Raw genomic sequence first — 72,089 nt, forward strand, 5'->3', positions numbered from 1 at the left:
ACATGGCCCAGCTGATCTCCACGCCTTGCCTACTGTGCTTACTGCGGCTGCCTGCAAGGTAAGCTGCCTCAGGGTGGACATGGCGAGGTCTGGCCACCTTTTGGGCCTGGCTGTCACCATCCTTCCAACCACATACTGCCCGCTTGCCCTTTGCCTTGGGTCAGGGGATGTGCCAGTTCCTGCCTTTCAAAAGGGACACCTCCCAACCACCACCCCACTTGCTTCCGCATGTTTCCACCATGATCTCTCACCCCTTGTTGAATCAGCTTGCTTTGCTCTGCCCCGTTTCCCCTCCTTCAGAGGCCCCTTACCCACTCTCCCCTCTTCTTCCCCCACGACCACCTCTTTACTTCCTCCCGCAGCAGGTGGTAGAGGGGAAGATGGGCCAGGGCTGAGCTGTTGCTGATCGGCTTCCCCTCAGCCTGCCTCTCAATTCCACCTGAATTCTCCACAGCTGCTATTCCTTGCCTGCCAGCAGTGCAACCAGACAGCATAAGGCTACACTGTCCACATCGCCCCTCTGCCAGCCACTGTGGCTCCATCACCGGCCCACACACTTCAGCCCAGCATGGCCGCCACTGTGAGAATGGTGTGAGCCCCATGAGCTGGAAGGTAAGGTTGATAGCGGGGAGGGAAGATCTGTTCTGGGCTTGTTGCACTCAGCCAAAGGGCCACCTTGGTGGTAGGGAGACAAAGTGAGGCTCGACCACCTTTTGGGCCCAGCTTCAGCTTCTGTGGGGCCTCCAGGTGGGAGGCTGAGAAGAAATACCTTCCCCCGGGGCAAACAGGCAGCAGCCCAGAGCAGGGCCAGGAAGGTGGTTGAGGTCTGGGTGGCAGAGAGGTGGTATGGGTGGCATAGCCTCATGATCCCTGGTTGCCTCCTTGACTACTGGCAGGTGAGGCTTGGCAGCTGTGGAGAAACTGGAGGGGCAAGATGAGGACTGGGGGGGAGTTGAGCGGTAACGACTCAGCCCTGGCTCACCTTCCTCTCTGCCACCAGCCATGGAAGGGATCAGGAGTCACTGCCTGCCCTGCTAGCCTCTCCAAGGCATTAAAACCCTGGCTTTTCTGTCCAGCCCAGGGCTCTGAAACTCAGACCCTGACTATTCTTCATAGGTGATTTCCACTTGCCCAAGACAGCTGCAACAGAAGCAGGAAAAGTGCACCAACTCCGATATCTTCTTTCGAAGCCTGGGCATCATCCTGTAGCTCTCTGCACATGCATAGGAGCACTCTCTTCTGTCCCACTAAGTTGCCCAGGGTTACTTGGATGGTTAGCAGGTAGGCGGGAGGGGGGAACGAGAGGCGCCTGCTTGCTTCATTTGGGGCTGCTTTCACTTTCCCAGCCACCTTCCTCCTTTCTCTGCCCCCGGTTCCATCTCCTCCACCTGGCTGCCAATGGAATGGAAAGGTGAGAGAAACAGTGAATGCGATGATGGCGCTGCTCTTTTTTGCCCTCCGCATGCTGCTGGGCCTTTCCTTCACCATCAGCGGGGTGATCAAGCTCACCGACTGAATTGCTGGTGACCCCAGCTTGCATCTGGTGAGGTGGGAGGGGAAACCCACTCAGGCCACTGCTTGGTGATGCAACCTGCAAGGGCGGATGGCTGCAAGTTTCCAGGCCGCTGCACGTTCACACCCACCCCAGCCTCAACCCTGATCTAGCGACCTAACTAGATCCCTTGCTGAGCGGATCTGCAGGAGATCCTCTCTAAGGAAAGGCTTGGCAGGCCAGCTTGTAAGCAATCTTTAGAGGAGCTGCGCAGGGTGCTTTGGCACTATCTTGCGAGCCTAGTTTTTGCAGTTATTTAGAGTGCAAATTAACTTGCTTGCAAAGGAACAGGTGTGCAGCTTCTCTGGTATATCAGCACACACTACTTCCTCCACGCAAAGGGCTTGTTTGCATTCTTGGGAGGATACTCCCTTTTCAGAGCAGTGATTCCTTTTCTTTCCTTGTCCCCACTCTGGGATTTCTTGGGCACAACTTTATCTTTTTCCCTCCTCTGGACTGTTTAAAAAAACTAACACCTCCCTCTCTCTCCCTCTCTCTCTCTCTCTCTCTCCCTCCCTCCCTCCCTCTCTCCCTCCATATCTCTCTCATTTCTTTCATATATATATATATACTCCCTCTTTCTGTCCTTCGGCTTATCACAAAGACCATGCAGGCAGAAAACCATATTTTTTATTTTTACTGTTGCCTTTTTCTTTGTTTTTTATATTTGTGTTGTAATTGTACTGATAAATAAATAAAGGGAGACTAGGATAGATCTATTTCGAGCTAATTAGCTCTCATCAGCTAGCCATACCCTTACTGGGATTAGAACCCGGGCTGTATATATCTTAGGCAGGAGTCTTAACCACTAAGCCACGGGTTCTCTTCCTTATCAGTTGAGCCAGGGAAATAGGTATGTATTTGTGTTACAACCCCTGGTATGACTAAATATGGGAGGAAGGTCACTACTCCCTCTTTCTGTCCTTCAGCTTATCACAAAGACCATGCAGGCAGAAAACCATATTTTTATTTTTACTGTTGCCTTTTTATATTTGTGTTGTAATTGTACTGATAAATATGGTTTTCTGCCTGCATGGTCTTTGTGATAAGCCGAAGGACAGAAAGAGGGAGTAGTGACCTTCCTCCCATATTTAGTCATACCAGGGGTTGTAACACAAATACATACCTATTTCCCTGGCTCAACTGATAAGGAAGAGAACCCGTGGCTTAGTGGTTAAGACTCCTGCCTAAGATATATACAGCCCGGGTTCTAATCCCAGTAAGGGTATGGCTAGCTGATGAGAGCTAATTAGCTCGAAATAGATCTATCCTAGTCTCCCTTTATCAGTACAATTACAACACACACACATATACATATACATATACATATACATATACATATACATATACATACACACACACACACACACACACACACACACACACACACACACACACATATATATATATATATATATATATATATATATATATATATAATCATACACACACACATACAAGTTGGATCTGTCTTTCCTCCTGGCCCATATAGGTAGCACCCACCTGAGTGATGTAGAACGAGCCATGCCCACTCAGTCACATGACAACCCCGGCCATACCCACTCACCTAGTCATTAGGAAGAACCGGCTGTTAAATTTTTTGAATCCCACTACTACGTGTAGCTATGAAAATGGACTGTAGCAGGGGAAGGCACCTAGATGGTTGGAAAAGAGAGCCAGGGGAACCCAGAACCCAGCAACCCTTTCGAGGATAGCGCTACAATTTATATAGGCTTTTAAAAATATATCAATGATCAGGGGGTTTTTGTTCAAGGAGGTTTGATCTTTTCCCTTCTTCAAAGAACAGGCATATATATCCAGTTGGTATGTGACAATGGGACAGTACTGGGTAATGCTATTGAAGCTAACATAGGAAGTGTATGGATGAGTGCGCACTACTTTAGTTCATGCATATGCAAGTTGCCTAACTTCATATTTCCTTTTCCTTTTCCTTTTCCTAACTGGCTTCAACTTCCAGATACCACTAGCATGATATCCTGGTCTCTCCACACCTAACCTCCACATGAATTGGAAAAGGAAAGGAAGGAAAATATTTTTATGTCCAGGTAGTTTGCTTCCTTTAACCTAGAATGCAAATTGCAGATGGAGGATGGCAGATGTGGAGTAATTCCCTGTATAAATATGTCACTATGTAATGACATATCAGAGTTGCAGTGGTGGGTTTTCCCTTCATGAGATAGACCTATATATCACTGTCTCCTAGCCCACTTTGTATCAGAGCAATGATTCTATCTATGTAGTAGATCATCATACCTATTTAAGATTATGATAGCTTTACTTCTGAATTTATTACAACCTAATAAGCTTTCCTGTGGCTTGTTGCAATCTGGTTTTGAAGCCACATAGTAAAAATATAATATAAATATAGAAGCATGCTGTGACTACTTTATGACAGGGGTTCCCCAACCCTTGGGCTGTGGCCACTACTGGGCCATGGCCTATTTGGAATTGGACTGAGTAGCTGGCCGGATCACTCTTGTGTGCACCATAGTCAACTTGTGTGAGCGGCAGTGACATCTAATATTGTACAATTACACATGTATTGAAAGGTTTATTTTATGTATTCTTCCTCTCTCCCCCCTAAATTTTATCAATATTTACAGATTCCATTAATCTGATTATGAGTCATTGAGACATCTTTGCAATTTATATTGGGACTACTAAACTAAATTAAGAATCATAAGGCTAGACATTCAACATCTCATATTAGACATAAATCTTCTTGAGGCCAATATTATAAAAAAATAACACATTTTATGCTTGTTTGATTATACAACTGCAGCAAATAATCTGACAACACACATATGAATTCTTATAAAAATTTCAAGTACTCTGATTACTACTGTATTAAATTTATATTCTTTTGCATTAAAATTTCTGGATTTTAAACTTCATATGTATTTCCCTCTACTAGTATTTTATACTTATAATCCCTGCTGTATGGCACCCGTTTTTAAGATGACATTCTGAAGAGTGGCTAAAGAAATAAGAAACTATTGGAATTGTATTTATTTTCTAAATCTGCATAGCATGACAGTTGCAGGGAGACTATACTGAACTTCAGTTTCAAAATTGCTTCTTTAAAGAACATGATTGACATGAGCTGTAAAATAATGTATTACCTTGTAGAAGCAGAAGAAAATAGGTTAATATTACAAAATAAAAATGGCTAAAACAATGTCAGAAAGCTGGTATTTTAAATAATAAAAATAAGAATAAATATATCAAAAGTATGGAGCAGTTGTAACACCTTTCCACCAGAGTAGTTAGATTTCTTTAAGGAACAAATGACCCCCATCTGATATTCTTGAAAACAGTGTCATCTGTGTCATAGCCTCTCACACTTAATAATAACATGTAAAAAGAAAATTAACCTAAATTTATTAAATATATATATATATATATATAAAAGACATATCAGCCATATCACTGAATTTTCTCTTGAACTTATTGGGGCTTGTCCTAAATATAGTAAATGTATGTAAAAATCAGAGAGATGACCTTAAGGGAAATTGGTAAGAAATGTTTTATAAGCAAAGAAAACTGAAACTTCCCTTAAATTTGAGGAAACAAGATTATATTTGGAAGAGAATAAGGAAGCTCCTCCCTGTTTCCCTTGTATATAAAAGGGAAGGAGAGTAAAGTACAAAATTTCAAAATTCTGTTATAGCTTATAGCCTATCTCAGTAAAATATAGTTCTAATCTTCCTGTGGAGTTTGTCACCTGCTCTGGTCTATCTTAAAGGGCTAACATTATGAAAGAGACCCTTAGAGTAAATATAAATATTCTCAAAGTATATTTAATATATTTCTATTTAACATTTTAGTACTTTCATTATAATAAATATTAATATTTAATATTGATGTGAGAGGAGGCCGAGATGACATCATGGCAATACAGAGTGGATCCATGGGGTTCCATGGAATCCTGCTGAATTCTGCCTGTCAGGGGGTCCTCTGAGACCCAAGTCACTTTGCAGGGGTTGACAAAGATAGAGAGGACACTCCATTGACCACAAGGAGACCACAAACTCCTAGTTTGATCCAGAGGAGAGCTCTCAAACTGGTGGGAAGAAAAAGACAGCCATTGTATGCCTGACTGAGGCTATGACAGCCCAACCAAGAAGCAAGGAGTAAAGATTGAAGAACAGTGTGGCTAATCTGGGTGAGAATTTTCAAACTTCTGTTGAGGAACTTGCCCCCTAAATATTTGGCCTTTGTGAAAGTGGGTGTCAGGTCTGCGCCATCTTTTCTTTTGAGTCTTTGGCCTGCCACATTTTCCGTTATTCTGCTATGCATTTTCTATTGTGGGAAAATGGGAGGGGGGGGGCTGTAAGGAGTAACATACTATGTAGCCACAACAAAATTATTTCTAGAAATCCAAGGTCATCCTTAGTCTCTGCACCTCTGCACCTGACTGGAATTGGATGGGTAGAGCTGCTAGCATGGCAGTGGGAGATTGGACCATGTGATGGACTTGTGGGTGTGGGAGCAAGAGCTTGAACTTTAAACTAGGTGGGGAAAACCTGATTTTTCTGATTTGGGTTTTCCCAGATGTGCCAACATGGCTCTCTTAATAAATTGGAACTTTGAGCAATACTTTGCCTTGGACTCTGATTTACTTTTGGGTGCTATTTTGAACCCTGCCATTAACACAAATCCCTATTAAAATACTTCACCAGCTATCCCAAATTTCAGGGTGCTATCTGGGGTCCTGAGCCTAAGTACTGACCAAGCCCGGGCAGCATAAAGACTAAGGGAAGATGGAGGAGGAGGAGAAGCCCATGGTGAAAGCTGCAGATGACAGATCACCTATCTATGTAGAGACCATCTACTTGCCTTCAAAAGCTGTGGTGGAAGCCACAGAGACCACAGAGAGGGAATGTCAGCTGGGAGCCAGGCACAAAGATACCTCACAATTGGACCTAACTCTGCAAGATGAAGCCATGGGATTTACTTCTCCTAAGGAGTTGCTGTTGGAGCCACAGGTGGGTGACGGATCAGCCTCAACCCACGAGTGGAGGGGACCAAAGCAGATGCCAACTGGGGGCTTTGATGATTGGGGATCCTAGCCACCATCACGCAGTCAGTCGCTGACCGGCCCCCAGACCAATTCGGACAACTTAACATGAGTGGTATCAACCATTGCCTTAGCTCTGAACCATCCAAGTGGACCATGGCCCAGCCAATGTTCATCTTCATGGGTCGAGACTCCACAATGCAATGGAGTGGGGATTTATGCTCCTTCCATACAGTGAAAAGCGGGTCATCCCAAAACCTCACCACTGGAATAAGACCAACAGCAGCACCCCTTCACTCTGGGGCACAGATGGCCCATCAACTAGGATGGGGAAGTCAACCCAGCCAGCAGAAGAGGGGGTGGGGGATTTCGCCCCCTAACCAGCCACCGATGTTTGGGTTGCAGCCTGCGAGTCAAGTCCCACCAGGGTGGGTCTTCTTCCTGGGCCATGGATGTGCGCAATACCAGTGGACACCTGCCCCTCCTCAGCAGATGGCACTGTCCCAGATAACTAGCCTGGGGCAACCCCAGGGAGTAACCCCTCAACAGGTTCTGGCCAAACCGCTGCAGGGGTAGCCCCCAGCAGCAATGCCCCAACCTCAGCCACAGGGAGCAGCACTACAAGGGGGGGCTCCAGTCCCAATCACCTGCCCAACTGCCCACACAAGTCCAGGCACCAGCCCTGCTGGCTCCCATGCCCCCTTGATTTTGGACAATGTTTGATGGGACCCCTGGGAAGCTGCCCTACTTCCTAAATCAAGCCTGGGTGCATATTGATCAATTTGGGGAACCATACCCTTCCGACCAAGAGCTGATTTCAGTGTTAACTGACAGGATGAATGAAGGGGAAGCGGCAGAATGGGTAGCGGAGCTCCATGACAAGGTAGCTCCTGAATTATAAGATGCAGACGGGTTCGTTCAGCTGATGTGAATCTGATTTAGCAATGTGGCCCAACAAGTGGAAGCAGAAGAGCAGATCCAAGGACTGCAACAGGCTGGCCATCCTGTGAAGGAATTAGCTTGGGAGTTTAGAAGGGTGACCAGAAAACTAAGGGACTGGCCAGAATGACTCTGTGCACACATTCAAAGATGCCCTAGATCCGTGATGGCGAACCTATGGCACGCGTGCCACAAGTGGCACGCGGAGCCATTTGTCAGGGCACGCGAGGCGCTGCCCTGTCAGCTAGCCAGCGCGCATGCGCGCGCTGGCCAGCTGAGTTCACCTTTTTAAAAGCTATTTTCCGCCTTCCCCAGGCTCCAGAGGCTTTATAGGAGCCTGGGGAGGGCGAAAAGAGCCTCCCCCGCCCCTTCCGGAGGCTTCAGGGAACGTCCGGAGGCTTCCCTGAAGCCTTCGGAACACTTAAAACCACCCTCCGAGCAACCTGGAAGTGACTTCCGGGTTGCTCGGATGGTCATTTTAAGCGCTCTGAAGGCTTCAGGGAAGCCTCGGGACGGCCCCTGAACAGGCACGAGACGTGCGTCTCCATCGTCTGGGCCCAGATCGCCTCTGCCGCGCGGCGCCTCAGGCTCGGCGTCCTTGCACCCGGCCTTCACATCCCTGCCGCCGCCGCTACCACCGCCGCTAGGACGGGCTCGGCCGAAGGGAAGTCCGTCAGGCCTCGGCCGCGCCGCCCTCGCCTTCTCCTCCTCCTCCTCTAGCCGCGCCATTGCAAGGATTAAGGCGAAAGGGGGGGGACGGGGAAAGCGAAGAGGGCTTTGCATGATTTTTTCACCTTCCCCAGGCTCCAGAGGCTTTATAGGAGCCTGGGGAGGGTGAAAAGAGCCTCCCCCGCCCCCCCCCCGGAGGCTTCATGGAACGTCCGGAGGCTTCCCTTACTACATCGCAAGGATTAAGGTGAAAGGGGGTGGACGGGGAAAGCGAAGAGGGCTTTGCATGATTTTTTCACCTTCCCCAGGCTCCAGAGGCTTTATAGGAGCCTGGGGAGGGCGAAAAGAGCTTCCCCCGCCCCCCCGGAGGCTTCATGGAACGTCCGGAGGCTTCCCTTACTACATCGCAAGGATTAAGGTGAAAGGGGGTGGACGGGGAAAACGAAGAGGGCTTTGCATGATTTTTTCACCTTCCCCAGGCTCCAGAAGCTTTATAGGAGCCTGGGGAGGGCGAAAAGAGCCTCCCCCGCCCCCCCCGGAGGCTTCATGGAACGGCTCGAACGCGGCGCCGGCAGGCAGCGAACGAGTCGGAGCCTGCCGAGTGGAGGAAGAGGGTGATAGGCGGGTCCTGTGAACGGCGGCAGCAGCGGCGGCAAAAGTCGTAACTCGGCGGCGGGCCGCCCCGGCTGGGAGACAAAGGAGGGGAAAGGCGGCAGGCAGCCGAGTTGCGACTATTGTCGCCGCTGCTGCCGCCGTTCACAGGACCCGACTCTCACCCTCTTCCTCCAGTCGGCAGGCTCCGACTCGTTCGCTGCCTGCCGGGCCCCGGCGCCACATTCGAGCTGGAGGGGGAAAGGAGGAGAAGGAGGACAACAAACCCCCCTTCGCTTTCCCCGTCCTCCCCCTTTCGCCTTAATCCTTGCGATGGCGCGGCTAGAGGAGGAGGAGGCGAGGGCGGCGCGGCCGAACCCTGACGGACTTCCCTTCGGCCGAGCCCATCCTAGCGGTGGTGGCGGCGGCAGCGATGTGAAGCCTGAGGCGCCGCGCAGCGGAGGCAATCCGGGCCCGGGCGATGGAGACGCACGTCTCGTGCCTGTTCATGGGCCGTCCGGAGGCTTCCCTGAAGCCTTCAGAGCGCTTAAAACGACCATCCGAGCAACCCGGAAGTCACTTCCGGGTTGCTCGGAGGGTGGTTTTAAGTGTTCCGAAGGCTTCAGGGAAGCCTCCGGACGTTCCCTGAAGCCTCCGGAGGGGGCGGGGGAGGCTCTTTTCGCCCTCCCCAGGCTCCTATAAAGCCTCTGGAGCCTGGGGAAGGCGAAAAAATCATGCAAAAATGGGTGCGTTGTGCGCGCATGCACACTGGGGGCGCGTTGCATTATGGGTGCGGCATGCCCGCACACGACCCCCCCCCCCCGCGCTCCCCCCACTTGTGGCACACGAGCCAAAAAAGGTTCGCCATCGCTGCCCTAGATCCTGAACTGACAAAGGCATGCAGCATAAGGGGGTGCCAGAACAGATCCAGAATTGGTACAATACTGCAGTCATTCTGGATCACAAACTTTGTCCCCATCAAAAGCCCACTGCCAAAAAGCTGGCTAGAAGACCTTTGGGCCACTGAACACAAATGAAGCAAGCTGAAAGGCCTCCCCCCAAGTCTGCGGGAGCAATAAAATATTACCAGTGTGGTCAACATGGACACAAAGTGTCGGAATGCTTGGCCCCAGCCCAAATCCCACAAGTGCGCATCCAAGCTGCCAGTGGGACAAAAAAAGGGCCCCCGAAAACCAAAAAGAGTTGTCTCACCCAACAAATGGAAGGATCCAATCCCCAGCCTGAGGAGATAGAGACTCCACCAGATGGGGAAACCGCTCCCAGTTCAGAGGAGGAAAAAAGCATTGAAGACAACCCGATGGTAAGTGCACCCATCTGCCTCTTTGCCATCAAAGCCAAACTCATAGTGCCCGAGATGGGGGTAGAAAGGGAAGTAGAGGCAGTTGTGGACATGGGCTGCACCCGGTGCTTAATCAGCATATCCATTGTGGAGCAGCTTGGCATACGTACAAGACCATTAGCCAATCCCATTCGGTTTAAAGAAGTGGATTGGATACTAATTAGAGAAGCCCCCGCCAAGCTAATTACTGATGGTGAAGTTGCAAATAGGGCACCACTATGAACTGCTCAGATTCATCATAGCACCAAAAATGAATGAATCAATCATCTTGGGGCTTGCATGGACAAATGGGCACCTACTATAAAGTGGAAGGACGGTGTTCAAAAATTGACCCTAGGCATTGGGTCACTACCCTCGTAAAGCCAGAAGGCCACCAGGGACCATTGAATCCCTTAAAGCAGACTGTCCAGAGCCTGCAGCCCCTACAGCAGACACTAACCTCCCAGCCATCCAGCAAATACCAAAGGAATACTGGGATTTGGCAGGGATTTTCAGTGAGGAAGATTGCAATTATCTCCCCCATCACTGACCCACCAATTACGTGATAGAGTTCATGCCTGGGACAACCCTACAGAAGCCAAAAATGTACTCCATGGCTCCTAAAGACATGGCGAAATTAAGGAAATACATCAATACCAATTTGAAGTGGGGCTTCATCCAACCAGCCAAGTCAGTAGCAGCCCCTGGTCTTTTCAAAGAGAAGAAATATGTGGGGGGGGGGTTGAGGCTCTGCATTGACTTCTGGGGGATCAATGGCATTTGCATAAAAAACACCTCATGAAAGACATGTTTGAACCACTTGGCTAAAGGCAAAGTGTTCACCAAACTGGACTTGAGAGAGGCATGTTACCATATATGTATCAGGTAGGGAGATGAATGGAAGACTGCCTTTAACTGCCATCTTGGTAGTTTCCAATTCAAAGTTATGCCATTTGGGCTACAAGGGGCCCTTGCAGTCTTCATGCAATTCATTAATGAGGTGCTGCATGTGCACCTGTACAAAGGGGTGCTCGTTTACCTTGATGACATTCTCGTCTTTTCTGAGACCCTAGAAGAGTACGTAAAGCTGGTGCGACAGGTCCTGAAAAAACTTCTAGCTACCAAGCTCTACGCTAAACTATCAAAGTGTGAGTTCCTCAAAACCTCACTGGATTACCTTGGCTATCATATTTCCAGCAAGGGGATAGAGATGGACTCTTGAAAAGTGAAAGTGGTGCTAGACTGGCAACCCCTACACACCTGCAAACAGCTGCAAAGCTTCCTGGGATTTGCTTACATCTATAGGCAATTCATCCCAAGTTTTGCAGAAGTTGCCCTACCCCTAACTGAACTGTTAAAAACAGGGCCATCCCTGACAAAGCCAAAGCCAAATCAACCTATTGGGTGGGCAATAGATTGTCAAAAAGCATTTGCCAAAGAACCCATTCTGCAACACCCCGATCCAGAACAGCATTTCATAATCCAGGCAGATGCCAGTGATGTGGCTGTAGCAGCAGTGCTGTTGCAAAAGAACAAAGAGGAACAACTCTTGCCAGGAGCTTATGTCTCCAAAAAACTCACCGCCACCGAAAAAAGGTGGGTCATTTGGGAGAAAGAAGCCTATGTGGTTCACTGGACCCTACTCACCTGGAGACATTTCCTAGAGGCGGAGATGTGCCATTCAAGGTCTGGACTGACCATAAAAACCTCAAAGCCCTCAAAATCCCCCAGAAACTGTCTCAAAAGCTCACTGGGCACAATACTTCAGAACATTTAAATTCAAAATGAAGCACATCCCTGTGGGGAAGAACTTACTGGCAGATGTCTTACCAAGAAAACTGCAGTAAGAGGGAAGAAGTGATTTACCATATCATTCCCCCCAACCAAGAGGCGGATCAAGTCACCACCAGAGGCCAGACCAAACAGCATCCTACCCTTAGCCAGGGCAAGCTGACCACAGCAATGAAATTGGTGCTGCCGACTGACCCCTGGTTCAATGATAACAAAGACATCCTGATGATGACAGATGGCTTAGCCTGGAAAGGATCCAAACTGTACATTCCTGCGAACCTGAGGCTGGAAGTACTACAGCAAAGCCACAATTGAAATGAAATTGGGAGATCACTTTGGATTCCTAAAAATGCTCCACCTCACCAGACATCAATTTTGGTGGCCAAAAATGAAAGCCGGTGAAAGACTACATGAAAAGCTGTGCCACTTGCACAACCATGAAAATACGGCCAGGCAAGTCCTCTGGATTACTGCAACAGGTGGCCAGCCCAAGCCAACCATGGCAAGAGATCACCATGGATTTCATCATAGAGCTCCCAAACAGTGGCAGAAATAAAGTAATTTGGACGGTCATTGACTTATTTTCCAAGCAAGCTCATTTCATCGCTTGCTCGGGATTACCATCCACAAAGAAGCTAACAAAGATGTTTGTTAAACACATTTACCACCTACATGCAGTACCCAGGAGAATCATCTCAGACTTCGGGGTTCAGTTCACCACCAAGTTCTGGAGGGAGTTCCTGAGGTCCATTGGGTCCATGCAAAGACTTAGCTCAGCTTTCCATCTAAGCATGAACGGAGCAGCAGAGAAGGCTAATGTGATGATGGAACAATACATCCATTGTTATGTGGATTACCAGCAGGACAACTGGTCGGATTTGCTACCTTTTGCCGAATTCACATATAACAACACTGTCCACAGCAGCACTGGATTAACTCCTTTTCAAGTTACCAGAGGCATGGAATTTATTCCCATGCCTGAACTGCCCAGAGAGCCCCCCTCCTCCATGTCTCTGACTGAATGGAAGGACGCTCTTAAAAAGGGGTGGAAGAATATGAAAAAAGCTCTGGCAGAAGCAGCAGAAGAGTATAAGAAACAAGCTGATAAGCACTGCTCGCCCCAACCCAACTTCCGTGAGGGGAATAAAGTTTTCTTGTCCACCAAATACATAAAGTTAAGAATGCCTAGCAAGAAATTAGGGCCAAAATTTTTAGGTCCCTTCCCAATACTGAAAATAATTAACCCAGTGGCATGCAGTGAGGTTTATGGCTGGTGAGGCACTGACCCAGTGGTGGGTTTCAAATTTTTTTTGACTTGTGGACTTCAACTCCCAGAATTCCACAGCCAGGCATGCTCAGTTCCGATTTAAAGTGACAGCATTTGTTTTTCTCCTTTGCAAAAGAAATTTCCTTCTTTCTTTTTCTTCTCCCTTCTCCTCTTTCCTCCCTCTCTCCCTCCCTCCCCCCTCTCTCAAACACACACACACACACACACACACACACACACACAAGTTGGATTGGACTACACACACTTTCCCCCAGCCCCGGAAGGATCCAGCCCAGCTTCACTGATTACAGGTTTGAAAGGGCAACGTGGCTCTGCCTGCAATCAAACTACACTTTGAAGTTTGATGTTTGAATTCCTCCCCCTCCCTCCGACCCACACGTACCTTTTCCAGCTGTTTCTGAGAGGATTTCAACTCTGCTCTTGCCTCGGGTCCTCTGAAAAAGCCCCGCCCAAACGAGCGCCCTCTACTATGAGGCAGGATAACTGCATGCCTCACCTACATCAGGAATTTTTAGGTTTTTAACCCTTGCTAATTCTGCTCGAGTGATCATAAAACGCCTAAAATCAGACTAGATGAGGCATGCAGTTCTTCTGCCTCACAGTAAAGGGTGCTTTTTTAGAGGCTTTTTTAAACAGTTAAGCAGAGTCATCCATGGTGAGGCAGCAACTAGCTCAGCCTGACCTCAGCTCTCACCTTTTTCCTTTTACATTTTTTTGCTTTTCACAATGACAATGGTGAGGCTGTGCCTCCCCTGCCTCCCCTGACTGCATGTCACTGAATTAACCCAGTTATGATTCAGCTCAGTCTGCCAAGAATTCTAGGGAAAATTCACCCATCTTCCATTGTAACTTGCTGAAACCTGTGATTGGGTCCAACCTAAGACTATTGACCCAGCCTACCCTCCACCAGTAGTGATACAAAGAGAAACTCACTATGAAGTGAAGAAAATGTTAGACTCTAGATCAGTGGTTCCCAAACTTTTTCAGTCCACCGCCCCTTGGTGCTACAAACTGATCCTTAGTGCCCACCACCCAGTGGTGAATTCATTTTTTTTACTACCAGTTCTGTGGGTGTGACTTGGTGGGCATGGCTTGGGGGGGTCATGTGACTGGGCGGTTTGCATGACGGAAGGAAGATAGTAACAGTAAAATTCAAAACTGTAACAATTAATTGCACATTTATTCAAAATCCAATTTAAAAACCTTTTTAGTTAATGTTAATTCAACAAAATTGTTGAATATGATCCAGTGATACCAGGATTTCAAAGCCTGATAGTCATTTATCAAGAACTTTAGTAACTTAGCAAACTCAGTAAAATTTAGTAACAACTTCACTGTTCTTTGTAGATGATAATTCCTGTGTAGATATTGAAAGAAGTAATCTCAGTAAGGTATTATCGCAAAGCACAAAACTGCAACAGATACCATTAAGATATCACAAACTTAGACAAAAAGATGTTCTTGTAAGAAACCCAAAATGGATAATAAACACTTTTGTCTTTTATCTAGTGTTACGTATCATAGTTTTCCCTCTGGTCTGTTTCGCTAGGGGGCACTGTGCTTGACGCTGATTGGTTGACTGTTTAACAGCCGGCATATATAAAGGGCTGTCAAACAGGGTTCAGCTGTTGCCAGTTAGCTGAGATGCGCGAAATGTGAAGTGCCGCATTTGGCAACCTGTTAGCAATAAACTGTTAGCATTTGTTAAGTCCTGGCTCGCCTCTGTTTGTCCACCCATGTTCTCCCAGCTAGAACATCTAAAGTTTTTCGTTATCTGCGGACGCGATAAGAGCGGAAAAATGTTACCGTTTTGCCACTTCTATCGCCACTAAGTAGGATTTAATATGAATTCTTACTAGTGTTCGATCAGAATCGGACCGGCTGGCCCTCCAGCCACTCTCTAGGCATCTTTTCTGGCATTTCATCTCCCGGAGCTCCTCAGTAAACCAGGGAGCCACCAGGGATTGACACCGGGTCAGAGGCCGCAAAGGCACAATGCGATCCAAGGCCCCAGCGGCTGCCCTATCCCAGGCTTCCACTAGGGCTTCGGTCGAGCTGTGAGCAAAGGATTCAGGAAAAGTCCCAAGCTCCATCAGGAACCTTTCGGGGTCCATCAGGTGCCTGGGGCAGCACCATCTAGTCAGTTCCGCCTCCTGTGGCGAGGGGTAGTGGTATGGAAGTCAAGCCTGATGAGGAAATGATCAGACCATGACAAGGGTTGAATAGAAATATCCCCTAAATCTAGATCATTCATCCACTGCCCAGAGACAAAAATCAGGTCGAGCAGGTGTCCCCCATTGTGGGTGGGGTCTTGAATTAACTGAGTTAGGTCCATAGCTGTCATGGAAGCCATGAACTCCCGAGCTGACTCGGATGTCTCGCCAATGGAAGGCAGATTGAAATCTCCCAGGACCATGAGCCTGGGGAAATCAACCGCCAATCCAACTAACACATCCAGCAGCTCCGGCAGGGCCGATGAAACATAGCAGGGAGAAGGTACATAACAAAAAGCCCAACTAAGCTCCAAGGCCCCACTTCACAAAGAGGGACTCACACCCGCCTATCTGAGGCACAGTTACCTCCTGAGGTCTGAGACTTTCCCTAATAACCACCGCCTCCACCCCACCCCCCCGCCCCTGCCCTGGGCTCTCGGTTGGTGAAACGCCCGGAAGCCTGGTGGGCATAGTTCGCTAAGGGGCACCCCCACCTCATGGCCCAACCAGGTGTCCGTAATGCATGCCAGGTCTGCTCTACCCTCTTGTATGAGGTCGTAAATGAGGGGAGCCTTATGTACCACGGACCTGGCGTTAAGCGACACCAGCCGGAGACCAGGGTCCTGTAATCCCGAGCACCCGGGGGTGCCAGAAGGGCGATGAGGGTTGGAACGCGCGATCGCTCTTAAACAGCAAACCCTTGTCCTCCAAACATCATTTGGCCCTCGGCCCCCACCATATCTGCCTCTCCCACAAACAGTAGAGATGGTGAACCCCCCAATGGAATGGCTTAATGTCTCCCCCTTCCTGGCCCTCCCAACCCGCATCCATTAGTTAGCTCTGGCCTATGCCCTGGCAGACTCCCCCCCAAGCCTGTCTGAGCCATCCGAATCAACCCACCCCTCCCCCCCTTAAAATTTGGTTTAAAAGCCCCTGTAAAAAACCCTTAAGAAGTCTCTTCTTCGCATGCCACCTCTCGGGATCCCAAGATCCATCATTAAGGAAGCGTCTTGATAGGTCAGAAGGCCATCTCCAGGAAAGGGGGAGTTCCCAGAGGGAATAAAGTTCTGTCGCAGTATAGCATAGAGGAGAGTGTGGCATCAACCAAACGGGATAACATCATGGGGAGATGGAACGAGAAGATGACATGTCCACGGGGGGGGGGGGGGGGCAGCCGGCAGTGTTCAAGGGGGTAGCAGGAAGCTTATGCCCATCATAAAAATAGTCAGTGTTAGGGACAATACGTAAGGGTAACGGACAGCTGTCCAAAATTGCAGCAGATGCTAGCTTGCGAAGTGGTGAAGCGGGTAGTGATGGCGGCTTCGGGGACGGCCAGCCTCTCCCGTCACTGCACCCTTCACTTGCCTTTCACCCGGAGGCTTTGCTAGCGGGGTGCCTGCCATTTCACCTCCCGAGAGAAGCTCGGGAGAGACATGCAAACAGCCGCAACTCGAGGCTCCTGAGGAGGATGCTGGACACCAGGTATGGCAGTGGTGCACGCTGCTCCTCTTCTGCTGCTCCCGGTAATGCAGGCTTCTTGGAGAGCATTAAGTTACAGGCGCACCAATTCCAGCAGCTGCATTTTCCCTTGAAATTTGCTGTCCCAGAAACCCGAAGGGGACATTCTCCCAGTGGCATCTCAGGCGCGCCCACCCTTAGCCATGAGGGAGTGAGGATGGCTGGGCGCAGTTTGGCACCTCCCGGCTCCCCTCAGATCATCGAGGGGCCTCACGCACCTGCTTGCTCACATGGCCTGCGTGCTTCCAGCAGAAACAAGCTACATGAGAACGAACAAACTCCCTAGAGAGGTGCATTTGAGATTTTCTAAGAAGGCAGTAAGAGTGTAAATGGGAAGGGATGAACCGTTGAAGAAAATAGAAAAATAGTAGTTTTGAAACAGATACCTAGAAGAGTAAGAGACATAAAAAAATAATACCAAATCTTGACAAGACAATTAATTAAACATGAAGTAAATTTCAGATGGCTGATACCTGAGGGAATATTGGGGACTTGGATGGAAAAAAGACACAGGATGGACACAATAGAAAAAGCAGAGCAGATTTATTATCAGTATTTTGAATCATATGAAGAAAAAGGAAGAAGAGAGAAAATAGATGATAAAAGACAAATGGAACCATTAAAGGAGGGAAACATACAACAAGAGGAAAAGAAATAGAGCAAAAGGAAAGGGCAGAACAAGAAGGAGCAAGGGTAAAAGAACAGAGAGAATTAAGAGTAACTAGAACAACAAAACTTATATACAAGTAAACGATGGAAGAAGAAATAAAAATGTTGTCAGTCAACATAAATGGACAGAATTCCTCCATGAAAAGGAAAAGGACTTTTAACAAATTATAAAAATTAAAGTTAGATTTAATCTGCCTTCAAGAGGTCCACATTAAAAAAAACAACACAATAAACTACTGGAATATCCCAAAATTGGGAAATTATATTTTTCATTAGCACAGTACAAGAAAAGATGTGTGGCCCTATATCAGTGGTGGGTTTCAAAAATTTTTACTACCTATTCTGTGGGTGTGGCTTGGTGGTCATGTGACCTGGTGGTGGCCAATTTGTAAAATATGGAGAAATTCATTTAACAACACTCTTGCTTAGCAATCAAAATTTTGGGCTCAATTGTGATAAGTTCTCTTTCTTTTTCTTTCTTTCTTTCTTTCTTTCTTACCTTCCTTCTTTCTTTCTTCTCTCTCTCTCTCCCTCTTTCTTTCCTTCCTTCCTTCCTTTTTTCTTCCTTTTTCTTTCTTGTGTCTCTCTCCCTCTTTCTTTCCTTCCTTCCTTCCTTTTTCTTTCTTTCTTTCTTTCTTTCTTTCTTTCTTTCTTTCTTTCTTTCTTTCTTTCTTGTGTATGTGTGTGTCTCCCTCTTTCTTTCTTTCCTTCCTTCTTTTCTCTTCCTTCCTTCCTTTCTTCTTTTTTCTTGTGTCTCTCTCTCACACTTTCTTCCTTCCTTCCTTCCCTCCTTCCTTCTTTCTTTCTTTTTTCTTTTCTCTCTCTCCAACTTTCTTTCTCTCTCTTTCTCTTTCTCTCTTTTTCCCTCTTTCTCTTTGTCTCTCTCTCTTTCTCTCTCTCCCCCTTCCTTCCTTCCTTCCTTCCTTTCTCTTTCTTTCTCTCTTACTCTTTCTCTTTCTCTCCACCCCCTCCCGCTCTCTCTCTACACACATCCCCTCCAATTGGCAAAAATGTCTGTTTTGCCAGCTGGGTGGCTGGCAAAGAAGCCTCACTATCCACTTAAAACAAATCCTATCACCCTACACACATTTAACTGGAGTGAGTGGGGTGGGGCTGATTTTCATGGGGGCAGAAGTGGAACTTGGCACTGAAGGTCCACTCCCGAGATGCCCCCATCTTCCTAGCTATAGCTGTAGGCATTCAAACCTGGCTTTCTTGCAGCAAGGACCAATAGAGACGCAGCACTTCAGTCCTCCTGAATGCTGCCATCTCATAAAGACAGTGCTCAGCTTCCTGGCAAGCCCACTGTGTCTTTGCTGCCTCAGTCGGAATCTGATTCCTCAAGCGGCCCAGGGAACCATGGAGGTCAGGACTCAGTTGGCGAAGTGGGTGCTGCGCAGGTTTAAGGCAAGGCAGCTAGCTGCTCTGCCTGCCCCTTTTCCATATGACCCAGACAGAGGGCAGTCAGCTTTTGCTCCTGGCCCAGGAGGAAAGAGGGGAGTCTGTGGAGAAGGAGGAAGAGGGTGCAGCTCTGCGATGCAAAAGGGGAATCGATGAGGAAAACATTTTCAGGTGGCAGTGTTTTGGGATTCAGAGAAATCATGTATTGTTCTACTTTTGCACAATGGATTCAATAACTTTGGAAGCAAATGTTTACCAAGCAGGTATTAATTAACCTAAATATTTTTATTATGGTTGTTTGTAAGTGTCTCTTCTTGAAATAAATTACTTTTTCAAAAAATTTCCTAACATATTTCATTGATCAAAAGGGCTGTTCTTCCTTCTTTATATCTATCCAAATGAATGTGCTTAAGCACATCATTCAATTCTTTCTACTTTCCTCTGCATTAGCAGCATTTCAGTATTGACAGCATATTATTGTTGTGGATGTTAAAATCAAGAGTAAGAGAAAGTTTAAAATAAAATTTGTAATCTTCCATCAGAGCAGGTGTAGCAAGCTCCATCTTCATTGTTCATATTTTTGAAAGAGGCAGGCAGGAAATCAGAATCATCTGGAAAAACAGTAACAGCAGAGCTGGTATTCTAAAAATAAAATCAATTACAAATTATGTGTATAGAAACTAATTTATCTGTATCATTATTTCAGTCCTTTGACTATTGGGGGAAAGGAATCTTGCCTGATAACATGAGACCAATTTATATGCGATCTGAGAAATTTGCAAAAACATTGTTCATAGTATCACCATTTCTATCTTTTTATTATATACTTTTGATTGAACAAGAGGCTTTGTAATGAAGACAAGGCTAAATAGAGTCAGTTGATGCAGTAAATGAGGTGTTGGACTAGAAACCAGGAGTCCCTGAGGCATGCTTCAGGTCCCTTCAATTAAACAGTATCATATTTCAGGGCCTAGAAAGTATGCCTTCTCATTCATGGTGACTGCTGTCTGATTCGTGGTGACCTGGCCAGAGATCCCAATGGCTTCCATCCTGAGGGTGTTTGGCATTGAAAATTTGGTTTTGCATCCAGGCAAGTTGAAGGATTTTTAATTAGTCAGTTTTGGGAAGTTGTGTTATTCCATTTTGGGGAGGTCGTGTTGTATCAGATGTTCTTTTTTATTGTTTTTATTGTTTCTTATTTTTAGTATGTAAACTGCCCAGAGGTGTTTGGAGCTGGGTGATCTCTAAACATAAATAAATAAATAGTCCTCTTTTAAACATGGAAGTCATTTTGGTGACTTTCTGCCAGTTATCCTTTCTCAGCCTAATCCATCTCATAAGGCTATGGGGAAAATTGGAGGAAAGAGAATTATATACACCAGTTGTGCTATGCAAAATAAAGATGAGATATCACATACATACATACATACATACATACATACATACATACATACATACATACATACTCAATGTCTTTATTTAAACTTTTAGTATTTTTATTCCTGCTATCAATATTACACAATTAGAGTTTGATGCCTTTTTGCCAATATGCTTTCATTGGCTGGATTGGTCAAATACGTAATTACTGATCACATGCACTTAAATTAGCAATCATTTCAGTCATAAAACACTCAAAAACCCTAAGCTGAGTTCAGATGCCATAATGAGCTGAGATACAATTGTTCCATTAAAAATGGTGAATGAGAAACTGAAGTCTCTTGTGAAAAGGCTTTCTTTTTTCCTAACTCTTTAGTCCCTTTCAGATATTTTTCTCTCTTCAATGTCTTAGAAAAATGGCTATGGATACCCCCAAACAGCAGTGTCAAATGCACTCAAAGTCTTCTCTTCAGCACAGCTGATTCCAGAAAATGCTACAAGAAACTAATCCGGAAATGGCTTATATGGTTTTTTAAAATGTTATAATTTAAACACTGTTTGGGGGATTTTTCTTGATTACTTTCTGTATGTACAGCCTTCCTGAGCACCGTATTCCGTAAGATTTTAGTTATGAGCACAAAGTAACCATGCAAGGTTACTGATTTGTTAGGCAGATATCAAGGAGCTAAATAATTCTCAAAAGAAGACTATATTTTAGTAGAGGGTGTATACAAAATACTGTGTATGAATGGGTTGAGCTTTGATCAGAGAGATACAGTCTCTGTCCCCACTTGACTATACCACATATTGGTTCTATTTGAAGCTACTTTTTCTCCATATAACGTATCCTATAGAAAAAGATTATGTTATATAAATCCAAGCAAGCATGTTAATGGCACTATAGTGTTACATAGCATATTGCACACAAATGACAGCAAAAGGCAGAGTTGCATTTTTCTCAAAGCCTTTTTATATGTATATACATATCTTTTAAACGTTTTTATTAAATTTTCAAAACAAACACAACACATCCTTCTTTACATACTGTAGAAAGTGTATCAGTTGGTTACAAAAAAGGCTTACGTGCATCTCTTCCACAGTCAACAAGCATAATTCATATTAACTCAAATATTTTAACTCAAATATTTATACATGTTACCATTATCATACCTCCATTTTCATTTGACTATAATTGTTTAAACGTCCTTCATCATAAAATATACCAAGATTTAATACATACTGGTATTTCATTTACTATTTCTAAAATCCTTCAATAACACTAAATCCTTATGTCCTATTCTAGCTAAACATCCATAATATTTAATAACAAAGTTTTATAATCCTTCTTTCCAAATCACTGTTTACAATTTACATCCCATTTCCTTATGTTGTACACACACACACACACACACACACACACACACACACACACACACACACACACACATATATATATATATATATATATATATATATATATATATATATATATATATATATATATATATATATATATGTTGTATTTGTGCTGATAAAATTTTCTGTGATGAGCCGAAAGGACAGAAGGAGGGAGGAGTGAGCTCCCTCCCATATTAGGTCATACCAGGGGTTGTAACACAAACATATATATATATATATATATATATATATATATATATATATATATATATGTGTGTGTGTGTGTGTGTGTGTGTGTGTGTGTGTGTGTGTGTGTGTGTTGTATTTGTACTGATAAATAACACAACACAACACAAATATAAAAAGGCAACATTTAAAATAAAAATATGGTTTTCTGCCTGCATGGTCTTTTGTGATGAGCCGAAGGACAGAAAGAGGGAGTAGTGACCTTCCTCCCATATTTAGGCATACCAGGGGTTGTAACACAAGATATATATATATACATACACATACATACATACATACACACACATACACGTTGTATCATTATCCCTCCTTAATTTAACTATATCCTGTATCATATCCTGTTCAATATTCACATCCAGTTATTACTTATCATAACACTACACATTGTATACATTATTATCATCATTATCAATTATTTATTTAACTCAGAGAGGGCCCGCAATCTGGGAGTCCTCCTGGACACACGGCTTAGTTTAGAAGAACACCTGATGGCCGTGACCAAGGGGGCCTTTTACCAGGTTTGCCTGGTATGTCAGTTGCGCCGCTTCCTGGATCGGGATGCTCTGTGCACAGTCACTGATGCCCTCGTCCTTTCTCATCTCGACTACTGCAACGCTCTCTACATGGGGCTGCCCTTGAAGAGCACCTGGAGGCTTCAGCTGGTCCAGAATGCAGTCGCATGGGTTATCATGGGGGTACCTAGGTGCTTCCATGTTACACCCCTTTTAGGTGGTCTGCACTGGTTGCTGGTTGTTTTCCGGGTGCGATTCAAGGTACTAATTATGACCTTTAAAGCGCTCCATGGCTTAGGCCAGGGTACCTGCGAGACCACCTTCTGCCACCAGTAGTCTCCCACCATCCAGTGGGATCCCACAGAGTTGGCCTCCTCAGGGTGCCGTCGGCCAGACAGTGTCGGCTAGCGACCCCCAGGGGAGAGCCTTCTCTGTGGGAGCGCCTTCCCTCTGGAATGAGCTGCCCCCGGAGCTTCACATAATCCCCGACCTCCAGTCCTTCTGACGCGCCCTAAAAAGTTGGCTTTTCCAGCAAGCAGTTAATTTTATCTAATTTTTAAAATGTTAGTGTTATATTAATTTGGTTTGTTTCTTGGATTGTTTCTAATTTTCTTTTAAGTTTTGTAATATGTGTTTTTTAATACTGTACGCCACCCTGAGTCCTTTGGGAGAAGGGCGGCATATGAATCCAATAAAACAAACAACTATATCTATTGTCACTAAATTTCACTAAGTTTAACTAGTTTTAAATTATACTCTTCCATCTATCAACCTGTAACTTTCCAGTAGCAAAACAGTCTCATATCTTCTGCCATTTGTGGTGTCAGTCCTCTATTCATCTCCTTAATCAACTTTGTATAGACTCCTCTTAGCAACTCTTTGCTTATAAAATCTCTCATGTAATTTCGATGCCCTTCTTCCGTTTCCTTAATCATTTTATCTTTGATTGTCGGTAGTGTTATCAATGATATTGCTAATAAAATTTATCTCTTTAAATCCATAAATTCTTTTGTTTTCTCTTCTTCTGTATCTTGCCATCTGGGGTAGATTTCCCCTCCATTTAATTCCTCTTTCAGTATTCCATTCTTTCCCTTTTCAGAGACAAACCAATCACCATAAATATCAGCAATTTTAATTTCTTTATATTCATTTTCCTCTTCGATTTTTAGGATTTTAACCACCACTTTTTCCATTTGATTAACATCTTCAACTTCTTCATCATATTTTGCTGTTAGGTGCACTAAGTCTTCCACCTTCTTCTCTATCCTCTCATGTGTATCTGATAATTTCTGTATTTCTGAGAATATCTTTTGCAGACTTAAAACTTCTTTCTGCTGTTGAAATTGTGTCATTATCTCCTGTTAACAAACACTGCTGCTCTATCTTAGAAAGTTTTAACCGGATTAAGCATAGATTTACAATAACATTTCACCCTTCTCTGGTTAAAAATATACTTCAAAAGAACATCTGTGTGCTTTTCTTCTTATCACTCTCTATAAACAAGCTGTGAGACCTTGAAGTGCCAAGCCAGGATAATCAGTGAAAAAAAAAAGTATTTCATTTCCAATACACAAACCTCCAGCTTCTGAGTAGCAATGTTATTGTTGCAATGTTTTCTTTTTTTCTTTTTGTATCTTTTTTGTATTTCAAGTTCTTAAAAAGTCCAATTCTTAAATGAGTTAGAAAAACATCCACAGTAATGAAAGAGGAGAATTTTAGTCCATAGATTACAAAGAATAGTAAAATAAAAAAAATAGAAGAAGGAAACTTAATCCATTCGTTTTAAAAGGCTTGCATAAATTTCATCCGTGAAGATAGCGTTTAAAAAGTAAGATAACCCACTGTCCAAAACCATTCCAAATTTAATTATGCCGCTTATTTCTCCTGTTCTCCAATTTAAATTAATTTTAAGTTTTTTATAAGCAGTCACTTTTAAAAGAGTAAAAGTTCCTCTCCAGCTGGAAACACTCTCTCTTTCCATATCCTTCCATTTTGGAGCCGCCCCAACTTCATCAGCCAAATGGCTGGATTGTTTGTCACCGGCTTGAAGAACTTCTCTTGGATCAATCAGGGACTTTGCAATGTCCCTGAGATCAGCAAGACGTATTCTTCCTGTTCACCATCTCTGCGGGACGGTTTAGGTCCATTTGGACCACCCAATGGCAAAAGTATCAACTGCGATATCAGAGCACTGAGATCACATGTCATTTTGTCATGACTTCGGCTCCTCCTCTTGTATATACATATTTTTAATCTCCATAATATAGAAGAGCTGCATGCTGTGACTGAGAATTGGTTTTGAGAGACATAGGATTGCTCCTGTTTGTTCTAAACTAGTGTTTCTCAACCTTGGCAACTTTAAGATATGACAACTTCAACTCTTTCTCAGAATTCCTCAATCAGCTGTATTTTCTGGGAGATGAAGTTCATATATCTTAAAGTTGCTAATGATGATAAACACTATTCAAGACAAAAAAGCACTTCTTGTCATTTAAACATAGCTCTTGAAAAGCTTCTCACTTGCTGTTTAAATAAATCATGTCACAGAAAACAAATAAGAGTAGCCTACAACTTTTAAAATTATTTCTTTTTCATTTGATGTTAGTTTATTGCCTTTAGCGTTTAACACTAAAACTTTGCTGTGGTTGTTAGTTTTAAATACAGTTTTGCTTCCAACATTTTTAGGGTGAACAGAATTGTTTAATGAGCATTCATAACTAGAAAGCCAGCAATTGTTGCTGATTTTACTAAATACTGAACACATCACTTTTTTGACTTCTTTTAAAATATGTTTCTTGATGTGCTCAGTTATATTTCAATAATATACTTTCTTTAAGAGTTGATTGAAATTTAATCCAGAAACTTGTAACTTCTTAAGCCTAATGAGGCTGGGGATTTTTGTATGTCTCAAGCAGTGGTACGTTGCAGGTTGCAGGCGGTACGCCCCGGTATGGGTGTACTGGTGCCTGCCGGGAGCACTGGGTACTGTTCCGGTACGGTGCTCCGGAGAGCCCGCCTGCCCACCATCCTTACCAGTATTTGAGCTCTGCAGCATTTCTGCACACAAGCACGGAGCATACGGCACCTGCACGAAGCTCCGCCGAGCAGCTGAAGCGTCACAAAGGAGTCATGGAGCATCGCAGGAAGTAAGGATACATGCATGTGCTGCACGCTTGTGTGCGCGTGCTGTGCACATTCATGTGGTGGATGCTGGGCCCCATTGCACTGTACCATTTGCACCGGGATCTGGAACCCACCACTGGTTTCAAGACAAGAGAAAAACTTCATTTGCTATATTTATGGTCTAAAGTTGCACAGATGAAGATTTCATATGAATACAATGTCTCACAAATCAAGAATAAGATGGGAGAAGGTTTAGTGGAATGTGGCTTCTTTGAAATAGATGAAAATATTAAGGGTTAATTTGAAAAACAAAACCCAAAATATTAGAGATTAAATTTAAAGAAAGAAAACTATAAAATTAGTTGATTGAAATGTGAAACATGCATTGATAGTAAGAGGAAAAAGTAAGCTCTGAAGCCATCCACTGATACCCCATAAGCCTCTGTTATGTTTTGCAACAGACGTATACAGCATTCTGTGCTTGCTTGTGTGTTTGCATCCCTTATGCCTTGACATACAGCTGCAGGTGGTCATTCAACCATATCAGCTAGTCTGAAAGGTCATGGCAGCATTTGCAAGTGTTGAATTTCTTGCACTTTTAATCCTTATGATCCTCAATAATTCTAAACTAAATGTACAATTTTGTCTGAACACTTATTTTCTGTAGCAGTGTGCACATTATCAAATTTGTAACACAGCCTGTTGTTATTCTTGGGCTTTACAATGCATTTCAACATTTGATTTAAGCAAAGGTCAAAGCGGCAGGACAGAAATGGCAACATAGTTTTCAGCTATCACATGAAAGGAAGAAAGTATAGCCTTCCCTAAATTTGGCTTTTAGACATGCTGTCATGCTAGTCGCTCTTGCAGTCTCAGTGCTTCTTGTAAAACATTAGATGCACTCTTCTCTCCTTCAGCTTTTGATCTATATCCAAATGTCTCATTAGATTTTGTATTTTTAACTTTTAAATGTCTATTACTATCTCCTAGATTTCAGAAAAAATTAAAATCTATTATTGCAAAATCTATTATTACGTATTATTCTATTTCTAAATATTGCAAGTACATATAAAAAAAATCTGTGAATGCAGATTAGATTGCACAATTCCTAGATCTTACTTCTACATCTGTTCTGTTCATGCAAGGAAGTTTTACATAAGGATAATGATTTGATAATTTATTTTTTATTTTATTTATTTATTTTTATTTTATTTATTTCATCAAGCATGTATTATTTTATTTATTTTGTCAAGCATGTACATATATGTATAAACATGATTTTGGATACAGGAAATGGATACGAATAAAAAGAAACATTAGGACAGAGACAGTAGGCACATTGATGCACTTCTGCACGCCCCGTACAGACCTCTTAGGAATGGGGTGAGATTGACAGTAGACAGTCTAAGGTTAAAGGTTTGGGGAAGAAACCACAGAGACAGGTAGTGCATTCCAGGCATTGACAACTTTGTTGCTGAAGTCATGTTTTGTGCAATCAAGTTTGTAGCAATTTACCTTGTTTGTATCTATTGTGTGCTCGTGTATTGTTGTGGTTGAAGCTGAAGTAGTCATTGACAGATAGGACATTGTGGTGGATAATTGTATGTACTACGCTTAGGTCAGTCCAAAGGTGGCATAGTTCTAAGTTGTCTAAGACCAAAATTTCAAGTCTGGTAGCATAAGGTATTTTGTTGCAAGCAGAGAAGTGGAGGACTCTTCTCGTGAAATATCTCTGGACTCACTCAATTGTATTAATGTCCGATATGCAGTGCGGATTCAAGACAGATGAGCTGTATTCGAGTATTGGTCTAGCAAATGTTTTGTATGCTCTGGTTAGCAGTACAATATTACCAGAGAAGAAGTTACGCAAGATTAGATTAAAAACTCTTAATGCCTTTTTGGCAATGTTATTACAGTGGGCTCTGGCACTTAGATCATTAGATATGAGTACTCTTGCTTCACTTTGTTGCAAAGGTCTTTCAAAGCCAAATGCCCCTGAATAAATATATTTCAATGTATCGGGAATATAATATACATAATATACAGAGAACCTGACAGGTCATCTCTTATTTTTTACACTTGATATAATTAAAAGTACATTTTCTTTCCAATCAGAAATACTATAAGTACCTATTGACAATATTATGACATGTCTTAGCACAGTATTCATTTTATTTGGTAGAGAGAAAGGACCATTGCTGGCTATAGCTCAATTATAGATTAGCAATAAAAGAGAGGTTATGTTGGGCAGTAAAATGCATAATTGTTATGAGAAATATTCTAAATACTTAGTGGATAAAGACACTTTATGTGCAGTTGGACTTTAACTAGGCAAATCCTAGGGATTTCATGGAGACTTCATAAGTCTTGTTGCTTTTATTGTATGTAACAATATAATATGATACATAATATTATTATAAAACAAGAGAGAAATATAAGAGTTCTGTTTTAAAGTCCTCTGAAATTTTTTAGCTACTAGGTTTGAATCTTATAAAAGATTTTATTTTTCTATGGACTAATGAAATGATTTGTGAAGCTGATGTAGATGCTCTTAAAGATTATATGTAGGAAAACTTGGGCCAATCAAACTTGAGTCATAATCGATTTTGGAGTGTATTTCATGAGAGTGAAGATACCAGCTGTACAATATTCTATCTCTGCCTCATTTTACACTTTGCATAGTGTCTTCTAATTAAACATTTCTATACTGATCTATAAGGATAAACTAAAATGATTGTTTGACTCTAAATAATTTGCATTTAGGACAATTTCCTCAATATGACATAAATCTACATGTTTAATAGGAGATAAGGTTCACTGTACAAAGATTACAGCATTAGAAATGTTGTACTGCAGATGTTGCAGCTTATATATTGTAGAGATGAAGGATCACAATATTATTTTCCTTCCATTTCCATTATTTTATGTCTTCAAAGACATAAAGTATAACTTAATAATTAAAAATTAATTTTAAAAAAGTGAATGAGAGCTATAAAAATTCTTTGTTAGTTATAGCTGGGAGGTCCAAACTGTCAGTATTGATCAAAATTAATCTTCCATAGCTGTACAGGATACAGCACAATTGCTATACTTTATTATTTTCATTTGGGAATTTGAAATATTCACATACAACCAAGACAGTCAAACTTTATTAGTATTATTCAATGTTCATCGGCTTTGCTTTTTCTATATGACATAGTCCAAATAACATGATTCAAAACAACTAACTGGAATAATGTGGAAGTAAAGAAAAGAAAATCATCGTGTCTTCATTTATAAAAATACAAACAAATGAAAACAGTGAGGCTCCAGTTTTTATCCTTTAGTATGCATCAGTCTGTATTAATTCTGTAATAAGAATGGGAGCCTGGTTTTCTTGCTTAACTTTCTATTTTTTTAATACATAAATCATAATTACTTTGCATTCTATAGCTGACAGCATGCTATTAATGTTATTCATTATATAATTCATTACCTTGAAAAAAAGTAGCTCATATAATCTCTATCAGAGTTCTTCTACCCACTCACAAATTAGAGCAGTAGATCAACGTTTCCCAACTTAGTACTTTGTAGAATTTGTAGCCAGCTTTTGGTCATATTAGCTAAGATTTTGTAAGTCCAGTGTATCTGAAAGGAACTAGATTGAGGAAGATGGACAATAAGATTTGATAGATTTAGCAAGTGAAGTACATTCCTTGTGGTTTTTAATTTTCACTTATTGTACTAGTTCATGCACAAATCAATTTTTCAATGTATTAATATATTAAGAATATGGTCAAATAACAGAATTTGAATATGAAGGAGAGCTTGAATTTAGGTCACTAATTTTTTAAAATTAAATGTCTTCATATGGCAGAATAGAAAAAAGGTGGGCGGCACACAAGTGGCATAGTTCATATAAAGGTACAAAAAACTCTTAGGCAACATGTGCTGAAGAGTAATGGGAGTGTTTCTTCTCATCTTCCATTGTGATGTTAATTGCCAACTATTTAGCAAAGGAAAGTCTTGCATTAACAGGCCTTATTAGCATGTTCTTTGAAAAAAATTAAGTATTTAGTTTATATTGCTAAATATATTTATATATTTTAAATTCACAGAAAATGAGACTATACTACAAAATAAATAAATATGATCAAACCAGAACAGACTGCAGTGTCACACCTTCATAATGGGTTAAGAGACAGCAACTAGATTTAAAATAAGTTGATATGCTGCAGAACTCTTAATTAATGTAGATACTTTATGTTCCAAACAGAATGGTCCTGTATAGAATGGCTGCATATACAGTATATATGCATTCCGTGTGCATTCTTTTAAAGCAATATTTGAAAAGAGGAAATGAGTCTTATTTTGGTTTTAAGAGTAGACATTGTTACTCTTTGGAACATGCAAATGATAAATTCTAAATACAATTTGGAATATTCATACTATTCCTTTTTGATGGAGTTTTTGTTTCTCCTGCCATCACAATGTAGCCAGCACAATGAAAATAAGTAGAGTGCAAAGCAAACAATTAAATCATAATGATACAATGTTACACAAAATACAATGAACAAAAGGAAATAAAGTATCTTGTAAGCAATATGCTTTAGCACAAGACACTCAGCAGGTGAATTAGAAACTTCATTTTGCTGGCCAGAAATTCCTGTATGATCAAAAAAACCTTGTTTATCGTGTCTGACAATATTCATTTTCTTTTCAGTTATTAAACCTTCCGAGTGTAAGTTTGTCCCTTCTGTTTCTTCAGTGGGTTCCCTAATTAAAATTGTAGGCCTTATTTGTTTTTCTGGACTGAACTCTGTTTGATGGGGAAACTGGCCTATGTTTCCTTCTCTATTCTCACTAGGAGGAAATTCTTGTGGCTTAGTGATATTTTGAATAACATGAGTTATTTCATCTTTTGGGTTGAAGTTACATCCAGATTGAGCTGCAATTTCAGTTGAAGCATCTGTGGGTGGAGGCAACATCTCTTCTACTTCAGCAGTATGAGGGCCTAGCAAGCCTTTGGGAGATATCACTGAGGAGTTTTTATAACAGCTTCCCACCAATTTTTCATCCAAATTGCATATTTTTGGTTCAGTTGTGGGACCTATGTGAGAAAATGAACTCCAGATGCTTCCTTCTTCAGCTTCTTTATTGTGTAAGCCTTGTGAAGAATGTTCTGAATGTTTCAATGGTACTTCACAATGCACACCTTGTTCAGAAACAATTTTTCCTTCTGCTGAAAAAGGACAAAATATTTCAGTTGATGGTGAATTATTTACAGAATTATGTTCTGCTTTGGCAAGCATTTCATTTGTTGCATTTGTTGAAATCATTTCCATATATACTGTTTCATATGTGGGCACATTATTAATACCTGGAGCAGATATTCCAAATTTGGTGTCATATAATACACCCTCTCTATTGCATTGACAAAGAGGATAATGTGACCCATCATTTCTTCCTTCATGTATATCAAATACTATTTCCTTTTTCTCTGTGGGCCTGTCACTTAGTGCAGTCTCTTGAGGTAGCTTAACAATTACTGCTTTTTCACCAGCAGACATTTTTTCAGGAATACTTTCTGATGTCATTTTAATTATATAAGCAGCTGTAACTGCTTCTGCCTCTCCTGTACTATCATGTTTAGTGACTGAAGTCTCCTCATACCTTAGTGCATCTTGGCAGGTAAATAGTTCATCTGTGGGACTTACTTTCAAACATCTTGTATTGTCATTAATACCCACCATGGCTTCAACTCCTGTTAGCTCCTTCATCTGCACTCTTTTATTTGCTTCACTTTGCCTTTCTGCCAACTGACTTTCTGAACCATTCCACCTTTGAATCATCAATCTGTCCCAGGTACTCTGATCTTTAAGAATAACCATGTCAGGTTCATTGTGGCGGGGTTCTATCTCAGAAATATTTCTGTTTGCTGGATTATCATTCTGACTGTACTTCCTTTTTTCTAAGTTGTTTCTACTACCAGACATTTCCTTTGTTTTTATTAATATAGATTGCACAAAGATATTTTCATCAACTAGTGGTACAACATGGGATTGGCTCTCCCAAAGTGTATTATGAACCTTTTCAGGGATTCTAATTTCTTCTTTTTTTGAGTCATGATTTGACTCATCTATAATGCAACTTTTGCTTTCTGTTTTATTTTTATCTGAGTTTCCACTGTCACTTAAATATGTACGCCCTATTGATTTTGACATTCGCTCTTCTTTTATTTCACCTGGGACACTGGAAGTCATTACTTCTTCCCTTTGAGGTGACTTAGCTAGCCTGTTGATTTCATAATTATCACATAAAACATGTTTTTTATATCTGTTGGTAGGAGATATTTGTTTTTCTGGAGAGTTCTCTAAAATTCTCAGCATGATTTTTTTCTCCTTATCAACATCATACTCAGACTTATATTTTTCTTCTACGATGTCTTCCGAATAAGAGCTTACCAAATACTTTTCTGTGACATCAGCATTAGCTATGGCATCACTATTTAAACCTCTGTTTACACTTAATTTGTTTTTGCTTTCAACTTTTTCTCTTTGGGGTTCATGTCTGATGAAGTTTTTGGAATTTAACTCTGGAATTTCAAAAGCTATTTCCTGCTTAAGTTGTTCCTGAACTGTTTTGATATTATTATACTTTATTTTCAGTGTATTTTCTTTTAACTTCCCTGCTTCAACATCTTCTAAGGAAATTGTCTCCCTTGCTTTTTTGAAGTTATAATCATCCTCACCTATGAATAATGACTCTTTTGTTTTATTTCCTGGAACATTCTTAAATTTATCACTTGGAACATATGCTTGATGCATTCCACAATTGTTTGAGACAATATCTGGAATATAGGCAGTCTGGTTTTTCTTGATTTCAGACCAATATTCTGGTGAGGAATAGGTTTCATTTGGATTCAAACCCTCTAAGGACTGTGCACTTTTGTTTAGTGAGTCAACCTCACTGCATTTTTCTGGGAATAATAACTGCTTATCATTTCCAATGGAATATGTTTGATTATTCTGCAGTTCTTTGTCTTGTAAAGCACGTTCTGTTGAAGAGCTTCTAGGCAGAGGTTGTCTAATCAAGCCAGACTCTAGTTTGCTTCCCAGTTGTAGTTCATTTGGAAATCTCACTGGCTCAGTTGCATAGGAACTCCTTTCATTCGCTGAAGAACTTCTGCTTCTAGTCAAGTGCTGACTTAGCTGAAACAATAGAATAAGAGTGAAAATATGTGTGAATGTGTATGTGAATGTGTATGTGAATAGACTATATGCCCCACTCATACACGCACATATGAAAAGGGGTTCACTTCAAGAAATATCTTTTTTCGAATAAAACCCATTTTCAGAAAGCATGCTTCCAAGCTGTTTACAAAATGAATATTGCATTTTTAAGCACATGTGCATGCACAGTCACAAAGGGCAACAAACAAACATACTGTAAGAGGCAAAAAATAAAATTCCACTTTTCTTCTTTATGTCTGTCCCCATCTTAGCCTGTTTATTTATGAGCTCAGTAAGCTTCAAGTATGTTTCAGAGAAATGAATCCTGAAGAGAAAATTCTGTACAAGGCGAACTAATTCAATCAGATAGTACATTCCATTCTAGGCATGCTTTATTTTAAACTGAGTGCAGTGACACAAAACATCAAAGCTAAAGAATGTACAGGAGTGTCCAGTAAAATAAAGACACATTTGCACACTGACAAATATTATAAGGATTATGTTTATTTTATTCTCCCAAGACCCCTCAGACAGGAATGTTTTAGTTAGAAACTGCAGAAACTGAGAGTTAGGAAAGGCCACAAAGATGTTTCTTCAGTATCATCCCAATATTAAATTATATTATTCAATAGCATTTGCTCCTTTTGGCATTCTTCCCTTGCTTTCAAATGCATAGACGGATGGTTCTATACCAATCAATTAGAAGGTAGCAACTTGGATATTCCCTTATTACACTTGCTGCAGATATCCCTATTACAATGTCTCTTATTAATATGTTTTCTGCAAAGCCTCTGCAAACTATTAATAGTAAAACGTCACTCAAAGAAAAGTGAAGGAACTAATGTTTCTGCAAATTCTGTTTTAATGACCCTCTGCCAACTAGTCCTCGAATGTATCTGAGCTTTTCAGTGATGCCAACTGTCAGGATTTAATAGTGAGATGCCTGTTTCTTTCCCCCCTCCCCTATCTCCCTCCTTATAACTGACATTTGCATGATTTCAATAATTATATGCAAATCTTACAATTTCCCCTACTCACATAAGGCTGATGTTACTTGTCAACTGCCGAGCTGTCGTGTGAGCCATTGCCTATGGGTTTCAAAGATTTGGTTGCATTTCCATTTATTATAGACCTCTATTGTTTAATTCATTATGCAGCACATAAAATGATTGGACTGAGCTTTGACCAAGTAGATTTTTAAAAAATCTATCTACTTAAGTCTTGTATTGGAGAATGTTATGACTTTCATAGCTTCTCTCTTGTTAATAAAATAATAATAATATTTCGATGCTGATTATTCAGGCAGTAAAAGCTCCATTCTGAATGACAACTTTAAACTCTCCTAAAGTTAGAGCTAAGATAATTTTGAGCTTTTGTCTGAAGAATTGTCTTACTCTCTATCCAAAATGGCTGTGTAGTGCTAATGTTTAGCATATCATTTTGTGTGTTTCAGATTTTATATTTTCACTCACAAACACCATTATATTTCCTGCTTATTTAGTTGTGTATATAACTATCCCATTTTTTCTTCTCATAAAATGCAGGTTAACCCACTGAATAACTTTTATGAAACATAAGTGGCATTGAGGTTAAAAATAATGTTTAATATGAATAGATTTCTTTATAAAATAAGTGTAATTAAGTATTTGTGTTTTATATCTGAAAAGTGGTATCTGTGGTCAGGTGCAATTTTTGAGTTTAAAAACAATAACTTATCTTTCCCCTCTATTATTCTCTTCAAAAGCAAAAGTTCTAGACAAGAAGCAATTTTTAAAAATCAATCTATATCTATCATGCCACATTAAAAATTATTTTATGCAATTATCTAATTATCAAATGCTGAAAAGATTCACTTGCAACATCATTGCTTTGCTCTTTTATGAGCCTACAAACAATCACTGTTGAGTAGCCATTAGTTATCGTCTATGTATGGCTCCCTAACTGTAAAACTTAAAAAAGGGGAGAAATGCAATAATAGAAATCAGAAAAATAAGAATGTAAGTTATTCTTCTTCTATTGTTTCAAATTGTCTCTTATACCCTGTGACAAAAGAGAAATAAGTTGTTAAATGAAAGATAACAAAATAAAATGTTTCAAAACATCCTACATCCTTTAATCATATCAAATATATAATCAAAACTTTGATAGTAACATACTATTGGCAAATTATGTAGTATGCTTATCACCACTGTTGAAGTAGAGAAAGCTCTTCCTCTTGTGGAATATATAATAATATTTGCTAACCGAAACAAACAAAGTTTTGGTGACCACAGATTAGTCATTTTTAAAATTATTTTGGATGGTTGAATACCACGTAGACAATACAGTAATCTTTCATCAAAGTAGACATTTTGAAGTAGAATTTTGGAGGTGTGGAGATTAGTGGCAGCATTCTTGATATGTTAAATCTGAATAATTTTCAGTTGGTATTGTTTTGAAGAAAAATGACTGAAAAATTATAAAAATTCAGTGATATAATTTCCCCCCCAAAAGTGTCAGGCCTGTGTACAATTCATGCATTACGAGCTACTATTCCGTCCTCAATAAGAAGATTGTAATCCTTTGGTTGCTGAGGAAACATACAGAATATATAGTTTGAGTTGATATACATAATTGTCTTTCTGGGATATCCAATAAAAAATCCCTGCTGCTTTTTAACACAGGTTTTTGAATTTTTATACTTGCAAAACTCAATAAGAAGTTGTGCCCAACTTCAAAATATCCACAAAAAATGTCCACAGGTAAGTCAATAAGAGGTTAGCAAGATAGGATGGGAGGAGAGAGAATAATAATCTGAAGAATTAGTTTTTATTCAATTAAAAAAACCTCTACTAGCTTTCTCATGTCTCCCCAGGAAAAGTTTTGATCAACCAATTGGTTGGTCTAAATACATGTGCATTGTTTGGAACGGGAAGAAATATTTATTTATTTTAGAAAATAAAAGAATAGAGAATGCTGTTTGATTTCATCTTCTGGCAGGCATCTGAAAAGGATTTTAGAGTACTTTAAAGTCATACCAGTTTTTTGTTCTGTAAGATGGGTCCCCAACTTGTAGGTCGCACCCTACTACCAGGCCATGGCCTATTCACAACTGGGCCGCATGAGTGAAGCTGTGCACGTGCATGCATGCTCCTCACACAAAACCATCCCCTTCCCCTCCGCCTGCATCAGGCTACCAACCAGAAAGGTTGCGGAAGATTGTTGTAAAAGTTTCTGAAAACTTACCAGCAATTCCAATTCTTTCTCATTTTCTTTGTCATCTTCATTACAGTCATCATTTTTTTCTTCTTCATTTTCTTTTCTGTATTTATTTTCATTATCCACATGTGAATAAACGATCTGGGGGATGTGTGAATCTAAAGAAATTGAATTATTGAATAATATTCACCTAGATGCTTGTTACTTTAAAAATATTAGAACACAAACTACAGAAGGCTGAATTGATTGAGACTTTCTACCTGAGATTCTGGGATTAATCCAAATGTCTTTATCAGTCGTTGTCAATGTTTCCTCTTTACTATTAAATGGGAAAGAAAACAAAGTGATAGTTATTAAAATCTTTTTCTGGATTTTTAAGCCATAGTATTATCATAATTAATGTAGTATTTGCATAAATTTAATTTTAAATAATATTTTTCTCATCTGGCTTCATGTGTCATAATCTAATGTTGCCATAGGAAAATAATGTCAGTAACCTAATCTTTCCATCTCCTTCCGTATATCTAATCTGGACTGAAGGGATCACAAAAAACTTGGTATATGATTTTGATATTAAAGCAAGGGCAAGAATATAACATGAATATATACAAATAAAATATTAAAGCAAGGGCAAGAATATAACATGAATATATACAAATAAAATATTAAAGCAAGGGCAAGAATATAACATGAATATATACAAATAAAATATTAAAGCAAGGACAAGAATATAACATGAATATATACAAATAAAATATTATATTAATTAGTACATTAGACATACAGTATATCATTCATTTTTAAAAATATTCTGTGTTTTTCTTTAAATCTTTTAAAAACATAATTTGCCAGAGCTATTGCATGGATAACAAGCAATAATAGCAACATAGTTTTTTATTAATCATATTAACATAATTGATATCTTCAAAGCTTTTCATTCTCTAGCAATACAGTATTTAAAAGGAATATTAATTAAATTCAAATTTGGGGCTGGTTTTCATAAGATAATTAAAATATTTATGGACCAACTAAAGCATGATAAGACTTAACAGTTGTGATTCAGATTCCATCACAATTTCAAGAGGCACCTAGCAGAGTTCACAAAAGTATTTATATATAATCAGATTTTGGGAGAAAATGGAAATAAGATGCATCTTTTAAATTTATTTGCAGTGCTATAATTTTGACTTAACTGCTTCTTATCCAGCCAGCTATATTAAGAAGTTAGATTAATTTGCAGAGATGTCAGGACTATCGGTTAATTTTCATATATCACATCTTTTTTTTAAAGTTTTTTGTTTTTTATTTTTCTACAAACATATCATTGTGTGAACAGAACCCCAAGCTGCCTGGGATACATGCAGGAGGCAAGTGGCGGTAGAGAGCCGTGGCCCCCACACTCTCCTTACCCAGAGGGAGTCTCCAGCTGGTTATGGGCCTGGAGTGATGGGACGCTGGGACTCACCGGCAATATGGGCTACATTTGACTGTAGCCCTTGAAGAGTGGCCCTCTTCTTAGGCCAGGTGTTAAATCACATGGACCACTACAGCCATATGTACATGTTGCAGTGGGACATGGTGATGGCTGTGGCAGCAGTGATGGATGGAGAGGCTGCCGACTGGGTGGCTGATTTGTATGGGGATCATCCTGTGGAACTTGGGGACATTGTCTGTTCCTGGTGATACTGCAGGAAAAGTTCTAAGATACCACTAGGACCCAGCAGGCAGAAGCGGAGTTGCTAGCTGTAAGACAACAAGGGAGGCAAGTAGCTGAATACATCGAAGAGTTCCGGCATTTGGCTGGCAAAGTGAGGGGTTGGCTGGAGAGGTTGGTGGTACATCACTTCAAGCCAGTCTTGACAAAACACTATGCCGGCCTGCGTCTGCAGAGGGTTGCCACCTAGACTGACTGGTTCCAGGCCACCATGAAATTAGCTATAGAGTTCTGCGAGGATAAGCCAGAAAGGGAGTGGGGCACATGAGGACAAAGATGGCAGACAAACACTTCCTATTGCCTTTGCCCCCAAAACCCCACAATCCACAGCAATCCCCACAGTGAAACCTCCTTCCCCAATGGCAGGCGGACAGACAACATCTGTCTGGCCACATATAACATTTTTTTGATGTGGGAGGCCGGGGCTTACAGTGGCAGAGTGCCCTGAGACCGGCCCTAGAGTGTCCATGAGCACCCCAAGCATGAAAAGGGGGACGGCCAGGAAAAGTGTGAAGGTCGGCCAGGAGAAGTCACGCAGGGTGAGTCAACCAATTCCTACACCTGTTGACTCCAGTCCATCAAGTGATATGCTCAATGCCAGTGGAAGTAACTAGGAGGAGGATTCTGACCCAAAGGTAAGTAAGCCAATCAAACCTTTTGCGATACCAGTAGTGGTGGAAGCGGCCAGGTGACAACAATGTACATCCCTGATCAATTCAGGGTGCACTCATTACTTAATGAACATCACAGTTGCTGATAATCTGGGGATAGGCCTCAGGAAGTTGGCTAGGCCGATCCATTTTGAACAGATGGATTGGTCGTTATTGGGGGCCCAACCAGCCATGCATGTAACTGTTCGAGTGGTATTGCAGATAGGGCCCCATTGGGAGGTCCTGCATTTTGTAGTGTTCCAAAAATAATGGAAGAGATTGTACTAGGCCTAGAATGGTTGGACAAACGGGGGCCAACGATATGGTGGAGTGGTGATAGTAGCCATCTCAGAATAGGGCTCAGCCCTGACACCCCTCTTCATAAGGTGCACCCACAGCCCAGGGGCCGGTGGGATTGCAAGCTACAGTGCCATCGGTACATACATCTCGGGAGGAGCGATTCCCTTGGAATGTATGTGTCAGGCCTGCAGCAGTTCCTTTAAGAATCTTTGGCCTGCCACACACTCTCTTCTAGCTTCATCTTTAGTATGCATATTCATTAAGGGGGGAATAGCAATGGGTAGAATGTGTTGTTTTCAAAATAAAAAAAATCCTTTCTAGAAGCTCAAGGTTATTCTTTGTCTCTGCACCTTGGCATCTGACCGGAACCATTGGGGTGGAGATGACAGCGTGGAAGAAGATTGGCCCATGTGATGGATTAGTGGGTGTGGGGACAAGATCATGAACTTTCAACTTGGTGGGAATCCTAGGTAACTTCCAGAATTGGGATTCCACAGATGTATCAACATATCTGACTTATTAAATTGGAACTTTAAGGAAACGTTTGCCTTGGACTCTGATTTAATTCTGCATGATAATTGGAACACTGACATCCCAATTCTGATTTTTTATTTTGAAAACAACACATTCTACCCATTGCTATCTCCCCGCCCCCCTTTAATGAATATGGATACTAAAGATGAAGCTAGAAGAGAGTGTGTGGCAGGCCAAAGATTCTTAAAGGAACCGCTGCAGGCCTGACAGGCGGCCTCTCTTTAAAAAAAAAAAGAATAACCTTGAGCTTCTAGAAAGGATTTTTTTATTTTGAAAACAACACATTCTACCCATTGCTATTCCCCCCCTTAATGAATATGCATACTAAAGATGAAGCTAGAAGAGAGAAGGGAAATCATTTCTGGAAAAGAGAATTAAAATTAGAAGTTACCATAACACAATTAACCACCTCTGCCTCCCCCAGGGGGATCCTTTGACTTATCAGGGAACTTCTCATGGAATTGTTTCACTAATTTACCCGGTATTCCATTGTAGCTTGTTGAAACCAGTAATGGCGTCTAGCATAAGGCCATCCACCCAAGCTCCCCCTCCTCCTGTAGTGGTAGAAGGGGAAAGACATTATGAGGTGAAAAAAATCTTAGATTCCAGGCTGCATAGAGGTCACTTACAATATTTAGTGCATTGGAAGGTGTACCCTTTGTCTGAAGCTACATGGGTGAAAAGTTGGGATCTAAAAGCGGATAAACCTTGGCATCTGACCGGAACCATTGGGGTGAAGATGACAGCGTGGAAGAAGATTGGCCCATGTGATGGATTAGTGGGTGTGGGGACAAGATCATGAACTTTCAACTGGGTGGGAATCCTAGGTAACTTCCAGAATTGGGATTCCACAGATGTACCAACATGTCTGACTTATTAAATTGGAACTTTAAGGAAAGGTTTGCCTTGGACTCTGATTTAATTATGCATGATAATTGGAATGCTGACAGTATGCAGCGAATAGGAATGTGATATTTTGCCCCCTCGCTGCCCCACGGAGTGTGCTGTGGAATTACTCCCTGGGGCTAAACTGCCAAAGCCCTGAATGTATTCTATGATCCCACAAGAGCTAGCAGAAATGAGGGCCTACATATAAAAGTACTTGAAAAGGGGCTTTATTCAGCCAGCTAGATCAAGGGTAGCCGCACCCGTTCTTTTCCGGGAGAAAAAGGATTACAGCTTAAGTATCTGTGTCGATTTCCGGGGGATTAATGCCATCTATGTGGAACATCTGTACCCTTTAATGAAAGACATGCTGGCCAGGTTAGCGGAGGGATGCATATTCACGAAATTAGATCTCAGGGAGGTGTACTATAGGGTACGCATTCAGGCTGATGACGAATGGAAGACAGCCTTCAATTGTCCTCTAGGCAGTTACCAGTTCCGGGTTATGCCTTTTGGACTGCAAGGAGCCCCGGCGGTGTTCATGCATCTAATTAATGAGGTGTTGCATGATCATCTGTATCAAGGGGTACTCGTCTATTTAGACGATATCCTTATATATAGCAAGACCATGGAGGAACACGTAACCCTTGTACATCAAGTTCTTAAAAAGCTGCTGGAAGAGCATTTATATATCAAATTGTCTAAATGTGAGTTCCACAGGATGCAACTGGATTACCTTGGGTTTGGTATTTCACCTAATGGGGTGGAATTGGACCCCACAAAGATAAAGGCAGTGTTGGACTGGGAGGCCCCTAAAACCTGCAAGCAGTTGCAGAGTTTTTTAGGGTTTGCCAATTTCTATCACCAGTTCATCCCATCATTTGGCCAAGTGGCCCTTCCACTAACCGACCTCTTATGTACAAAACATCTCATGACAAACCCTTGACCGGTAAGTCCAGTTGTGTGGATGACAGCGTGTCAGCAAGAGTTTGAACGTCTGAAGTCCTTGTTTGCACAAGAGCCAGTACTTAAACATCCAGAGCCCACTAAACCATTTGTTGTTCAGGCAGACACCAGTGATGTGGTGGTGGCTGCAGTCCTTTTACAAAAGAACAATGAAGGAGTACTACAGCCGTGTGCCTACACCTCGAGGAAGCTGACAGGGACTGAATGCAACTGGCCCATTTGGAAGAAGGAGGCGTTTGTGGTCCAGTGGGCCCTGTTGATATGGCGGAATTTAATAGAAGGGCAAGGAATGCCCTTTGAGGTCTGGATGCACCACAAGAATTTGGAGGCCCTCTAGACCCCTCAATGATTGTCACCAAAACAAATGAGATGGGCCTTCTATTTCCAGCTATTCAACTTCCAATTAAAATATATACCGGGTGGCAAGAACTTCTTAGCCGACGCCCTCTCCCACACACTACAATATGACAATAAAAGAGAGGATCTAGTGCAGGCTATCATTCTGACATCACAGCCTAAGTTGTTAACCACTCAACACCGGCACCAAACCTGTATGCCCAGGTGGAGGACCTCCCCAAAGCAATCCAAGCAGCACTCCCAATGGACCAGTGGTTTCAGGAAAATCAAACTTTATTAACACAGTGAGAGGGCTTTGCCTGGAAGGGGTCAAAGTTATACGTACCAAGTGTGGTACGGGTGGCCATGCTGCGGTGCTGCCACAACGTTCACTCAGCTGGACATTTTGGGTTCCTCAATACTCTGCATTTAGCACATCATCAATTCTGGTGGCCCCATATGAAGAGAGAAATAGAGGAATATGTGAGGAGTTGTGTTGTTTGCACTACCATGAAGGCCCGGCCTGGCTGGCCTTCTGGTCTTTTACAGCAGGTGGCAGATCTGATTCATCCATGGGAACAGATAGCCATGGACTTCATTGTGGATTTACCAGACAGTCAAGGAAACAAGGTCATTTGGACGATTATAGACCTGTTTTCCAAACAGGCTCATATTGTAACATGTACTTCCATCTGCTAGGAAGCTGGCCGAACTGTTTAATGCCCATGTCTATAGACTCCATGACATCCCCAAATGATAATTTCCAATTATCATTGGAAATTGAAAGTCCAATTTCCTTTATTTTTAACAAATTTTCTATTTTGTTCCTTTAATTCTTTTCCCTTCCATTTTAAAGTTTTATGGTTTTATACAAGGTGTTAGGTCACAGCATGTTTAAGATAATTATGAGCCTCTCTTTTCCTGAATATTTTTTTGGGGTAGCACTTCAAATAAAAAGGATTCTTCTCACCCAATTCCAGATACTGCTCACCAAATCCACGGCAGCACTCTTAGATGTTAATCTGTCTCCAGCTTTGTGGCAGCCATCTTAGGCTGCCTCTTCTCCTTACTGTGGCATAGAGGGCTCTGCAAGAAAGTTGTGCTCTCCCTTGAGACCTCACAGGATGCCCCTCCTTAGCTTTGCCGACCCTTCAAGGTGGCTTTGGCTCTTTTTGGAGCACACAAACAGGGAGAAGCCAGCACAGGGACAGAAAGCTCCATTCCCCTGTGACTGGTGTTGCCGTGATGTCACTTCCCTCTGTCATACATCTGATTTTTTCTTACTATCCTGAAAACCTAAAGGAAATCTCCATAGTTTTAGGGATTTCAATAGTAAATAATTCTTTAAAATATTTAGGTATTACTATCACTAGAAATAATAATAAAGTCTCTACACATCAACACAGGAGAAATTGAGAAAATGTAAAGTTGGCCTTCAAACCATTTCAATATTCTAGGGTGAATTGGAGCAATAAAGATGAAAATGTTGGTAATTCTAGAACAGCCTTAACACATGGGCAAAAAGAAGGAAGGGAGGAGGGAGGGAGGGAGGGAGGGAAGGAAGGAAGGAAGGAAGGAAGGAAGGAAGGAAGGAAGGAAGGAAGGAAGGAAGGAATCTTGGTTCAAAAATATCTGCCCTCTTCTCTTTGTTATATTTTAAATATCAATGATAAATAACAAGGGTCATCAGATACACAATCATTACTTACCATTTGCATGTTCCGTCTATTTAATGATTGATACAGAATAGGATATTATATTATAGGCAGCCTCAAATTGACTGATATTTGTAAATAAAATATTCCAGTTTGGCTAGACAGAGTTCACCTCTACTCTAGTCCTACAGTTCTGTTCAAGAGGAACATCTCCTTCAAGAGGCCAATCAAAATGAACTTAAATGTGATTTAGCTGTCAAGCTTCAGATGAGGTTTTTGCTATTGCAACTATTATTGCTTCTCGGCTTGCCGACAAACTATGGGGGGAGGAAGGGGAAGATAGAGCTAAGCTCCAGACATCAAGATTCGCCCATGGGAACCAAGGATGTTTTGGCAAGTGTTTACCAGAGCCAAAAATACTTTCTCACACTAATACCAGAAGTCTCCATTGGACAATATAGCCTGGTCTAATGGGGCGGAGGGAAAACCTGAACTTTAATTATATGGGTTTGTGTGGGAAATAGTTTAGAACTGGTTTTGCCCTCATCTTTGCCGGTATGATGCTCTCAACCGCTGACTTCCTCTCACCCACCCATAGCCAAGCCAAGGAAATGCAGGTAAAGAACAGGTAAGGAGTGGGTGGGCCCTCTGGAGCACCATACCGGAACGGTACCCAGTGCTCCGGGCAGGCTCCAGTACACCCGTACCGGGGTGCATCACCTGCAACCCACCACTGGAACACATTCAAGTTAGTAATCAGCAAGTGGAATATGGCACAAAGTGACATTACCAAAATGTCTCTCCAAAATTCAAGAAAACAATTAAAGCAGCTGCAGGAATTTCTGGCAAGTAATAGTTGTGTACTACAAGTGACAACAATCTGCCATATTCTTTGTATATTTGGGTTGTGGAATAGAGTGACAAGATGGAAGCCTTTCTTACAAAAAAAGCAAAAAAATAATCCAAGCCTGGCTATATTTGCAAAACCTGGATCAAGTCTTACAAAAGCATGTGGGAAAGTGTATTAGGGTGTGAACTTTTTGCCCATAATTCGAAAAAAGCATCTTTGGCATAAAAACCACACTATACATTATCAAAATACACCATAACTGCAGTGAAGCATTGTGGCAGCAACATTATTCTTTGGAGCTGCTTTTCTTCAACTGGAATTGGGGCTTTGGTCAAAGTGGAGGGAATTATGAACATTCCAAATATCATTCAATTTTGGCACAAAACTTTCAGGTTTCTGCTAAAATGCTGAAGAGGAAATTCACCTTTCACCGTGACAATGACCCAAAGCATACCTCCAAATCAATAAAAGGATGGCTTCACAAAAAGATCAAAATTTTAAAATGGCCCAACCAGAGTCTGGACCTGAATCCAAATGAAAATCTGTTGGGTGACTTCAAGAGGACTGTGCAGAGGAGACCTGACAGATTTGTAGTGTTTTTGCAAATAAGAGTGGGCAAACTCCCAAGGCAAGATGTGCCATGCTGATAGGCTCCTATTCTAAAAGACTGGATGATATCATAAAAACAAAGGTAATTTTGTAAGTATTAGTTTAAGGTAACATAGGACAAACATAGGACAAACAGGGAGAAGAGTAGCAGAGTGCATCCATGAACACCAACTAGCAGTCAGAAGACATGATGAAAACTGTTTATTTTCACAACACATGGACAGACGTAACCATAGTTTCAACTGGGAAAGTTCAAAAACAGTAAAGAATTTCTGGAAGCCTGGCATTTTGATATATCAGTCATCAACAGGCACATAGACATAAACAACATCTATATAATAGTGAAAAGAGACAATCAAAACAAAAATGGAACAAAAAGACCAGAACACCACCTCACCAGCAATCAATACCAATAGAGATTAACAGAGCAGAGATCAACACCATGTTAAATATTAGACCAACAATCAAGAAACAAACAATACCCCAATCAAGGAACTGCCAAACAAGCTTAACAGTAAACACCCAACCAAAGAACCATCAAGACCATTCCCACCATCAACTGATAAATCATGCCATTAGAATATAAAGTGTGAGCAAACCCCATTCCCTACTAGCAGTGATGAAGTTACCTAGTTCAGTTAATGAAATATCTGCAAGAAAACTACCAAGATCAGAAAGCACCAAGGATCAATCTTTCAACCCTGAGCTACAAATAATCTCTTCTATCAACAATCTCTATTGTTGAACAGTCATAACATTTGTCTTTCATTTCTGGAAGCATTCAGATATTTTCAGGTATACAGCAGTTCCTGTATTTTCAGCCAACCTGCTATTGGGTATACTGAAATGATCAAGAATTAAGATCTATAGCTCAGTACTTCTAAATCAACTGCTTTGAGAAGTTAAATCTTTTGTTTCCATCCATTGAACAAACAGAAAGAAACACAGAAGTCACACATTACAATCTGCCATCTTAATTTCTTTTCTATGCTTGTGACTTACTCCTGTATAAGGTATGAAAAGAACAGAATATAGCAGTTAATTATATGATACAGAGCACACACAAAAACATCTATGACAAATCACACAGAGAAATAAGAGACTGAAAGGGAATACTCCTTATATTTTTGACCTGTGCTACTTCCACATGCATTCAGTCACTCATAAATCGTTTCTGGTTCGGTGCATAAAATACTGCTGTGACAATCTGCTGGGTCACCAAGGCACACCAAGCCTTTTGGTTGATGAATTGAGCTTCAACCTGCCCAGTCCAGTAACTATTACAATTATAGTCTATGAAATCCAAATGAGCAATTCAAAACAATTATGTTCTTTTAACATCCAAATGCTGTGGTTTCTAATAATCTTATTAATGTAACATTCACATATAAAGTTTAATAATTGGTTTATCATATTATATAACAATATAGCTGTTTATGTTTCCCCATTCTAATAGTAATTATTGAAGAGGGTTAGAAATCATTATTGCTTATACAGTATGTGCTGGTAAAGCCACAGCTGTGGATACATGATTGCTGTATAATAAATTGATATTCCAATTTGTATATACTAGAAAGTTTACCAAAGTAACTAAATATAACATTAATATGTTAAGTATATCATTTTTCTTGTGATTGAGAGAAACTTTACCCCTCAGCTGTAACACAACTTTGTTTCTGTCCAGCAGTAATATATTCTTCACTAAATTTCTATTACAGAAAGCAAGATTGATTTTTCTTCCTGATTGGATAATGAAATGGAGATATAGGATATTGGATTGACCAATTCAGCTAGTTTACCTTGCTACCAAGCCACACAGCTTGTGCTGTCAAGCCACGTTTATTTTGTTCTTGTTCTGCTCAGACCCATCCCTTCAGATTTTATAATATGTTTCCATTAAGATTTTACTTAATATTCTAAAAACATAATTTTCATCAATGCAATATCTATACTAAAACTCAAAAGCATTGCAGTCTAAATTAACTTTTGAATTGTATACTATTTCTTATGCTTATAATTGTATTGATTACAGCTATTCCAATACATGTAATTGGAAAGAAAAAGGACTACAGATAATAAAGGTATGTGATGGTTTTTAAAAAGAACACATTAGAAAATACTTCCCCTTGTGGTAAGATTAAAGTATTTCACAAAAAGTTAGAATATTGCATTTATAAATGTTTTTTAAAAATGAATCATATTTCAATTTCCTGCAGTAATAAACAATTTTATATAACTTGCTGTTTCCAAATTTCAGGCCTCCAAGGCCACAAATCAAATGTAAAATTCTATCTAGCTGAACAATTAGAACAGGACCATATTTTTAAAAAACTTCCTTTGGATATATATTTCACTGGATACTTGCTATTAGCACATCAGATTTACACTTTTTTGATACTTCTGATAAAGATTGTAAAATTTGTCCAGATGTGTATGTTTAGCATTAGGCTTTAGATCTGAAAGAAAAAATGCTGATGATAGGCATGCATATAGTACATGTCTACTCCTCTTTAAAGCAGCAACATCTTTGCAACAACACATTCCCCAGAAAAAGGCATTAAATTTAAATAACAGCAGATGTGCTGAATATACCCCCTCACATGCTTTGAAATACCCTTCTGCCTTGAAAACCAAAGACTGCACAGGTATATTTAGAAGTCCTTCACATTACTAAATACTGCTTAAAACTTTGAATTACCATAGGCTCTGAAAAAAATGCCCTCTATAGTAAATAGCCTGCACTACAATCCAGACAATAAAGTTTGCTGTTGCTTTTTTTCTAAGTTGTGTTTCTGAGAACTCTTCAAGGACAGCCCAAAATGAATAATATTGCAACAGTGGAAATTGATAGCCATATAGATGACTTTTGTTAATCTTCATCATCATCCAGGAAGAAGCATAATCAAGGCAAGATTTAGTACAATAATTTCTGGGCATAGCTATATCAACTGACACATGAATGGACTTTTACTAAAGAATGGACTTGATATTTCAGGCAGTGTACTATCCCATCCAGAACATATTGTACTTGTAATCCTAGATTTATTTATTCATATATAAAATGAGACTCTGCCTTATTTTAATATATTTCAATTTCTTAGGCCACTTTCATTCTGTCACTGTGTCCATGAGGGACCATCTCATGATCACTTTGTTAACTGTTGGCTATAAGATACAGTGATGCAGCTGTCATCAGTGTATTAATGAAATCAATACCAACTATTCCAGAAACATAGTTGATATAAAGAGTATAAAACTTTCAGATACAAAACTAAGGAATTGCACAGGCTATATCTATCGTCAAATTCCAATCAGAAAAGCTTCAAATAATCAGCTTTATCTAAGAAACCCTGAACCTACAGTCATTTGTTCTGTTATTTTAAAGAGAAAAATTGTAAACTGGCCAACACTAATTTAATCATTTTATTAAACAGTTAATGTTCAATAACTGTTCCTAAATAAAATGAAATGCATAGATTTTCATTATATAAATGGCATGAATTATAATAAAGATTCCTTAAACTGAATGTGACTTCTAGTGAATTTCTTCGCAATCTTTCAGAAATGGTTTTCCTCTGCCACTTTGTGGAGGATTTCTTGATTTCCCAATGTAGCCCACAGTCCTAGGAACTGTTTTGAAATCCTCTATCTACATACTTCTCAGATCTCACACCATAGTCGTCGTCCCCCCCCAAAAAATTAGCCAAATTTGCAAAGGATTGACAGCTGGAACAAAGCCCATACTCATATCCAGTTCTTATCAGCCAAGATAGATACAGCTTATCAAAGAGTGTATACGTGTGGCTTTGTTTCTTGACCATATTCTTTGGCTAAATTATAAGAAATGTATCTACCCAAATTTGACAGTTGCTGCCACAATCACAACCCTCCAATATTGGTGGTCTTGGCTGCCAGAGTCAAGATTGAAGAGGGATAATTAACAAGCTAAACATTATTTTTTGTCCATGGATATTAGATCTGTGCTAAATCCAAAGGAATAAAAAAGATTAAATATGTTTTTGCAGTGTTCCTGGTAAAAGCTCTCAGTCTGTGAATCTTTTAACAGCCTGGTTTGGTATAAAGAATCTTAAGTAGGATCAGCCAATAACAAGATGTTGTTTATTCATTTGTCATTCTGTAAAATAAAATGCCCCCACACAGTAGCAGGGGACAGCTGCACTGCTGGTAAAGATCAGGCTTATCATCAGTACCTAATAATAGCAAAAGGCTTGACCAAATCGACTTGCTGATTGCAATTTGCCACCTTAGTGGCTACGGCAAAAATCCTGAATTATGAAAAAGCATTCCCTTTTAACTGATGATTTGCCATGAGTTGATAAGCTATTAATACTGACAAAGAAACATTGTAAGTAGGAAATTCAAGGCAAAGATTGTTTCCTTAAAAACAGAACAAATATCAGTTCTCAGCATTGCTGTGTTAAGGGTTTGGAAAGATGTATTGCAATCGCCGGTTAAAAGGCAAGTATCAATAATTCCTAGTCTTCATAACTACTGTCTTGAGAATCAAAGGCACTGACCTAAGCATCAATGGTTAAGGAGCAGTTATAATACAGCTATGGCTCTTATTTTCAGCTTACACAGTTCCAGAGTGGAGGTGGCCAACTACATATGATAGAATATGGGATTAAACCAGCCTACGGATTCATCTTTCCTTATGTTCACTCAGTTTCAACATTGCATATCAAATTTGTTTGGAATATTTATTCAAAATCAAATGCATGATATGGGGTATAATCTGGTAAAAAGCAGTGATACAAAAGAAATAATAAATATAATATGGGGTGTGATGGCAAGCAAATATAAATGTATTTACATCCTGCATTGAGATATGCTTCAGAGGTTTACAAGGTAGACTAGACCATTGCCTCCTGTGTAGACATCTGTAAACTCTCTAAATTGCCCTGACACTCTCATTACCATTAATTTTGGTTGCCATGATATAAAAAAAATGTTGAGACTCTAGAAAGAGTGTGAAGAAACAAAAATAATTAGGGAACTAGAGGTTAAACATATGAAGAATGGTTTCAGGAATTGGGTGTGTCTGGTTTAATGAAAAGAAGGACTTGGGGTGACATGATAACAGTGTTCCAAGATCTAAAGGGTTGCCACAAAGAAGAGGGAGTGAAACTATTCTCCAAAACACCAGAAGGTAGAAGAAGCAATCGATGGAAACTAATCAAGGAGAAAAACAACCTAGGAGAAATTTCCTGACAGCTAGAACAGTTAATCAGTGGAACAGCTTGTCTTTAGAGGTTGTGGGTACTCCAACATGAGAGGTTTTTAAGAAGAGATTGGACAACTCTCTAAACTGTCCTCAAAATTTGTTTGAAATGATATAATGTTTCCTGCTTGAGTAGGGGATTGGACAAGAAGATTGCCAAGGTTATTCTGTTAACTAAACTTCAACTGCCAGTCACGTTGTTGCATTTTCTATATAAAATGGGGGCAAGGAGAACTTGGTCTTCAATTTAGGAATCAAATTATATTTGTGTAAGATACATGGATACTCCTTAAGAAACTTATGAAGTAGAATGTAAATGAAATATTAATATTGTGCTTATTGATATATTTAGTTGCATAGAAAAATCTATGCTATTTCTTCTATTTCACTATATCTAGTATCTTTACAATTAAGAGGAAGAATTGAAATAATATGTGATATTATGATCCATGCACACACTATATGATATAAACTTGTGTAAATGTAATCTATACGTTTTTTAAAAAGTATGGATTAATAAGGCATGCACAAAATCCATTTTCACATTTCAAAGTATCTGCACAACCTTAAGCAGTAAAGTCCAATGTATTTAAAAAATAAAAGAAGTTTAAATAAATCTTTTAAACAATTTAAACTTTTTATGGTATGTATGAATGTATGCATGCATGTGTGCGTGTGTGCGTGTGTGTATGTATATGTTGTAAGAATTCTGCTTTTAATGTTTTGCACATTCATGGTGGGCTGCACCTCAGATGGATGGACTGAAACCTGGAATGTTTTGGTTGCTCCTGGTTTTGGCCAAAACAAAATCCAAAATAATCTTAAAATACCAGTAGGGCAAATCCTTCTCTGCACTTAGTCCTTGACATCTCTGCTTTTCCTGCCTTTCTCTCCAAACCCTTTTGTTGGAATGTTCATACTTCAATCAATGCTATATTTAAAAAAACACAAATGTATATTTTTCAGGCATAACCAGTCTAAAACTAAAGATTCCATTCATGAGACATGGAACTTATTTCCCATCCTATATTTTCTATTCTCTCATTTCTCATTTCAGTGTCATCCAGGACACTGTTGTCACATTTTCTTGGTTCCTCAATAATTTTTTTAGAATTGATCTTGCTTTCTGAGTCATCACTATGATCTCACATTTTTAAATAATAAAATTTCCCACTGCCTTGGGAAGCTGCAGCAGACTGCACTTACTTCTTCTGACCTTCTCAGCAATGGTTCAGATTGATTGGAATGAATTGGGAGTAGTAGCCTCACTGAGATCAATTACCAGTTTCCTAATCCCACTTTAGGCTGAAACATTTAATTTCAAGGTTCTGAAAAAAGACACAGATAGATTCGATCCTGGCAAATTATGTAGTCCAGACAACTGAGAGAAGTGGCTTTTTAGTGATATCGGGCCAGAATGTGATTGTGTGCACTGTGAACTCCAAATCATATTGTACCGTAATAACAACATGAAATAAATACTGCAGAAAGAACATTTTTTGATGTTAGCATTTCAGGTCAATTATACATAGCAATCTGTATAGGATACATAGAAGTACGCTATTATTCCATTTATATCTTATAGCAATTTTGTAAGAAATATTTAGTTAAGAGAGAAAAGGATTTGTGCAGCAGCATCTAAAAAGTGACTTGCATAGTACAATCCAGATATCCTGGATGATAGTTTCCATATTTTCATGTCAGTAGGTAGAAATTATGGCTATTAGAGCCCAACACATTTAGATAGGATATTGGCCATATTTACAATCTCCTTTATACTCATCTGCTTAATTCAGAAAGTCAGGATACAGATCACAGAAGATCACTGTGCATGCCTTGGGTTACATATCTGATTAACTAAAACAGCTAATTAATGCAAATGGACCTGCTTTGACCATTGGCTCCTTTCCATGAATGGTGTCATTAGATTCTTTAGTAGGATCTGGATAGAAATATTCCTTGTTCTGAGTATGGATTTCACATTTAACTGTAAACAAATTGCAAGCACATGGTTTGCAGATCACACAGTTAAGGCAAAGAGGCAGGAGCTGTGAATGGATACATTAATATTAACTAAATTTCTTCAAATGTTCCCATAGCTTCTATGTTCTTAACTTCATAGAGCTATTAATGAGATGCTTTATCTGTTTAAACTTACTTACATGAGTTTTCATACTATTTTGATAATCAGCATTGTAATATTATATGCTCAACTGTTTATATGCATGTATATCTGCATCACAATTTATTTAGTGTTCCCACAATTTAGAGGTGGAAACTATACATCAGAGTTTTTATAACAAACAAGCATCTCACCTGCTCAGTGTTGTCTTTAAGCAGCCTTTGATATGTTTATTTGTAACTTCTTCCTGAAGATTATTATCCTCCAATGATGATGCAGTTCCCTTTTTGTGGCAAATCAAAATATAATTTTTATTGTTATTGTTTGACCAAAATATTCCCACAGATGTCTCATATCGTATGCAAAATTCAACTTTAGCACCTTCTTTCTGATAAGGAGGAACCAATGAAATCTTGAATAAGAATTGGTCAGTCTCACCATCACAAGAATTTGGTACATATTCCGCTAAGATGTCATAATAGGTTAGCCAGTTGTCCAAAGACATTCGAACATAGACCAACTTCTGAAAGGATATATTCAGAACACGAATTATGCCCTTCATACATATTATGCCTGGAAGAAACTCTACAAACTCTAGACATATTTTATGCGCACGGACACTTTGCAAAAGTTCCTCTTGTGTGGTGGGAATTAGAAACAGTGGAGTTAAATAGAATTCCTCCACAGGCACATCTTCATCTTCTAAATCATCACTGAGCTGTGTAACTGGATTATCCCAGCTATCAAACTCCTTAACAGATACAAGATCAAAACCAAATGCATCAGCAAATGAAACTTTTCTTGCAATAGTTGAGGGGATTTCTGCTTCCATTTCTTCAGAAGAATCTGAATTCCGCCTTCGGAGACCGGGAGAGAAACGATGCTGATGTGTAGCTTTAACATCTTCTTCTTCTGAAAAACAATTACTTAAAGTAGGAACTTCCAGTAAGTTCTCCCTACCAATATGACTGGGTTCTTCAAAAGACTCCATTGGGTTCTCTGATATAAACTGAAAGAGAGCAGTCTGTGTAGTGGCAGCTGATATTTGAAACTCTGTGATTTGAAACAAGGATTACTATTACAGTTGACATTGCAAAAGGAACCCTGGCCTATTAATAGGATCAATGGCTTGCTAAACATGTTAGACCATTATGTTGGTCTATGACTGCTATAAAGACTTTATATGATACAGAAGCCATTCTCCAAAGGCCTGTAAAGGAAATGTTGCAAAGAAATGATACTGAAGATATTCTCACGTGGTTAATTTGAAGGTCTGAACTTTTGTTATTATGAGATAGTAACTATTCCATAATATAACAAGCAACAAATTGAAAAACAGAAGCACAAAAGTAAAAGCATAGACTGCCACATTGGGGACATTTATCAAAATTTGCTAATATGGATGAGATTTCTATTTGTGTCAAATTACAAAGGAAATAAAATATGCAATTTGACCTTCCATTCATTGAATATCTGATTTTAAAGCATGGAGTGAACAATGCTAATGAAAATGCATAATTTAGAATAATAATAAAGCACCTGCCATATAACACCCCAGACTTAATGACTGTAATAAGAAAGACAAAAATGTCTGGGTAGTGGAAGTTGCAGTACCTGAAACAGCAGAATGGAGGAAAAAGAACTGGGGAAAAATCACAAGATACAAAGACCAGAAAATATAAATATAATATTTGTGGCAAAAGAAAACAAAAAAGTACCAATATTAATAGGTGCCTTGGGTGCAATCCAAAAAACCTCTGGAGTACCACTTAAATATCATTGGCCTTTGCAAAATCATACTCAGTCAATTGTAAAGGTCAGCATTACGTGGAAAAGCTTACAGTCTGTGATGATAGCTTTAACACCATTAAACATATCTGCCTATGCTAGGTCCTTGGGAAGGACTTTATAGATGGGCAGGAATGACATAGTACAAACATAGGCTGACTGTGTAACCAGCCATAATATACCATGTTTCCCCCAAAATAAGACTTAATCAGAAAATAAGCGTTAGCCTGATTTTTAGCATAATATAAACCCTAACCCAAAAATTAAGCCCAGTTAAGGAACATCAGCCAGGTGGGTGCGTGAGTGGGCATGGCCAGCACAGGAAGCAATGAGTGTCTGGGGGCTGATGGAGTCTGGAAGCAGCCACAGTCTGTGCAGCGCAGATGAGTTGATTACCTATCCAAGCAGCAGGCAGAGGTAGAGGCGTGGGGGAGGCAGGTGATCCGGATGTGCCATGTGGGCCATTGGCAAGCCAAGAGGTGGTGGGACAGATGGGTTGCATCACTCAGTTTGCCTGCAGCCTACATGGCCAGCCCATTCTGCCCCCCCCCCGGAGTAGGGGGCCAGCTGTGGGAGGCTCAACAATACTGGCAGCAGATGGAGGCAGAGGCACAGGAGGGAAGGCAGGCAATATCGATATGCCACCGAATTGCCGGGCTGGAGCAGGTTGATGGCTGTAGTAGACTCCACTTTGCACAGCTCCATCAACAGCAGATGGAGGCAGAGGCACAGGGGGAAGACAGGAATCTGGACATGATATGTGGGGTGTGGAAAAGCTGTGAGGCGTGGGATGGAGTGCGTGGCCAGCCACAGGTGGCTCATCTTTGTGTCTCTCAGCTTGCCTGCAGCCTGTGTGGTGCATCAGGATTAGACCTCTTGTGCATGCCCCAGGGTGTGAGGCGCCTAGCCAGGCTTATCACCCTGATATTATGTTTTCACCAAAATAAGCCCTAATACCTATTTTGGAGCGCCCCCCCCTAAATAAGACCAGGTCTTATTGTTGAAGAAACAAGGTATTTGAAAGACACTCACAGGCTCCAATCCAGTTTCTAAATAACAAAATTCCTCATAAACTAGATTTTAGAAATGTGCAAGTTGCTATAAACTAATAACTAATAAAAATCAACAGTATTACACAAGAAGTCAAAGCATCTACATAGAACATGATACAGATAGGATTACAATAAACAATAATTACATGGTTAACTATAGTGATTCCCAGAATAGCTCTAATTGGGCAATAGGGAGATAGAAAACTTAAAGAAAAGGTGGAATAGGGAGTTACTGGAAAGCTAAATGTAAACATTTTAGGTGATGGGAATGTTCCAATGAGTGCCTTATCAGTGATTAAGTTGATGAGTTGGTAGTATGTTCACATGCTTTTCTACTATGCACAATAATTGATTAGTGACAGCTATGAAGAACAAGTGGTTTGATATGGTGCCTGGAGCAAATGAGAATTAAGGCCACATAAATACACAGTTATAGACAGTTAATACTGTTAGCATGGCCTTTGTTGTATAAAAATAAGCCATATATTATTGCATTTTAAAACAGTATGATTATTGCTGATATAATTTGAGATTTATATCAATCAATCAACTTTTTCTACATGAATATAAAATGTATTTGCATTTATTTAAAAACACATTTGTCATTATAATGTGAACAGATGGACTTTACATCTGTTCTGAGGAAGAAATTATTATTTTATTTAATATTTATTGTTATATTTACTTTATTTTACTGGATGCTGTAATCATTACATTATGAGTGGCTTGAAGAAATTATGGTAAAACTATCTCTTCCTAAATAAGATTTGCTCTTGTTAAGTCAAAACCTTATACATTTCAATATGTAGAAATTGTTTAAATAAAAATATAGTTATTTTTATTTCCAGAAGTTTTACCTGATTCTAATGGGCATGATCTTAACAAATATTTTTTTAATATTTTTTTAAATTTTTAATTTTCAAAACAAACACAACACATAAGATCTTCCGTGTATCAGTTGGTTACAAAAGGCTTTCGTGCATCTCTTCCACAGTCATCAAGCATAATTCATATTAACTCAAGTATTTTAACTCAAATGTTTATACATATTACGATCATCATATCTCCATTTTCATTTGACTATAATTGTTTAAATATCCTTCATCATAAAATATACCAAGATTTAATACATAACCACATACTGGCATTTCATTTACTATTTCTAAAATCCTCCAATAACACTGAATCCTTATGTCCTATTCTAGCTAAACAACCATAATATTTAATAACAAAGTTTTCTAATCCTCCTTTCCAAATCACTGTTTACAATTTGCATCCAGTTTCCTTATGTTGTACCCATACATATATATACGTTGTTATCATTATCCCTCCTTTATCTGACTATATCCTGTATCATAACATTTCCCCCCCTAATAATCAAGACTAAGCTGAATCTAACATAATTCTTTTTTATTAACCTTTATATATAATCCAAAAGGATTTCTAATCTTCCTTTCATGGGTACCATTCAATATTCATATCCCATTATTACTTATCATAACACTACACATTGTATACATTATTATCATTATCAATAATTAATTTAACTATATCAATTGTCACTAAATTTCACTAAGTTTAACTAGTTTTAAATTATACACTTCCATCTATCAACCTGTATCTTTCCATTAGCAAAACAGCTACTGGAAAAGTCTCATGTCTTCTGCCATTTGTGGTGTCAGTCCTCTAAACATTTCCTTAATAAAATTTGTATGGACTCCTCTTAGCAACTTCTTGCTTATAAAATCTCTCATGTAATTTCAATGCCCTTCTTCTGTTTCCTTAATCAGCTTATCTTTAATTATCAGTAGTGTTATCAATGATGTTGCTAATAAAATTTCTCTCTTTAAATCCATAAATTCTTTTGTTTCTTCTTCTTCTGTGTCTTGCCATCTGGGGTAGAGTCCCTCTCCATTTAATTCCCCTTTCAGTATTCCACTCTTTCCATTTCCAGAAACAAACCAATCACCATAAATATCAGCAGATTTAATTTCTTTATGGTCATTTTCCTCTTTGGTTTTTAGGATTCTAACCTCCACTTTTTCCACTTGATAAACATCCCCAACTTCTTCATCATATTTTACTGTTAGATGCTCTACGTCTTCCAACTTCCTCTCCATCCTCTCAAATGTGTTTTATAATTTCTGAATTTCTAAGAATATCTTTTGCAGCTTAAAGTTTCTTTCTGCTGTTGAAGTTGTGCCATTATCTCCAGCTAACAAACACTGCTGCTTTAGCTTGGAAGGTTTTTACAAGATTAAGCATAGATTCACAATAAAGTTTTATTTTCACTTTTCTCTGGTTAAAGATATACTACAAAGGGACATCTGTATGCTTTTCTTCTTATCACTCTCTATAAGCAAGCAGTGAGCAGTGCCAAGCCAGGATAATCAGTAAGAAAAGTAAAAGTGTTTTGTTTCCAATACACAAAACTCCAGTCTCCGAGTAGCAGTGTTATTGTTGCAATTTTCTTTGTTTCTTTTTGTATCTTTTTTGCATTTCAAGTTAAAAAGAGGTCCGATTCTTGAATGAGTTAGAAAAACACCCACAGTAATGAAAGAGGAGAATTTTAGTCCATAGGTTACAAGAATAATAAAAGAAAAAAAATAGAAGAAGAAAACTTAATCCATTCGTTTTAAAAGGCTTGCATAAATTCCATCCGTGAAGATAGCATTTAAAAAGTAAGATAACCCACTGTCCAAAACCATTCCAATTTTAATTCCGCCCCTTATTTCTTCTGTTCTCCAATTTAAATTAATTTTAAGTTTTTTATAGGCAGTCTCTTTTAAAATGGTAAAAATTCCTCACCAGCTAGAAACACTTTCTCTTTCCATATCCTTCCATTTTGGAGCCGCCCCAACTTCATCAGCCTTGGCTGGATTTTTTGTCGCCGGCTTGAAGAACTTCTCTTGCATCGATCAGGGACTTTGCGATGTCCCTGAGATCAGCAAGACATATTCTTCCTGTTCACGGTCTCTGCAGGACGGTTTAGGTCCGTTTGGACCACCCAGTGGGATCGAGACCGCACGTCCGTATCATTGCAACGTTGGCTCCTCCCTGATCTTAACATAAATATTGATTATGTTCCAGCAAATTTTTCTCAACATCTAGTGACCACCAAGATTTTAACATAAATAAGTTGTTGTTTTTTATTATTTTAACCACCCTTTCAAATTCACCATTATAATCACTTTACCTTGAAACTTATTCTTAAATATAGATGTCATCATTTACTTAAGAAATGTATTTTCAATCTGATATTTTAGAAATGTCAGAAGATATAGCTACTATTAAAATAGGAAAAAGAGGCTTAGACCAATATCCACCATCTTTTATATTAAAGAGGCAGAGAGAGAGAAAGTTATTAATAACAAGGTGTCCTGAAGTGGTAAAAAAAAAAGTCAAGATGGCGGTCACAACCATTTGATTGAAGCCCTGTGATGCATGGAAAAAGGAGCAAGCCTTCACATTGTTATAGTCACTGACTCTTGATGTTTTGATGACCTGAAGGCACACATGATTACTACTCAAAATCTAGATTTTAAAAAATCTCTTTTCAACATTCAAACTACAATCTATTTTGTATAATGCATCCATCACCTCGCCTTTGAAAGTACATTCCACCTTGAAGTTAGGCTCAAAGCTAAATTCCAGATATAGAAGTATCCCAATATTCAGCTGTATTATGGCAGAAAGACACTAAGAACAGAATGTCAAATCAGCAAATCAATCCAAAGTCTTCAATTCCTTTTACCAATAAAATATTTTGGGATGTGTTTGTATATACACAATTCCTTTCTCACTAAAAAGAAGGCTGGAGATAATCCCCCGCCCCCAGCTAGTTTAGAAATGGACAGAGGAAATGCCAAGTGACTGACAAAAATATCTTTGATAGCAGTCACACTGACTACTATAAATAGCATTTCCCCCTTGTTCTATTCTTCCTGATCCTATTTTGCTTGGAGATAAAGGTTGATATTTAATTTAAGGAAAAAATACAATTCAATCTCCTGGTGAATATAATACTTGATACTTCAGCTGGGAAGCCTAATTTGAAAATTTAACCCTCTATGTTTTTAATAGAAAATGGCCATATTACAAATAATTAACCTTTTTTTATTTGTCACAGTTTAGTTTAGATTTTATATGAAACTTCAGTTCCTTCATCAGTTGAAACTCTACTATTGCTTATAATGTATTATGTTATACATAATATAACTTAGAAAACTAGCAGCATGATAGCGATTATCATCATCTTCAGATTGGATCACTACAATACTCCCTTCATGGAGCTGCCCTTGAAGCGTATCCATTTTAACTAATGCAGAATGCAGCAGTGCTGACAGTTATGTGTGCTCCTAGAAACTTTCACAGGTTGCATTAGCTGCCAGTTTGTTTCTGGGTCCAATTCAAGGTGCTGGTTTTCACCTTTAAATCCCTTCCTGCCATGAGATCAGTTTTCTGAGGAATTGTGTCTCACTGATTACATCAACCTGTCCCATTCAATCTGGCAGACAAGACATCAATCGGCATGACTTATATTTGGTCTCAAGAAGCAGGCTTTCTTTGTTGTGACACCCACCTTATTTCCCCCCTTGAAATCACAACCTTGCTATTGTTTCAGAAGTCCCTTAAGACCTGGTTATGTACTAAGTCTGAGACTCCCAGGGAACTGAAGGAATTCTGAGCTGGCTCCACTGCTGTTGATATTTTTTCTCTGTCCATGCGGTTTGTATATTTCAATGGTTTATATTTTTTCCTTTTTCATCAGAATTGCTTTGTTTTAATGTATCTGTGGTTTTATTTCATTATTATATGCTGCCTAGAGCAAGATAGGTGGCTAAATAAATAAATAAATGAATCCAGTAAGTTTAAATGATTTCAGGGCTTTCTAGGAATATAAAATTATTTTACTTGGTTCCAAAAAGTTATATAACAACACTAAATAATTTGTTTAGAAAAGGCATTTCCATAAATAGGACACTGTACTGACCAATCATTTCTTTTAAAGCTATCTGCTGTTCCTACCTAATCTAGTGTCTAAGTTAAACCTATCAAGTAAATGCAGGCGGGCATACTCTCTCAGGGAAACCTGTCCCAAAGCTCCAGTTCCTGTTTGGATTGACATTGTTTCACTACAGTTTACCAGATGGTGTTATTGGATATATGGATCAGATCCATATTCAATTTGTAAGTCATAGAAGGATCTGAATCCATAAAGCCTCTTCTGAGAATAAAACCATTTTCCATTATTAGAAATGAAAAAGAACTGTCATAAGAACTTTTTCTAAAAGTTGGAAAATTATTTTTATTGTAGAGGCTTAATTTTAGTCTATCCTTTAAAAATTCAAAACGGGATCAATTTCCCCCATTTTTTTTAAAGATCAAAATGTATTTATGTTTGAAATTAACAGGTTGCAAAACAAGTGAGATTGGATGGGAAAGAACAGACTCAGTCTCAAACCTGCCAAGACTGAACAGAACTGGAGGTTTTCCATCTGATTCTTGATAGAGTTGAGTTCTCTCTCTCAAAAATCTATTGAGCAATTCAAGGCTCCTCCTAAGCTCACAGGTCGTGTTCAAACAGCAAATGGCAACTGTGAAATGGAAGCTCTTTGCACAACCATGTTATGCACTCTTATGCACAATGATGTTGTGTGCACTCCTGAATCAGGAGATTGTGCTGATTATCATTCACCTAGACACCTCCTGACTACATTCCTGCAATATGCTCTACATGGGTCTGCCATTAAAAACCTTCTGGAGGCTACAATTGGTCCAGAATGTAAAAGTGCAAGTAGTTGTGAGTCATGAGTTGTTACATTCATGATTTATCAATGCCATCTGATGGGAAGTACCTCAGCGAGACAGACAGAAAAACTGTGGGCTCTGAAGAGCCCCATGTAAATTCTGGCTGACAAACCGATGCCGAGGATCTTCAGATCAGAACTTTCCTGAAGGAAAGTGAAGAAGGAGCTGCATCTCATTAGACCCAGAGGAACATAACAGGTTCCTTGTAGGTCAGAGATTAGGGGGGAGGCGGGGGGAGGCGGCATTGTAAAATGGCTGCTACAAAGCTGAAGCTTCTGGACTAAGCATTTGAGCAGGACCAGTGTTTGGAAGGAATGATGAGACATGGTGAGAAGATTTAAATAACCAACTGACACAAATCAGAATTTGGAAAAGGCAAAGAATCTTGTGAGTGGAAAATAACATAAACGGACAGATTGGGATTTTGGCGGAAAGAAAAGAAAGAAGGAAAAAATTGTATTTTTTAAACCCTCTGGTATTGTTTTATTACCCTCTCTGAGTGAAACCTGGACCTCTCCTGTTACGTGGTCTTCCTGGACTTTGATTATTTGACTTTCCCCTTTCTGGTGTGCCTCGGTGCCTTGGAACTGTGAAGGAGAATTAACTTTTCCCTTTTGGATTTGCCTGCCTCCCTGGACCGGCACAGCTGCGCACTCCGCTGATGCCATTTTCTTTGTAAAAGACTTATACCATCTCTGAACTCAGACAAATGGGGCATAAGAAACCACCAACGGGCAAGTCATTTTTGGCTCCTGCGTCTGCCACCTCCAGTCCAAGCATGCAGCAAACGAAAATTACTTCATTGTTACAGCAGGAGGGGTCTGGAGAGAGCTTGAAAGAACTATCTGTTACCCAAATGTTTCAAGAAATAATGAGGGGTCAAAATGAGTTGAAAAGAGAGGTGACAGATCTTAAAGATGAACTCAGAGGTGTTCAACATCATATTTCAGAAAACAAACAGAGAGTTGTGGTGTTGGAGAAGGGGGCAGCTGGGCTGGGGGAGGAGGTTAAGGCAGTCTGGAAGGGAAATGTAGACTTGGAAAACTGTATGGCAAAAATAGAATTTGAAAGAATGTCCTTTTTTCTTAGATTCCAGAACCTACCAGAGACAGAAAATGAAGACCTTAAGGATATTATGAGTACAATTTTAGCAGAATACATTAAGAGAAATATAGAACAGTTGTGGTGGGATATGGATCTGGTTTACAGGATTAATTCAGCATATGCTAGAAGTCATAATGTTCCAAGGGAGATACATTTTAAATTTCTCAGGAGGATCACAAGGGATGAGGTGCTAGGGGCCCAAAGAGAGGGACCACTAAAATATAAAGATGAAGAAATCACCATTCTTAAGCAAATTCCGAAAAAGATAAGAGAAAGAAGGAGGAAGTGTTCCTCCTTTGCAAAGAAATTATACAATACAGGAGTTTGGTTTAGATGGTTATTGCCAGAGGGAGTGTTGATTTTTTGGGAGGGAAATAGAATTAGAATTAATACAGCGCAGGAGGCTGAAGCCTTCATTAAAAAACACTTTTCTCTCCTAGAGGACAAACATAGGGAAGGTAGTGAAAAGGGTAGCAAGATATGAAGGAGGGGGGGGCTGTGGCTCCACCTGGGGACAGGGAGGAAGGAGCAATATCGAAAAGGCTCAGGTCACAAAAATAAAAGTATTTGAAATATTTGTAATTCTTGATATACTAGAAAGTGACAAAGGAAAAGATGATTGAACACATGATTGATACAATGTAGAATAAGATTCTGTTTTTTGCCTCTTACCTTTCCCCAAAAATGTTTAAAAACCAATAAAATTCTTTTTTTAAAAAAGTTTAAAATTATTTTGGCCTGTTTTGCAAGGGGTGGGAAATTAACATTGCTGTATTATATTAATTGACATTCAATTAGGGAGGATATGTATTAGTCTTTTTTTCTTTTTTCTTTTTAAGACACTTTTAAATTTTTGTTTTTATTCTGTTGTCTTTTTAAAAATATTTTGGTGTTTTGTATTTTAACCTTCTTTGAACAAATGACATTTTTTCACAAAATCCCCAGATGATAAATGTAGGTATATTTGAGAAGTTATGTATATTGATAACATGCATAACCTTCCCCCCAAAATATATACATAATATGTATTTCTCACACAATAAAGAGCATATGAGATAGATGGTGAATCTTAAATTGAGATGTAACTTTACATTTCAAGATGATGCAACTAACTGACTGATACAGATAGTCCTGAAAAAATGACAGGCCACTTAATGGCAGTTCAAAGTTATGACTAAAACTATATGCAACCCTGTTTCAAAGTTATGACAGCTGCAGTGCCACTGCAGTCATTCGTCCTTATGACAAGCCATAGGGATTGCTACAATGTCCTCTTGCATCTCCCCCCCCTCCCCACCATCCAACAGGACTTGCAGAGTTCAGGCCTGCTCTCCATGCCACCTGGAAACAGCTGCCATTTTCAGGGCCCCAACGATTCCTTGCAGAAATCTTTCTGCAGCCTTTTTCTTTGAACCAAAAGAAAAAAAATCTTCTTCAAAAGTTATGCAAAAAAATAAGGAAAAAAGCAAGAATGTGATTGAAATTGCTACAAAATACTAAACATAAAGGGGGCTTTGTGTTGCCAGATTGGGAGTTATATTACCAGGCCTCTGCACTTGTATGGGTGAAAGAATGGATACATCTGAGACACAAACTATTATTAAGTTTGGAGGAACATGATCTCCAATTGGGGTGGCATGCTTTTCTATGGTATGGCCACGCAAAGCGAACCAGTACCAACGCCAGTAGGAATCCACCCCCGCCAGGGACCAGTTCTGTGGAGAGAGTTTTTTTTCTGTGAACTGGATGGGGCTTCACTTGTTTGCATGGCCTGGTTGCGGCATTCTGTGGCCCTGCTGTTCACAAACTGGAGGTTGAGGATCCCTGCTCTACTCTTCCGCCTAGAGTCAAGGTAAGGATTTTAAAAGGGATATTGAGCAGAGGAAATATTTAGTTTCACCACCTAATTTTGGTGGTGGTGGTGGGAATCAACAAGCCCATCCTCCCAGCTTTTTACATTTTGCTTATTGAAAAAGATGTGACTTTCGGGGGGGGAGGGGGTTAAGCAAAGGAAAGGTTTTGAGAAGCCCTGAAGCTTCTGCCTTTTATGCAGGTGCTGGCTTCCCAAAGCTAGCCAGAGAGCTTTGCAACTTCTGTTCAGCAGCCAGCTGATTGGCACAGAAAATTCTGAAAAACTAGGAAATTGGTCCTTTTTTTGCTCCAGAAAGGCAGGGAAATTTGGCAGGAGGAAGGATGGGGCAGATTTAGAAAAAGTAGGTGAACCCTGCATTTTTCTTCCCCATTGTTTCTCACTGGTAAGACAGTCAGCTGTGTAGGAGGTCTGTTTTCACTGGTAGAGTGCTAGCAAAAAAACTACGAGCAAAACTGAGTTACTTAAAAACTAAGTTCAGTTAGTTTTATCGGAAGAAAGTTAAGCAGGTGTATAATTTTCCAGATAAAATAGATGCATTTAAATGTACTCAATTCTGGCACACATGACTACATGACCCAACATGGGAAGTGAAATAGTGATATATTCAGGCACATACATAGCAAGATAAATGCTATATTATTTAGAGTTTACAAGTTGATTTAATTTAATAAATGATTTTGCAGAATTATTAAAGACATGAAATCAAAGCACTTATTATTACTATTTGAATATAATTTTTCAGTTGTATATGCCAAACCTGGGACACTGCAATCATCATAAATATGAATCAGTTTGCAAGCATCTGAATTTTGATCACATAACAACGGGGATGCTCCAATGGTCATAAGTGTGAAGAATGGTCACAAATAACTTTTTTCAGCATTGCTGTAACTTCAAACGGTCACTAAATGAACTGTTGTAAGTCAAGTCATATCTGTATTTGCAGATATTTGCCTGGTTTTGGGTAATATATTGCAAGACATGGCTTGCTTATAGAGTATGTTTAGCATATATACATGAAAATAATATTCAAATTGTAACAATAAATGCTTTGATTTCATCCCTTTAATATTTCTGCAAAATCATTTCTTAAATTAAGTCAACATGTAAACTCTAAGTAATATAGCATTTCTCTTGCTCATTTTGTAACTCTATAGTTTAATATTCAAACTATACCCCTTTATGATCTTTGAGTAAGCTGTAGCATAAAATTGAAGAGTAAGACCAAATTTGCTACTTACAGATAACTTATTATCTACAATATTGTGCTTATTATGAAGCATCATGTCAGCTTGTAAAGGGTTTCCATGACTATTATCAAGCTGATATAGAAAAGGGAGGAGAATTCCATGCATACTTTTGGCCAGAGTCAGATCTCATATTTCTGCAGCTGGCATGTGAGGTGCACAAGTTCACAGCCTGCTGCAGCACTTCGTTGGTGGATATGATTTATGACACAGACTGAGTGGAGGGAGAGACGGGGTAAAGTGCAAAGACCATTAACCAGAAATCAGTTTCAGCTCCGCAGAAGAACATGCCAAAATGTTGATCCTAATAAATGACTGGATTTCTTTTGAACTTTGTCTCAAGGCTCGTAAATTAATTAGGTCATCTTTTGGAAACTTCACACATCATATACAAAGCCTGGTTTTCCACCAATAAGTCAATAAACAGACATTTTGACATTGATCCAGTCTACCAATCACTGAGAACAAAAGAACTGCATCAACCACAATCCTGTAGATAGCATTTGAAATGAACAACAGGCACCCCACTATGCAACAACAAAAATCACAACCCATCAGCTCTCAAGAAATTGGACCACGTCTCAATAACAACAACCAACCATTCAAACAGACTGAAACCAGACTATGACTCAACAGTATCCGAACAAACAACTAATTTACATCACACCGATGGTACTTAAAAGCAAAGACTATGCCTCGTAAAAGCCAGCCAATCAAACAGTCCAAAGTCAGACCATGACTCAGAAGTAGCCAAACAAATAACATCCACACTGACTTGGATCACACAAAAAGGTATTTAAAGACCAGTGCTCTGATAAATGAGCACAGTTCAAAGCGTACTGATGATGTCTCATCAAATGATGATTTGCAACCAAATTGCCGAGCTCAGAGCTCAGCCCAATAGCCCAACAGATAGCCCTCAATTTATCATCATTCATTCGGTGACCATTTGAAGTTACAATATCACTGAAAAAAGTGACTTATGACCCACATTTAAAATCGTTGCCGCATCCCCATGATTATGTGACCAAAATTTGGACACTTGGCATGATGATTGCAGTGTTCCTGGGTCATACAATCACCTTTTGCAGCCTTCTGACAAGTAGTCAATGGGGAAGCCTGATTCACTTAACAGTATTATTAACTTAGCAAATACAATGATTCACCTAACAACTGTGGTAAGAAAGGTTGTAAGATGGGGCAAAATTCACTTAACTGTCTTGCTTAGCAATGGAAATTTTGGACTCAATTGTGGTTGTAAGTCGAGGACTACCTGCAGTGTTTCTTCTACTTGAATAAAAGATTACAAAACTGAGGATCTAAAATTTGGTGATTATATAGTTCAGCATCCTGATCTAAGAGAAAAGGTAAGGAAAAGGCAGTAGAATCCCTTAAGCCAGAGGTCCCCAATTCTGGTCAGCAGTTTGGTACTAGTCCATGGCTGATTGGGAACTGGGCCATGCAAGCAGTGGTGAACACGTGAAGCTCCATTTGTGAATACAACATGCATATGTGCGAAACCATTCCGTCCCCCCATTGCCTTCGCCGTCAGTCCATGGAGTCAGAAAGGTTGGGGGCTGCTGTCTTAACCTTTTCTTGGTATATTTAGTTTTTCTCACCATCATAGCAAAGTTTTCAGTACTTCGTCACTCTCCTTGAGCAAAATTGGATGAAGAAAATATGCTGATAAAAGCTGAAATCACCAGGAGGTGAAATGCAGCATTTTCTTCCTACTTTCCCTACTTTGTATAGACATTTCTTTATTGCAACTTGGGACCAGTCCTGGATGGGAATAAGAAAGTAGGAGGAAAGTTCTGTATTTCACCTCATTTGAATAACTGCAACTCATTCTACATGGGCTTTTCCTCAAAGACCACCAAGAAACTTCAACTGGCCCAGAATATGGCAACCCAAATAGTGATGGATCCTCCTAGATTTGCCCATGTAACAGATCTGTACAAGCTTCTAGTTTCTTTCCAGGTGCAATCTTAATGCTGGTTTTAAAATTCTATATGGCACAGACCCAGGTTATAGAATAGAAATAGAATAGAATAACAGAGTTGGAAGGGACTTTGGAGGCTTCTAGTCCAACCCCCTGCTTAGGCAGGAAACAGTATAGCATTTCAGACAAATGGTTATCCAGTCTCTTCTTAAAAACTTCCAGTGTTGGAGCATTCGCAACTTATGGAGGCAAATTGTTCCACTGATTAATTGTTCTAACTGTCAGGAAATTTCTCCTTAGTTCTGGGTTGCTTCTTTCCTTGATTAGTTTCCACCCATTGCTTCTTGTCCTACCCTCAGCTGCTTTGGAGAAATGTTTGACTCCCTCTTCTTTGTAGCAGCCTGTGAGATAACGGAACACTGCTATTGTGTCTCCCTAGTCCTTCTTTTCATCATTCATTCATTATATACAGGATCACCTTTCCCTAAGACATTTAGCCCTTCTACCAGTCAAAGAGAAGGGACATATTTCCAGTTCCTTCCCTTAAATATTGTCTTTTATGGGACTTTGGGGTTCCATGGCAATCCCTGCCCTATTAAACACTCTGCCCTCTGAGGTTCAGCAGGTTTCCACCCTCCTAGCCTTCTGTAAAGCTTTGAAGATCTGGTTTTCCCTCCAAGTGCTGGGATAAGATGAGATGACTGCATATCATAAGCTTGATTTGCCACCATTTTTTATTGGGTTTTTATAGTTATAATATGTTTTTATTTATTTTTTTAATTTTTGATTGGGAGGGATCAGAGTTCTTAAGAAGATGGGCATATATAAGCATTTTAAATAAATAAATAATTTGAAGTGTCCTTGTACCAACTTGCATATTACCATACTTTTTCCTGTTTGGGTTGTATAATATCCATATTTTTCCCAAGTTCTCCATTTACATCAACATTTCAACTTTTAAAAAAGAAATATAATAATTGGTATCAACTTCTTTGTAAATATGTAATAACTGTCTTTTTCAGCCCTTTGTATTAACTTAGCTACAAAGTCTGACAGGCTATGAAAATAGGTCAAAGGGAGGGGACTGTTATATCTTTATCGCTATCCAAAATAGTGTTAGCTGTACATGAAAGCTAACTTACATGCATAGACATAACCAATGTATCATTGAGAAATGAATCTAACAAAAGGTGGTTTGTTGTGAATCTGTTTTGATTCTTTCATTCTACCTTCATCAAGTATTTTTTATTCAAAATGTTCTTTCCTGTAGCAGCCTGTGAGGTTTTGTGCAATTATATATTTAAAATAAAACGAAAATGCAATTCTGTATGATTTGCCATATTTTTCCGACTATAAGACGCACTGGTGTATAAGACGCACCAAAATTTCAAAGAGGTAAGTAAGAAAAAAAAAGGTTTTTGTCCTCCCTAGCCTGCAGGAGCACTCTGCTGGCTTCAACAGGGCTGGGGTAAGGCAAAAATGCCCCCATTTTTCACCAAAACAGGGACATTTTCCCTTTCCCCAGCCTTGCTGAAGCCTGCAGAGTGCTTCTGGGGGGTGGGGAAGGTAAAAACACCTGTTTTTGTTAAAAACGGCCTATTTTTCACCCATTTTTCACAAAAATGGGGGGCGGGGCTTCAGGAGACCAAAAATTGCTGTATTCGGTGTGTAAGACGCACCAACATTTCCACACTCTTTTAGGGGGGGGGGGGAAGGTGCATCTTATACTCCAAAAAATAGGGTATTTCACTATTTAGTTGTGTCCAGGTTTGCCTACTTCGGATAATGAATTAGGCTTTTTTTTAAAAAATGTAAGAATAGTTACTTATCAGTTAAAGCTTGGAAATATATTCAACATACTATCTTTACACAAATTGCTAGGCAATTCTTTTTAAAAGCATCTGAATTGTCATTTAGTTCAGGGATATAAGAGATAACTACATTGAAACAAATGCTATTTATCAGTTTAGGCATCTTTTGATAACCTAGATAAAATGTATTGATTTCTTTGATTAATTTTGAAATAGATCTCTATTACGAATGGGATTGAGTAAAACTGCGTATCTTAGTAACTGTCAATAGAAGTATTTAGCTTTTATAGGAAGATGGTAAATATTCTAAATTCTAATGTCAGGTTAAAAAAAATACTTTGATTGAATGAATGTGGCTTAAAATCCTATCATAGCACATTGTCGGCCATTACTCCTTTTACATCACTACGCTTCTAAATATTTTATAAAGATTTTTAAAAGTATGCATAAATACCATTTGTGTTTATAAGAACTGAATAGACACAATACACAGTTATTTCAACCACAGGCAGTATGCATAAGGCTTGTTGCACATCAACAGAAAATACATTTTTCCCAGATGAAATTAAAGAGAATCAAGCCCAAATCTTTAAGAACTCACAGAGACTGGACCTTGTGGAGGGTGGGGTGGCGGAGGCGAAAGGGGGGGTAGAGGCTTTACAGAAGGGGAACAAAGAACTCGACATCCAACAAATGAAAACAGAGTTTGAGAGAATGTCCTTTTATCTTAGATTTCAAAATGTAATAGAAGCAGATGGGGAAAATATAAGGGACATTATGACTAATATTTTAGCTGAATACATACACAAAGATAAACAGCAGATGGAATGGGAGATAGACCTAGCCTATAGAGTGAATTCAGCATATGCCAGAACACATAATGTACCCAGGGAGGTTCATATTAAATTCCTTAGGAAAACCACAAGAGATGAAATTCTGGGTGTACAAAGGGGGCAAACACTGACATACCACGACAGGGAGATAACCATTCTGAAGCAGATTCCCAAAAAAATTAGGGGAAAAAGGAAAAGCTATTCGCAATTGGCGAATAAATTATACCAGAAGGGGGTGTGGTTTAGATGGTTGATGCCTGAAGGTATGCTGATATTCTGGGAGGAGACAAGAATCAGAATCAACACACCCATAGAGGCACAGGCCTTTATGGAAAAAAATAAAGCGAACCTAGAAAAAACAGAAGACACTACAACGGTCATACAGGACACGGGAGGGGCCGGAGCTCTGCCAGCGGGGGGTGAAGGGGCAACACCAAGAAAGCTCAGATCACAAAAATAAATAAGAAAACCACAATGTTATAAACAGACCGAAAGTAATAATGAATTTATAACTAGACTATATATTATAACTATATAAACTGATTGAAAATTATTTTTTCTAGAATTAATATGCTGATTTTTTATGATTATGTATTAAGGTTTGATATTTTGATGTAACCTAGGAGTCTGGAGGGAGGGGGCGTCTGCCACACTTGCAACTGCCAAAATTTGTAACCATTCCACTTACCCTTTTCCGCATAAATGTTTAAAAAAAACCAATAAAACTTCTTGAAAAAAAAAGAAAAAAGAAAATACATTTTTCCCAAGTGAATGAAACTACTGATAATGCTACAGTACAATTCATGGTGCTTAGGAGAAGGTAGTGGAAGATGTATATACTATATTTATAATAAAATAGCAGAATAATAGAATTGAAAGGGACCTTGAAAGTTTTCTAGTCTAACCCCCTGCTCAAGCAGGAAACCCTGTACCATTTCAGACAAATGGTTGTCCAATCTCTTCTTAAAACCTCTAGTGTTGGAGTACTCACAACCTATCGACGCAAGTCATTCCACTGGTTAATTGTTCTGTTAGGAAACTTCTTAGTTCTAGGCTGGTTCTCTCCTTGATTAATTTCCATCCATTGCTTCTTGTTCTGTTTCAGGTGCTTTGGAGAATAGGTTGACTCTTTCTTTGTGGCAGCCCCTTGGATATTGGAACACTGGTATCATGTCACCCCAATCCTTCTTTTTATTAAATTAAACAAACCCAATTCCTACAAATATTCTTCATGTTTTAGCCTCTCGTCCACTAATCATCTCTTTTCTGCATGTTTTCTAGGGCCTCAACATCTTTTTTATATCGTGGAGATCCAAACTGTATGTAATATTCTAAAGTGTGATCTTAGCAAAACACTATAAAGTGTTTTTATTTGAAACTTTGTCACTGAGTTTGAAATGTTTCGTTCCATTAACTCCATGAAGACAGAAAGACAGAGAGACTGAAAGAACCCAACTTCATATGAAAGGAGTTAAATATACAAATGCCAGTGACAAAACAACATTTTTGGATGGTGTGCATATAAAATGGTAGAAGAAAGCTTATAAATAATAAATGAATAAAAAAATATACAAAAATATCTGGCCAAACTAATAAATATTGATTCAAATTTAATTTCATAGTATACATATGATGACTAATTTGCAAACCAATCATATGTAAAATTCAGAAATAAATTAGTTTGAATTATATCTCTATGAGAAAATAAAACTTATTACACTAAAACAATTAAAAATGGCTAAAAGCAATTTTAAGAGCAAAGTAACCACTAGGTGGCACCAATGAGCTATTATTTCATAGAAATACTAGGAAGATTTAAGTCAGTTTGCCATTACTGATTATTCATTTGCATTCATATTAGTTACTAACGCAATTCACATTTCATTTGCTGATAATTTTAATACATATTCCAAACTGGCAAGGACTACTTTCATCATACTGGTGAATCAATACACTGCAAATAAATAGCAATTATTTTAAGAATAACTGATTCTCTATCATAATAAATTCACATTTTATATTTATCAATCTACTTATATGATTGTTTTCCATTGTAGTATTTTGTAAAACTACTACACAATATGTTAAAAATTAGGCATGTTTGCACAGAACCGTCATTCTATACCAAGATCAATACTTGAATAACAAGGTTTGCAGGCAGAGATTCAAGGCCATAGTTCTTGATGTTCTCATTTTATTACATCTATTAGAATAACTGCACTTGTAGCAGAAAAACAGCATCTACTAAATGTAATATTCAAGATGTGTGTTGCTATCTTTCTTTCTAGTTTCAAATCTATGGATGGTAAAGACTGAAGTGTCTTTCTGGCATGAGAAGTTGACTAGTGTTCTTTGTTATTATATAAGACCAATCTGGTTTCAGGCTGTTGTATAATCTACTTCTCATACAAAGTCTATTCTGTACAATGGAGCTTATAGTTTAATATGATTGTTTAAGGATTTGGCCGAATAGAGAAGCCCCAGAATCATTTTTAAGCTCTCACGAATTCAGCGAAGCTACAGGTAATCTTTGTTTAACCACCACAATTGGAACCAGCACCTCTATTGCTAAGCAACATGGTTCTTTAAGCAAGATTGTAATGGACTTATGATCTCATTTCTATCATGGTCATTAAGTGAGTTAACATGTGGTTCAGAGGTAGTATTCTGCCCAGTTCACCCGAACCAG

The 72,089-nt window shown here is 39.5% G+C and overlaps 1 protein-coding gene across 4 annotated transcripts; it reads right to left on the bottom strand.

Moving 5' to 3' along the window:
- Positions 1-28,794: 28,794 nt before the first annotated feature.
- PPP1R3A (protein phosphatase 1 regulatory subunit 3A) lies at positions 28,795-52,934 on the bottom strand. 4 transcript variants are annotated; one of them, XM_081957343.1, is made up of 5 exons: positions 52,134-52,934; positions 36,337-36,395; positions 36,104-36,234; positions 32,398-32,857; positions 28,795-30,885 (listed from the first exon to the last, which is right to left on the bottom strand). In XM_081957343.1, exons 1-5 carry the CDS (start codon positions 52,928-52,930, stop codon positions 30,095-30,097), a joined length of 2,238 nt encoding a protein of 745 aa, XP_081813469.1. In that variant the 5' UTR covers positions 52,931-52,934; the 3' UTR covers positions 28,795-30,094. The 4 variants fall into 4 exon arrangements, with proteins under 4 accessions (XP_081813469.1, XP_081813468.1, XP_081813467.1 ...); XM_081957342.1 differs by having other exon boundaries at positions 28,795-30,888; XM_081957341.1 differs by having other exon boundaries at positions 28,795-32,857.
- Between the last annotated feature and the right edge of the window lie 19,155 nt (positions 52,935-72,089).

The sequence above is a fragment of the Natrix helvetica genome (genome assembly GCF_964273705.1).
Source record: "Natrix helvetica genome assembly, chromosome: 6".
Lineage (NCBI taxonomy): Eukaryota > Metazoa > Chordata > Lepidosauria > Squamata > Natricidae > Natrix > Natrix helvetica.

Bases quoted from the DNA above. Each gene is read 5' to 3' on its own strand.
- PPP1R3A (XM_081957341.1), bottom strand. From the start codon at position 52,930: ATGGAGTCTTTTGAAGAACCCAGTCATATTGGTAGGGAGAACTTACTG. The intron at 36,396-52,133 runs GTGAGATGCTTG...CCCATTTAATAG, and splicing joins TTAAAGACAACACTGAGCAG to TAAAGAGGAAACATTGACAA. The intron at 36,235-36,336 runs GTAGAAAGTCTC...CAATTTCTTTAG, and splicing joins GATTAATCCCAGAATCTCAG to ATTCACACATCCCCCAGATC.